This window comes from Pinus tabuliformis, chromosome 6, assembly GCF_031772625.1.
Source record: "Pinus tabuliformis cultivar Carrire ecotype Pingquan chromosome 6, CPIR1, whole genome shotgun sequence".
Classification (NCBI taxonomy): Eukaryota; Viridiplantae; Streptophyta; class Pinopsida; order Pinales; family Pinaceae; genus Pinus; species Pinus tabuliformis.
This window is the reverse complement of record NC_142292.1, coordinates 907,068,912-907,141,000: the sequence shown is the minus strand read 5'-3', so window position 1 is coordinate 907,141,000 and position 72,089 is coordinate 907,068,912. Positions and strand designations below refer to the sequence as shown.

Below are 72,089 nucleotides of genomic sequence, written 5' to 3'. Positions count from 1 at the left end.
GAATACCTCTCATTGCTAGACCCATACATAAGAGTATTTGGGAAACGGTTCTTAATAAGATGCAGGATAGAGTTAATAAATGGACCTTCCGTGCCCTGAACTTTGCTGGCAGGTTAGTTCTAACTAAGGTTGTTCTTCAATCTATCCCAGTTTTTATGTTATCAGCGCTCCTAGCTCCAAAAGGTGTTCTAGAGCAAATCAGAGACATTCAAAGAGATTTCCTGTGGGGAAAGGAGGAAACTAGAAAGAAATGGGCCCTGGTTTCCTGGGAAAAAATATGCAAACCCAAGAGTCAGGGGGGCCTGGGCCTGGACGATCAAGAGATTCTTTGTAAAGCTCTAGGAGCCAAACTCTGGTGGAGATGGGTGAAGGAGCCAAAAGCTCAGTGGGCAAGGATATGGAAAGAGAAGTATGCCAGCTCGTGGCACAATAATGATCTCATAAGAATGGCTGGAACTATAAAAGGCTCCTGCATATGGAACAGAGCCTGGGAGAATAGATTTCTAGTTCAAAAGAATAGTTTCTGGGAAATTAGAGCAGGAGATCTGGCTCTTTTCTGGGAGGACAAATGGCAGCAGGAACCAATTCTGTTAACAGAGAACTTTGTTAACCTAAAGCAGGAAACAGATGCACAAGGGTTAATCAGAGTTAAGGATTTTTGGGATCTTTCGCAGACCTCGGAAAAATGGAGAAGCTGGAGAAACATTGAATGTGGGGAGGACAACCCCCTTAAAATCGAAGCAGAGGCTCTGGGGGACCTGCTCAAGAAAAGGATGATCTTAAAAACAGAAGGGCAGGATCAATTGAGATGGGGTAATAACAAGCAAGGAGCCTTTAATCTTAAGGAAGCTAAAGGTTGTCTACTAGGGCTAAATTATAGTGTTCCTGATAAGACCTGGACTCAGCTTTGGAGGCAGCAAGGTTGGATGAAGATCAAGACTTTTATGTGGTTGGTTCATCACAAGAAAATATTAACTTGGGAGAATATTAGGAAAAGGGGAATTATGGGGCCCTCTAGATGCCAGCTCTGTGAGGAGCAAGAGGAGACAACGGAGCACATTCTCAATAGTTGCTCTTATACCACCTAGCTGTGGGATTCATTCTCTGCGTTTTTCCAGCAGTCTGATAGGGACAGAGGAAGTATCTTAAACACCCTAAACCACTAGAGAATGAACTTCAAGGAGAATGAAGTCCTAAATTTGGCCTGGACCTTCACACCCTGCTTTATTATCTAGAACGTTTGGAAAGAGAGAAATAAAAGAATTTTCAAGAATGGTAAGTCTTCAGCACAACATATTTTTGATCTTATCTTGAAACAGATCAGAGAGACGGTCAGCTCTACTATTAAGAATATCCCCTCGAATCCCCCTTGATATGGTGAGCTTAGAATTCTCAAGAAACTGGGACTGCAGGGGATAACTCCTCAAGGTAGAAACAGAAAGAATAATACCATGGTAACAGAAAAGGACTACTGGCAACCCCCACCTAAAGGCTTTCTAAAATTCAACATTGACGGTGCCTCCAAAGGCAATCCGGGAACTGCAGGTTATGGAGGAGCTTTAAGAGATGACGAGGGCAATATTTTATTTATCTTCCACTACCATTTAGGTAGGGCTACCAATAACATGGCGGAAGTGATGGCGCTGGAGCAGTGTCTTGAGATCCTAGCTCAGAATCAGTGCTCTAATATCATTATGGAAGCAGACTCGGAGATTACTATCAACGCAACGAAAAGAATCAACGGGGGTTCTGGGCCGGAAAGAGTCTCGAGTCATTGGAAACTTATATAAGTTTTTCAAAGAATCCAAATGAATCTTCAGGGTCTCCGTACCATAAGTTTCAACCACGTTCGACGTAAGGCCAACAAGCCGGATGACTTACTGGCCAATCAAGGGGCAAGCAGTGTAGAGTGTGGATAGGAGATAAAGTGGCAAGAAATTCCTCCAAGTCGTCTAAAGGCTATCTGCGAGGATCAAGCTGCTGAGGACAAGGAGCTTTTCCGATATCGAGCGGGGTTGAATTCAACGAATTGATGTCGGTGGAGGACTCCTTCTCAACCCACTCGGATGTTCCTGTGAGGCTAAGGGTCTGGTTTAGGTGCAGCTACTCCCGGTTCATCTCGACAAGGTTTCCCAGGTCTTTGGGTTACACTTTGTGGTTCTATTTCCTTAATAAACTCGGGAGCAGTTCCAGGGTTTATGGAATGAGTTGGCGGAATGATCATTTTTTGGGGTGCCGCAGTAGGCGGCCCCTTCCCGTTTTCGGGATTGCAGTCATGGAGAAGGGCGGATTGCCGGTGATCGCTCGGTTTCTCAGTGGTAAGTGGTTTTGTTATTCTGAGATCAATCCAATAGATTGCACGACACATGGCAGGGGGCAGTTTTGGAAACAACCCTTCATCGCACGTTATAGTGTGGTCAGGTTCGGCGCTGCGATTTTGTTCTTGGCCGTCGGTTCTGGCCTTCGGGGTGGACGGTGGAGATTTCCCGTGTGGTTTTGTGGGGCCCGCTAGGTCTTCTCTTCGTTTTCTGACGGCGCATTCCATCCGTTCCCTCCTTTTTTTGCTTTGGCGGTTGATGCTGACGGTGGTCGCAGGTTGACGTCGGATTACCGGATGGAGGATGGTTTTCTGGCGATCGCGGGCCTCATGGGCAGAAAACGGTTTTTCAATTTTTGCAGCGAACACCTTCAGAGCGCGACACGTGGCCGGGGGGGTCGGTTTGAAAACTGCCTTTTTCGCACGCTATTGTTCAGTCATGTTGGTCGACGCGATTTGATCGTTGGCTATTGGATCATCCGCTGCGATTCGACGGCCAGGATTGAATGTGCTTGTTGGTGGTCGAGTTTGGTAAGGGTCATGCTTCTTACCGTTGTGTTTTTTTCCTCCACCGTTGGTTTGGTTATGCGGGCTCTTTGATGATGATCTTTGATTCTGGTTGCTCTGGATCTGCCGGATAAGTTTTTGCTTGCTCTTCTTTCCCGCTGTTGACCTCAGATTTGTTCATGGTTTTTGGAACCACTTCCGGCCTTCGACCTCTTTTGTTCGAATTTAGTAGTTAGGTAATCTACCTGTTTTCGGTTGGGCTTTATGGTCCCTCCCATCTTCCACTTCTCTAGGTGGTTCGTTGTAATTTATGTATTTTATTAATGAAATAGAAGGCCCTACTCTTGCTTAGCAAAAGAAAAAATATTAATAGTAATATGATGATAATATTAATTTGCAATGAATAAATCTGTTTAGAACTTTGAAAACTATAAATTTGCCAATCTTGGAAATTAAATGAAAAACGTGGATTCACGTGGGCAATGAACACATCAACATGTCGGAGAAATTTTATTGAAGAAATCCCATGGTTGCATTCTAAAAGTTACGATATCTGAGGCTTTCGATATGTGTGGTTTAAAAATATAACAACTATAAATATAGGCAGGCAGATATACCAGAGGATTCATATCGGGGTTTTCAAAGTTTGACATTTGATATGAAAAGTCTCAATATGGGCATAGACGGGAATACCGGAGGGTTGAGATATCGGAGGGGAGTATCAGAGATATCGGGTATCGAGAGTCTTAGGTATCAAAACATCATGATATCGGGAGCTCTTGAAATAGTGGAAGTGCTAGGTATCGAGGATATCAGATATAGGAGGTTTGAAGTATCAGAGTTTTTTGAGATGGCACTTGTTAAAAGTTACAATATTTGAGATTTTCGGTATGCCAAGTGACAATGTTGTGGGGTCAGCGGTTCTTTAAGGTATTCAATTATAAAAGGAAGTGCCCAAGTTATGTTTATATATTGGGAAAGATTGATCGAGGAATGTTTTATCATAACTTTCCTACAAGGAACGTTATGATACTTGAATGATCAGATATAATTTCTCCGATAATGCATTATTTTAGATAACAAAAGCCCTATCGGGTTTTCATGACACTTGTAAGGTTTTGAATCCTCCATTATGTAGGTTGTGATATATTTAACCTTTATGAAAGAGGGTTATTTGAAAAAAACAACAACAACAACTTATCTTAATTAGAACTTAAAGAGTTTTATTAAAATCAAAAGGGTCCCCGTTATTTATTATATAGATAAAATAAAACTAAATGGGGAGTTGTTGAGTAATACAATAAAATCAAAGTTGGATTTGATTTCGAAGAATTATAGGGTGAAGGGTTATTAGGTAAAGAAGATTGTCTCAAGGGGTCATGGATCCAATGTTACTGTGGGTTTTTAGACCATTATTGGTGTAAGTAGAGGGTTGAGTGCGTTGATTTCGTCATAGGGAGGGGTTTTTCTCAAAATCGTTAGGATCTTTGGTTGGAGGGGGAATTATGTAACACCCTCCTCCCACATCTACCCAAGTAATCGACCAACCAGGGTAAACATGTGACAAGAGGCTACTATGATTAGATTCAACCTCCTCTGTGACCTTAAGGAAATGGAATCGATGGAAACAAAACATATATACCTTCCACGTCAGCTATAGGACCCCTGAGAACCAGCCCAATACTTCAGATAGCTTGCCTCTGGGTCCCACTGAAGTTTTTGAGCACTTGACCTCTAGACACTCTCATGTTGTAGGTCTGCTAACATCCAGGAGTCTCTTGACGCGCTCATGCTATAGGCATGCCAACGTTGATGGACTATTTTGTCCAGTGTTGTGCCAGCGTCCACGGGTTTTAAGCCACCTTTTCAGGGCTAAAGCCTAGGTCACTGCCTAGAATTGAATGACATCTCCAGAACAGTGAAATAACAGGGAAACAATGATGCAAAAGAAAATAGTTGAACAAGCCCTTAACCAAACCCCTACTAGCCATGACAAGCATTTCGTCAAACATATCACAAATATGTAATCTACATGTGCAAATAACATATTTAAGCATAGGGATCTCATACTTATCTGAGAATCTAAGAAGCATTGTTCCCTCATATCATTTGTTGCATTATCATCTATTAGGTCATAAATACATTGTCCATTCATTTACAAGTAAAAACATGATGAGAGCCATACATAGCCACTGTCATAAAACACATATATAACCAACATAATAGCAGCATAAATACCAATGAAATCACAGCCATATGATCCACATATAAACCAGTATAATACTCATAGAAATACAAGGAGAAATAACCTCTCATTAATGATGAAAAATCCAAACCTAGGATAGGACTACCACGTTCCACCCGACCATAGAATGGTTGAGCCAAATCTCTCTTCAGTCATTCACCCTCATGCCATATTCCAAGCATGAATATGGGACTCAAACCAAAAGGACCAACCAGGGCATCCTGGGACTAAACCACCTCACCCTCATCAATAGAAAAGAGGCTTTACCATAATCCATCCTGGATCGCTAGGTCAACACAATAAACATGTCATAACAAGATTTACCATGATCTCCACCCGATCACTAGGCTAAACAAGCATGGATGCCATTGGATTTCTCCACCTACACCGTGAGGAATTTTCCTATCTCCTAGTCTCTCAAGCTTTACCGCAATCCAAACCCGGATCACTAGGCCCTAAACCGAGATCCACTCTTCAGGCTTTACCGCATATCCCAAACCTGAGATTACTAGGCCCAACTGAGAGCAAACCACCACTTGTCTTTACCGTATATCCTACCATTCACCAGCAAGGATTCCTAGGCCCACCGAAACAACACAGTCTTGGATTTACCGCAACCCACAGTATGGCTTAGGGGTCACTAGGCCAATGGATTTACGGTGATCCACAGTCTGGTTCAGGGACCACTAGGCCATGTGCTCTATCATTTGGATATCCACCTCACTCAGCTTTGAATCCATCCGACAACCTAGCTCAACCAAAACATGAGAACCCCATCACACCATGTCTATCCATAAATGGAAAGCCTAGGCTGAAAACATGGTTACACCTGGAAAAACCCATGCCATAACAGCAAAAGAACCACATGCAATACCATGAATTTAAAATCTAGCAAGGAAAATAAACTTGAAAAACGGTACCTACAAAGAATTTGGTTGTAGCTGCTTGATCTTGCCTTTCCCTACTTGATCTTTGCTTCCTCTTGCCGTCTTTGTCTTTCTTGATCCAATGCTAAAATGCTCCAAGAAAACTCTAAGTGTCCAAGAGTGAGAGAAAGAGAGAGAATAATGAGAGAGCTCCAAAACTAAACTGACAAAAGGTTACCAACTGATCCTCAAAAACTTTTTTATAAATGAGAACTCTATTTTCTTCATTTTTCATTATTTTCCTTCATTTTCCTCCTCATATGCAACCTACGACCTTTCACCTCCCTTTTCTCCTAATTTCCATTATTTTCATAAATAAATGTGCCAAAAATGCCATTTCTCCTTTCCAAAGCCTTAGCCATTTCCTTTGCCATGATAAACCAATGAACACCCACACTAGGATGTTTTGCCCAACATTCAACTTGGAATAAGTGTCCCATCAACTGTGGTTATTGTTTTTGCCTTTATTAACTTTTATTACATGGAATTTTCACTAGGCTTGTTAGGGGGACACCGTCCTCAATGTTCAACCACACCTATACCTCATCAAAACCGCTGAAAATCAAACATACTACCCATGGAGCTTTATAACATAACTCGATGCAATATTTACAATGATCACCTGGCTGAAAAGCAAACCAACATGACAACATAATGGCATGACACCCGTACCGCTTATTGGAGCTTTATAACATAGCTCATGGTGGTATTTACATCCATATACATATGTACATATACCAAAACATCATCAAACATATACCAAAGATATATGCTAAAACACCATACCAAAATTGCTTTGCCTCAACTTGCAAATAAGGGAGGATACATAGCCTACATCTGATCCGCTATCTCCCATGTAGCTTCATCGGGCCCAAAGTGCTTCCACTGCACTTTAACTTGCTCAATTTCTCGATTCCAGAGCATGAGCACCTTTTTCTGCAATATATAGTGAGGCTCCGGCTGGAATTATCCATCTCGTTACACCTGCAATACAGATCAGATAATCACATTATCAACATCGTTAACATACTTCCTAAGCAATGACACATGGAAAAAATCATGGGCTTTCGCTATCGGAGGCATTGCAATTCGATAGGCTACTGGCTCAATCCTCTCAACAATACTAAAGGGTCCACAAAACAGTGGTGCCAATTTGGCACATGATCCAATCTGTAAGGAGCTCTTCTTTGGTTTGATGCGCAAGTACACCTATTCCCCAACTTGGAACTCTTTGAACAACATGTTCCAATCTGCATAGCTCTTCTGCCTATCATGTGCTGCCTTTAGATTCTTCTTGATTACCTGCATTTCCTATTACATGTCTGCCAACGTATCCGGTCCAATCAACACCCTGCTAATTGGATCACTCTAACTAATGGGAGTATTGCAACTCCTCCAATACAATGCCTCAAACAGACTCACCCCCAAAGATTCCTGATACCCATTGTTGTAAGAGAACTCTACCAATGGAAGGTACTCTTCCCACTTTCGCCGCTGGTGCATCACATACAACCTCAACATGTCCGAAATATCATGTTGATTCTCTCTGTCTGTCCATTTGTCTGCGGATGATAAGTTGTACTGAAGGCTAACTATGTGCCCAAACCTACAAATAACTCCTTCCAAAACTTGGAAATGAACTTTGCATCCATGTCTGACACAATCTTCTTTGGAATACTATGCAATCTGATCACATCTCTCATGAATACCTGTGATACATCGCTAACTGAGAATGTAGACTTCACTGGAATGAAGTGTGCATACTTTGTCAACCTATCCACAACAACCATGATGGAATCATGTTGTCTCACTGTCCTCGGCAATCCTGTGATGAATTCCATGGAAATGACTTCCCATTTCCACTATGGAATCACAATCAGTTGTAGCAGCCCACCTGGGTGCTTACACTCTGATTTCACACGGTGATAATTGAAACACCTAGCCACAAACTCTTCTACATCCTTCTTTAGATTCGGCCAATCGTAACATCTATTCACTGTTATCAATGTCTTCTGATACCCTGGGTGATCTGAATACGGTTTCGCATAAAACTCCCTCAAGATCACCTTCTTGAGCTCACTACTATCTGGCACATATATCCCGTCTCTGAAGCTGACCAATCCATCTGTTGTAAGACAGTAATCCACATCCCGTGCACCTACACCTATACCTGTACTTGTACTACCACATGTACATGTACCTGTACTACCACATGTACATGTACCTGTACCTATACTATTACCTATACCTGTACCATTACTCTGCTACAACCTGTGCACAATCTCCATATACGTGACATCCTGTTGACCTCCCTGCAAGATCCTACCCTGTAAGTTTGTCCCACAGGAGCTCATAGCTGCTAAGTGATTTACCTGTATCTGCCTACTAAGAGAATCTGCGACCCTGTTCTCCTTTCCTTTGATGTACCTAATCTCAAAGTCAAACTCACTGATCATGGCCAACCATCTAGCTTGTCTGGTGTTCAGATTCGACTGGTCAAACAATTACCTCAACCCAATGTGATCACTCAGAAGTACAAACCTCCTGCCAAGAATACATTGCCTCCACATCTTCAATGCATGTGTGATCGCTGCTAACTCCAAATCATGTGTCAGATAGTTCTGCTCATGCTCGTTTAGTTTTCGTGACTCATAGCATACCACCTATTTATCCTGCATAAGGACTCCACCAAGTCCTCTCTTGCAAGCATATGTGCACAATACAAACTCCTTGTTTCAGATCTACAATCTTTAACACTTGAGCATGTGTCAACAATTGTTTAAGCTGCTCAAAAATAGCCTCACACTCCTCGGTCCATTCAAACTTCTTACCTTTCCTCTACAATGATGTAATAGGATAAACAATTTGTGAGAAGTTCTTGATGAACCTCCTGTAATAGTTTGCCAATCCCATGAGAGATCTCACCTCATCCACATTCCTCGGAGCTACCCACTCCATGATGGCCCTTATCTTTTCTGGATCTACTGTAATGCCCTCCTTGGAGATAACATGTCCCAAGTAATGTACCTTAGTTTGAAATAAACTACACTTGCTGAACTTAGCATACAACTGATTCTCTCTCAATAACCTCAACACTGTTGCTCAATGATCGGAATGCTCTTCCTCATTTTTAGAATATACCAATATGTCATCAATGAACACAATAACAAACTTATCCAAATATGGACACAACAGATTATTCATCAAGCACATAAATGTAGCTAGAGCATTAGTCAAACCGAATGGAACTACAAGAAACTCATAATGCCCATACCTGGTCCGAGAAGATGTCTTGTAAATTTCCTTCTCTTTGAGGCGTAGCTGGTGATCTCTGGATCTCAAATCAATCTTCGAGAACATTGTTTCTCCCTTCAACTGATCGAACAAGTCATCAATCCTCGGTAATGGATACCTGTTATTAATAGTCATTTTTTCCAATTGCCTGTAGTCAATGCATAATCTGAGAGTCCATCTTTCTTCTTCAAGAATAATACCAGTGCTCCCCAAGGTGATACACTTGGTCTAATGCATCATTTGTCCATCATTTCCTTCAACTGCAACTTCAACTCTACCAATTCAGGTGTGCTCATCCTGTAAGGTGCTTTTGATGTTGGGGCTGCCCCTAGCACTAACTCAATAGAAAGGTCTACTTCCCTATGAGGTGGCACTCTGAAATATCCTCAAGAAATACATCCCGAAATTGTTGTAGAACTAGGTACTTGATCAAAACATATGTCTCCTCAACTTCCTTACCCTTGTCACTAGAAATGTGCACTACAAATAACATACACCCTTTCTTGCGACTATGCTTTGCCTACATAGTTGTCACCATCCTAACTAACGTGGCTTTCTTCTTTCCCTGTAAGACTCTTGGGATTGTCATCAACACACAATGGATTTGTCATAACAATCTACCTTGGTTCTATGAAGATACAACCAATCCATGCCCAACAACATATTGTATGATCCCAACGGTAATACGTTCAAATGTGTTGCAGTAGGCATACCATTCAAATCAAATTCACAAGCTCTTAACCAATGATGAACTCGCTTCTTTGTACTTGTAGCCAACTGCACTAACCAAGATTTTGCTTGCAATTCCTGACTCAAACCACACTTAACCACCAAGTCAGGACTAACATAGCTATAATTAGATCAAGGGTCAATCAAAATAGAAATAACTTGATTACAAATCTTACCATCCATCTCAATGATAGATGCCTGATGATCTTCCTATTTTTTATCCAATGCTGCATAAATACGAGGAACACTCTGACCAACATCCCCAAAAGTCTGTGCCTCCTGTGCATTATATATCTAAGGCCTACCACCTTGATTTTGTGGACAATATCTCATAAGATGCTCATTTCTGCATGTCCAACACTCCAACCGACTAGTACCATCACCTCTATGTTGCTGTTGTGATCCATGTCCATGTCTAGATGCATTGAAATTCTTTTGTGGTGCCACATTTTATTTCTCATCTACATTATGAAGCCTTGTTCTTTTCGGTTGCCATTTACCTTTACCTTTGTCTTTCCCTTTCCATCTTTGTTGAGATTCATTCTTACGCTTTGACTACTCATAGCAATGATTCAATTTCCCATTAACTTCCTCAACTGACCGAGGCTCATCGTACTCAATCCAATCTCTAAATTCTAATGGAAATCCACTGAAAAATTGTTGAACTTTAGCCTTCTCATCTTTAAGATATGGTACATGTAAGGACCACATCCAGACTATGTACATATTTTTATTTATTTTTTAAATCACAGCAAAAAGCAACTAGAAGAGAAAACACAGTAGGAATTCATTTCAAGAAACATATCATAACATTTACATACATTTAACTAAGACCAACTAGTATTGCAATACATATGTACCGTTCACCAGAAGACGAGACTCTGTTCGCTTTGCTGTTGCTAGTATTCCCTTGCTGTCGGTCACCTTCGTGAATGAATGGCGATGTACTTGATCCGAATGCGATGACCCACCGGTTAACCTCCCAGCCTACTCCTTGGGTACTCTTCTTCCCCGCGGACCCCCGAGCTGCAATGGGGTTGTACAATGGAGAATTTCAATAGCTGGTAGAGGAGAGCACTCCTTGGCTCAAGAGTCCCCTCTCTAAAATCCTCTACCTCACCAAACTCACTATAGGATCGTAATCACTGCTTTGACATCATCTCATCCATCCAACAATAGGGTTCCCAAAAGTCCCTTCTCTCATGGCTTGCCCCTTCTTTTATAGGAGTCCTCATAGGTGACACTTGGCATGTCATGCATAATTAGTTATTTTTTTTTTAATTCAATGGCTTGATTATTCACCCACCCAAGTGTCACTCTCTCATCAAGGGTCTCCCAAAATTATTTACTTAAATTTTAATTTAAAATTAATATTTTCCTCACCTCAACAAGATTCCTATTTCTTCTCCTAGTTGCCTCTTTATTCCTTGATTTGGGTTCATTACTAAAGTCAATTAATGAGTCAATATTTGATCCCCTATTTACCCCCCTAATTTAACTCAAGTTATCTCTTAGATGGATATTCTTATGTTGGTTGTTGCCACATGGAGGTTCTCTACATTTCTCTAAATTTAATTTATTATTCTTATTTTAATTCACCTTCTTATTTTCTTAATTAGGTTTAATTAGTTTAGGATTAATATTTATCTTTACAATTATATCTCTCTTTCTCCTTTTACTTAATTAAACCACATAATCTACCTAGTATTTTCCAACATGGAAAGGGTAGAATTTTTAAGGTAATCTATTTTATTTCTTCCTATGATCCTCTTAACCCAAGTTTTATTTTTGATATAATTACCTCGGTTTCTAACATCATTTACCCTTGATGTAAGTTTACCTAGTTTTCATTTCTTGATTATATTTATTAATTTATTTATTTTTAATGATTCCAAGGTGCCAAGTTTGGGTCGTGCCCTTCAAGAACTTCCCTTGAAGCTCCAAGGGTGCCACGCCTAACTATTTATTTGTGATGCCAAGGGTGCCAGGTTGGTCGTGCACTTCAAGAAATTCCCTTGAAGTTCCAAGGGTGCCATGCCACTTGCCCTTCAAGCATTCAGTGACTATGAGGAGAAAATATAGGTGCAACATCATAGACCGTTATCATCTCTTATGTTGCCTGCTATAGTGAGACTAATGGTGTCGGGGATCAAGGAATCCGCCTTGATGCACGCCCCCCGGTAAAATCCTCATGAGCGACCCAACTTGAGGACCTGCCCTCATGGCATCGCGATCTTCAAGGCGAAGGTGTTTCAACCCTTCCAGCCCAAGTCACGGCGGGAGTGCTAGTGGGTGAGATCAGGGACACTGTCCCACCCCTCCCATGTAGTTCCATCCACTTGTACAACCCCATCACCCATATGTGAGTCATTCGGTCAAGCAACTAATCTGTGCCTGCAACCATTAACATATCATCAAAATATAGTTAAACATATATGGCAGATTCCAAGATCGACTTAGACTTTCAAAGATAAAATAACATGAATTTTCATCAAACCAGGTGTCATCAACTCGTCATATGCAAGTGCCTCTGATGGTTTCCTGCCATACTCAATAATCATTAGTAACAAGGTTTTTCAATGTTAGTCATTGTCATGATAGCATCATTAACATCACCAAGTCATTCACATCATTGTTCATTGTGAACCAGAACTAATGCAAGTAGGTAACATAGGGGACACATCCATCATGGCTATCATCATCATAACATCAATGGAAACATACATATCCATCAAAGCTATCAACATTGTAACACCAATAGACAACATACCTGTCCATCAAAGCTATCATCATCATGATATCAATACAGAGCATGCATATCCTTTAGTGCTATCATCATCATAAATTCAATAGAGAACAAACATAACCATTTATGCCACAATCATCATAATATCAATAGAAAATGTGCATAACCATTAATGTTAGAACATACCTAACCATTAATACTATCATCACCATAATGTCAATGGAGAACATACATAAACATCACATTCACTAATAATAGAGTTATGTGTCCAGATTCCTCAACCGGAGGTCCTCAAATAATAAAGTATCCAAGATAATGGCATATTAGGGTTAGGAAATTAGAGTGGGCACTACAGTACATACCTCAATAGCTACAAAAACTTAGTCGTGTACTCTTCATCTGTCATTGATCCCATATTTATCTCATAAAACTCTTTGGCTTTACTGTCGTACTACCTTTTTAACAAGTATTTCTTCCTGAAAAGCCTCTTGAACTCATGCCAACTCAAGTCATTTGTCCTGATGTCTCTAAACCACTTCACATCTTCCCACCAAATGTTTACTTTACCTTTCAAGTTGAAGATCGGTACTCTGGGCTTCATGTTATCTGTGTAATTATGCAACTCAAAGAATTTGTTTATCCCAAGTATCCAAGCCTCTGCATTTGCCGACTTCTTCACATCTCCATCAAAAGTAGGTGGCTTTGATTTCTTGAACTCATTTGGAAAGTATCCCCTATCACTCCTCCTATAATGATGTTATGCTCTTAACTTGCAAGACGTTACCAGAATAACAAATATGTGAAGAAATATACCCAGGACATAGAACAAGATCAATAGCAGCAAGTATTTTGTTATTCAGAAAGCAATGTTCACTTGCCTCTTCGAGGGGGCAACCTCTAATAAAGCTGAACTCAATTACAAAATAAGACACGATGCTCCTCGCATGGATTCTTTATCTTTTATATAGGATTCATACATGCAATACCATGGGGCAATACCGTGGTTCTTATTAATACCATCTATCTAATACCATGGCCCATTTGCAACTAACTGTGGTCCCGTCATTAAATGCGGGTTAACCACTTACAATTATTAATATGGGCTTTATTGATTCTTTACTTAATTATAACTATGACTCGATCCTATTACATAAATAAGGGGGTTAGGGTGGGACCCTAACATGCCCTCCCCCATAAGAATAGCCTTGTCCTCAAGGTTGAAGCTACGAAAACTGCTGAAGAATAGTGGCTGGTTCCCAGGTTGCATTTTCCGGAGAGTTGTCTTTCCGCTTGACAAGGACTTCCTTGATCATGCGGCCACGCAGGTTCCGTTCTCGTGTGTCCAGGACCTGTTCAGGTTGGAGCCAGATTGACCCTTCTTCATCTAGTTCAGGTAGACTGGTTTGAATTCTGCAATTGTTCCCAATCACTTTCTTGAGGCATGAGACATGGAAAACTAGATGGATTTTTGCAGTGGGTGGCAAAGCTAGCTTGTAGGCCACTTCTCCAATGTGCCGAAGTACTTGATACGGTCCGTAGAATTTTGGAGATAGTTTCTGAAAACCCTTGTCTTTGAGTGATGTTTGCTTATATGGTTGCAACCTCAAAAATACCTAATCCCCTTCTTGAAATTGGCATTCAGAGCGATGTTGATCTACCTGTTGGTTCATGCGGTTTTGAGCTTGATGAAGACTCTCTCTAAGATGGGCGAGCATGGTTGTGCGGTTCTATAGGAGTTGATACACTGCTTGTACTTTCAAGCACCCCTGATATAAGAAGTAGGGGAAGGAGGGAGTTGACCATAAACTGCTCCATATGGAGTCATTTTGGTGGTGGCATGATAGTTGGTGTTATACCACCATTCAGCTAGAGGTAACCACTGTACCCAGAGATGTTGCTTTTCTGAAGTGAAACACCTAAGGTAGGTTTCCAGACATTTGTTGACTGCTTCAGTTTGACCATCAGTTTGTGGATGATAGGAAGTACTGAGTTTTAGTTGGGTACCTTGTAGTTGGAAGAGTTCCTGCCAAAAATTACTGGTGAAGACCGGGTCATGATCAGACACAATGGAAGTGGGCATGCCATGCAATTTGAATATCTGATCCATGAAAGATTGAGCGACCAAAGTTGGTGTAAAAGGGTGGGGTAGGGCGCAAAAATGAGCATACTTAGAAAGTCTATCCACAACCACCATGATGACTGACTTATTTCCTGACTTTGGAAGACCTGTAATGAAATCCATAGAAACCTCCATCCATATTGATGCCGGGATGGGCAATGGTTGTAATGTGCTTAGTGCTTTGACTGTCTCTCCTTTGTGGCACTGATAGACATCGCATGCAGCTACAAAAGTAAGAATGTCCTTTTTCATGCCTGTCCAAAAAAATGATCTTCGAGTGCGAGCATACGTCTTCTGAAAGCCTGAATGTCCTGCAGTGGGAGATGAGTGCAACTCCGCCAAAATGTGGCTTTTGAGGGTGGATGTTGGTGATATTACGACTCTGTCCTTGTAGCGAAGAATCTCATCCTACCACGAGTAGCCCTCGGTGGAATTTGGATCTGCCTACAATTGAGTAATGAGTTGGGAGAGCCAGGGATGTGAAAACCATTCCTTGCGAGCCTCTTCAATCCATTCTGGAATGGGAAGGGAAATTGCGAGCAGGGTACTTTCCTCCTCAAATTGGCGAGATAATGCATCTGCTACAATATTTTCGCGCCCTTTCTTGTAAATTATCTCATAATCATATCCCAGCATTTTGGTGAGCCATTTATTTTGTTGTGGTGAGGATAGGCATTGCTCCAAAAAATATTTAAGGCTTTGATGGTCTGTGCGGATTTGGAAGCATCGCCCCAATAAGTAAGGTCGCTAGGTATCTACTGCATGTAAGATGGCCATCATATCCTTCTCATAGTTATATTGTCCCAGATTCTTCCCACTTAGTTGTTGGCTTTGAAGGCTAAGGGTCGACCTTCCTGCATTAATACTGCCCTAATACCCATGCCCGAAGCATCACATTCAATGCCAAAATATTTGGTGAAGTCGAGTAGTGCTAAGACTGGAATGGAACAAATGACATTTTTGAGAGCTGTAAAGGCTTGTTGTGCTTCATCATTCCAGAGGAATGAATTTTTCTTGAGGATTTGAGTGAGGGGCCTCGCAATGCGACCATAATTGCGGACAAATTTGCGATAGTAGCCCGTGAGACCCAAAAATCCTCTCAGGCTCTTCAAGGTCTTAGGTTGAGGCCAATCCTGCATTGCGTGGATCTTTTTGGGATCCACCCTGACACCTTCACGCCCCACAATGTGGCCCAAATACTCGACTTCTTCCATGCCAAAAGAACACTTGGACATCCTAAACAAATAATTTATGCTCGCGGAGCAGTTGCAAGAGCATATCTACATGCTGAAGATGTGTGGCCCAAGTGCGACTGTAGATGAGGATGTCATCGAAGAAAACAAGGACAAATTTTTTGAGATATGGTTTGAGCAGGTGGTTCTTAAGCCTCTGAAAAGTGGATGGGGCATTACAAAGACCGAATGGCATGAACAGGAACTCATAATGGCCTTCATGAGTTCTGAAAGCAGTCTTTGGAATGTCAAATTCTTTCATGCGAATTTGGTGATAGCCTGAGCAAAAATCAAGCTTAGTGAAGAATTGAGCCCCATTTAGTTCATCCAACAAATCATCACCAACCAGGATGGGAAATTTATCTTTGACTGTCAACTTATTGAGGGCCCTGAAGTTTGGACACATACGCCATTCCCCATCTTTCTTGAGCACCGTGACCACCGATGATGAATAAGGACTAATGCTGGGACAAATGACGCCTACTTCCAAAAGTTCCTTGATTATTTTTTCTATTTCATTCTTTTGGGTGAACGGATATCTATACAGGCGCACATTTGGTGGTTGGGCCCCTGGGACCAAAGTGATGCTATGATCATGTTCCCCTCTCGAGGGTGGCAGCTCATGAGGCTTGTCAAAGACTAGCAGATGGTTATTTAAGATCTGTTGCATCTCAAGATGAATCGGAAGAGAATTGGGTTCGAAGGCCTGGATGGCATTAAATTGAGCTATAACTCCATGATGGCCATTTTTTAACAATTTTTCCATCTGATGTGAGTTGATGGCCTGGAGTCCGCGGAGGGTATGTGTGTGGTTGTTCTGCTTAAAGCTCATATATAACTCCTGGAAATCCATTGTGATTGGGCCAAGTGTGTGAAGCCATTCAGCACCCAGGACAATGTCGCACCCTCCCATGTGTATGGCAAACATGTGGGTCTTTAACTAATAATCCCCCATTTGAATTTTGACATTTTCGCAGTGGCCTTAACATTTCATTGTTCCCCCATTAGCAATTTGGACTTGGAAGTTAGAAATTGCTCGTACAAAACAATGCATTGCTTTCGCGACTCTTTGATGGATAAAATTATGTGTACTTCCACTATCAATCAAGACTACTACTGGGCGATTCTTAATAAAACCTTTGATTTTGAGAGTTTGAGGCGAAGAAATCCCTACCAAAGCATGCAGCGAAATAACTGGTTCTTCAGGTACATTGTCCTTCTGGTTGTCTTCTTCTTCCTCCTCTGGTTCCTAAAGTGGTGGGGCTTCCTCCGATGAGCTGTGATCAATAGCATCAATTTGAAAAAAATTGGGATCCTTGCATTTATGCCCTGGGGAGTATTTTTCATCACAGTAGTAACATAATCCTTGCTTTCTTCTTTCCGCCATTTCTACAGGTGACACCTTTTGAACCTTGAGTGTTTGGGTAGTGCTGTGAGCCTGTGGGGGGCAACCCTTGGCGGTGAAATTTGGGCGATTGGACTGGGCCACTAACGCACGTTCTACTTCACGAGCTATCCTGCAATCCTCCAACCATGAGGGAGGGTGGTGCAGTCGGACGTCGGCTTGTATGGCCTCTTTAAGACCACTGATAAAACATTCCATGTAGAACTCATCTTGTATACCTAAAGTGCGGAAAGCTAAGGCTTCAAAGGCTGTAATATATTCATCCATTGTTCTAGTCTATCGAAGCTTAGTGAGACAACCCAAAAAAGCATAGTCATGGTCAAAACGATCCATAAGAGCTTTTTTTAATGTGTCCCAAGTCAAGGGCCTTCCATAGCAACGTTGATGCCATTGCCACCATTGCCAGCTTTCATTGTCCAAGTACATGATCCCCACACTAAGCTAAGTGGCATTATCCAGGATGTAATTCAGATTGAAATATTGCTCCATTTGTGCTATCCATGCTACCGGGTGAGATCCATCAAATTTATGCATGTCCAGCTTGGGTGGTCGCGGATGGGATTGTTGGTGGGTGCCCCAGAGATGAAGAGAGTGGCTAGACTCACCCTCACTATGTTCATTGCCAATATATGCCTCCTTGCGGGCTTCCGCCTTGCTCATAGAGAGTGTTGTAGTTATTTTCGTCAGGTGCTCTTGGATGTCTTTCAAGGATGCTTTAAGGTTGTCCATCCTTTCATTCACCGTAGCTTGATTTCTAGTTTATACCATGCACTGAGCCGATTTACTTGAAATTTGGGACCGCCCGAATTTTTTTTGGCACTAACAATTGAATGGTATCACCTTGCTCAGCTCATCGTCCTGATTCTTATGGGCTAAATCACCAATAAGCGCCCCAGGGGGTCTCAGACTCGTTTTTTTTTAACTCCTAATGGAGTTTTACTCCTTGCTTATGAATACTGCAGTCGCTGTATCCCTGAAATGTCAATGCTGCCAAAAGTCCTGCAAAAATCGTGCCCAGGTATAGGAACCCACACAACTACTCAAATCTGGATGGCGGATCTGAGGGATCTGAGAAATCTGAATGGCTGATTTGATAGATTTGAACGGCAGATCTGATTACTACTGTGGGTTTGATGGATCTAATATATCGAAATCGTTGTTATGATAAATCTGAACGGCGGAACTGATTACTGCTGCTGCTGCAAAACCCCACTTGCGAGCTCTGATCTGGTAGAGATTATACATGATCCCACGATAGAGAAGGGAACTATGGTCTCCAGGAGTGTCAGGTGCTACAGATCGCAATAGACATAAGGGTCTGACAGTAGTACTCTACCCAATTTTTCAGGGCACTAACCAAGTAGGATCAACTGTACCCTTAGTCGTACAACCCGACTACCCTATCGTACGGGCAAGTAATCTCTGCGAGCGTTGTTCTCGGTGTACTGTAACAACAAGACGGCTGACGGTTTATCTATGGCGAGGTTTCAAGGGAGTTAGGGAGCTTCCGATATACCCAAAAGATACTTGGAAGACAGTCCGTGCGTGGTTCTGTCTAATGCGCTACTACTCGAAGGGGTACCCACAGGGGTTACAAGGGAGTCCAACAAGCGTGACCACCTCTTCTATTTATTGCGTGCATGCCTCCCCAAATCCGCAGTTTTATGCGCTCAACGACAGATCCTGTGGTTTAAAGACACTGAAACACGTCTCTAGCCAAAAAAATAAAAATTGCTAAAAAATGGAGATCCCACCGGATTGGAAAGCACTCTGATACCACTTGTTATGCTCTTAACCTGCAAGACGTTACCAAAATACCAAATATGCAAAGAAATATACCCAGAACATAGAACAAGAGCAATAGCAGTAAGTATTTTATTATTTAGAAAGCAATGTTCGCTTGCCTCTTTGAGGGGGCAACCTCCAATAGAGCTGAGCTTGATTACAAAATAAAACACGATGCTCCTCGCAGGGAGTCTCTATCCTTTATATAGGATTCATACATGCAATACCATGGGGCAATACCATGGTTCTTATTAATACCATCTATCTAATACCATGGCCCATTTGCAACTAACTGTGGTCCCGCAATTAAATGCGGGTTAACCACTTACAATTATTAATATGGGCTTTATTGACTCTTTACTTAACTATAACTATGACTCGATCCTATTACATAAATAAGGGGGTTAGGGTGGGACCCTAACAAAGGATGATAACGATGATGATCATGATGTTTATCCGAACCAGAACTAGAATATACCTGTATCCATCACCTCTCATATCCGGAGTATCCAACAACCTGCCATCTCTAATAGTGTCATCTCTATTTGAAATGTGGCCACCATGAGACCCACTGCCATATGCCCCATTAGTTATGTCCTCCTATCCATTGTAGATCCGAAGTGGCCCTTGTCGCTGCAATTCTAACAAACTCTAAAGAAGTATAACATTTACCTCTGCTTGTTTCTCTTGTGCCCATATGATTCTGTCATTGTCTTTTTTACAACTCCTTATTTCTTCCTTCAAGCTTCTCAATGTGTTTTCCAAATCAGAAGAGTGCCCAACACCACATTGCTCACTTGACTCACAGGGAGAGTCTTTGTAATCTACGATCTTGCTAGCCATTTGATCTCTTTCTTGCAAGGCATACTATGTCAGCTAAACCAAATCACAATAAATCAACATACCTTAGCATAGCTCGGGGAGGATACCTTATCTACAATATCACAAAATCGACGTGATACATGTATAACATAATCATAACAACATATAGACATATACAAATAAGTGCATCAACTCATATGCGTCATTATAGCTAGAGTCTAGTTGTCAATGCATGACCATATCAACTACACATACCATGACCTCATGCATGACAACAAACATTATGCCACTGTACATATGGCCACATGCAAACATAAAAATGCATAAGTAATTTGTAATCAACCACACACACACATATAATCAAGCATAAGTGAACAATACTTGAAACCGAACTTACAAGGATGATACATGCAACCAAGCATACAAGAATGTAACAAAACATACAAGAATATAACCAAGCATATAAAATTATACATGTAAGCGACATATAACAACATGTAACCAATCATACACTTGTGATGATGTATCCCACAACAACAACATCAACTTCCACATGGCAACATCACTACAACCATGATCAACACCATGCAATGCAACAAGCACATGGAGTGCAAACATAAGAGACACACATGCAATCGACATGCATGCATGACCAACACACACAACCCATTGAGTCTGAGGGGTGAACCATGCTCTGATACCACTCTGTAACATCCTCCTCCCACATCTGCTCAAGTAACTAGCCAACCAGGGTAAACATGCGACAAGAAGCTACTTTGATTAGATTCAACCTCCTATGCGACCTTAAGGAAATGGAACCGACGGAAACAAAACATATAGACCTTCTAGATCAGCTACAGGACCCTTGAGAACCATCCTAACACTTCAGGCAGCGTTCCCGTGGGTCCCACTGAAGTTTTCATTATTTTTCTTCATTTTCCTCCTCACATGCAACCTGTGACTTTTCACCTCCATTTTCTCTTAATTTCCATTACTTTCATAAATAAATGTGCGAAAAATGTCATTTTGCCTTTCCAAAGCCTTAGCCATTGCCTTTGCCAATTTCCTTAGCCATAATAAACTGATGAACACCCACACTAAGATGTCTTGTCCAACATTCAGCTTGGAATAAGTGTCCCATCAACCGTGGTTATTATTTTTGCCTTTATTACCTTTTATTACATGGAATTTTCACTAGGGTTGTTACAAATGAGGGGTGGGATCACATATTTGAGTGGGAAATCTATGAAGAGATGGCCTTATTTAGGGAATTTCTTGCATCTAAATGGATATGCTCATAGTATAGGATTTGTTTCCATATCATATTTTGGTACGAAATGTCAATGGAGACTGGCAATGGTTCAAAGATGATCATATATACGCAAATTCTAGCATAGGATGTATCTTCCTTGTTTAGTGGCTTTAGAGACCTTCGAAAAGTGACCCAAGGCATGCCTATTTCCTCCATGGTTTCTTCTTCCCCAAATTCTTTTGGAAGAGAGGAGATTTAATATTAGGGCTACTAGGAAATCTTCCTTTGCTAGGTTGAATCTCTTTGTGTAGAAGAATAAATAAAAACCTGCAAAGTTGAAGAAGTATAGCCTATTTTCAAAGACCCTTGTTCTATCTTCTAGGTTGGTAAATATGATTGTGAAGAATCCTGTTACCCCTAGCTCTAGATCATTTTTTTGCTTTGGCTTTCATTTTTTCTAAATCCACTAGATTAAAGCTATGTTAATGGGCCAAATCCCCATGAACTTGCCAATTAGGTGATGACCTTGCATGAACTTGATGTATTCACTTATGCGACTATATTTTACTTCATATTTGGGATCTATGACTACCTTTTGCAAATAATGACCAAGGTTTCTTCTTTGAGAGAGACCCTTTATTCTATTCTCATGAGCATGGGGAGGATCTATTCTTCCTTCCATTGCCCCTTCAAAGTGATTAGACAGTTGAGGAAAATCAACAGAGGATTTGGGGATCACATTTTGGGAGTGTGAGTTAGCAGTAAGTTTGTCCCCCATGACAATATTGCTATAGGAGGGATCCAACCCACATCTTGTGACTCTCACCATGGTCCGACATTGCTAGAAACCTTAAGCCAATGGGAGAACAATTGGGATCAATGTTATTTCTTAGACGGTAATGATGTTATATAGAGTGCACTTCCTCCTTTGTCCTACTAATTTTTGCATTTGCCTATAGTTGGTTCATCAATTAAACCATACAAAGTCGTTATGTGTCTTATAAAATCCTTTGATTCATGTGAATTAAATACTTGAAATACCCTTTTTTTCCAGAAGAGGGAGATCGTCCTTTCGTTATATATGAAAAATGAGTACAACTACATATATGATTAAAACCAAAAACCTCTAGGAATCCAATCATAACACCTACAGAGGAGGCCAAAAGGAAAAACAACACTGACACTATATATCCAAGATACTATCACCGAAAGTTTATGGGGAAATACAAAATTTCACAACTATTCAGAAAAATAAACAAAATGTTGAAAAATGAGCAATCCCAAAAAGGCGGCACACTATTATGTCACTGGTAAGAAGAAAAACAAAATTGTATGGCCTAGAGACACATTCTAAGAAAATTTAAGGGAAATGATCCAACTGGGCCAACTGCAAATCCATAAGAATACTTGTCAATTTATTATTTCACACTAAATCCATAGAGTTTATTAATTTGAATATTTAAAATCATTAAACACATTTTGGTTCATCTTAACTTCTAAACTTTTTAAAACCTTATTTAATAAAATGATTAAAAGATTACATCATATCACATTATAACTTCTTCCTCACCCTCATAATTATGTTTACACCTCATAATTATGTTTACACAGAGGGTGTTCCCTTTTGGAAGTCTTCAAGCTCATTCTAGTCTAGCATTTTGTTTTCTCCCTTTTGAAAGTCTTCAAGCTCACTCTCATCTACCATTTTGTTTTCCACTGTTGGTTTGAGCAAACAACTGTCACTATTTTCCACCATTGGTTTGAACAAACATTTTTCGTTGTTATGGCCATGCCCTTTCTTAATGGATTTGAATTTGCCTCATTCCAAGCACATCAGTTACTAAATCTGAGGAGAAGAAGTAGGATCTCTCGCAATCTCGCCATTTCTGCAAGGCCTGGGGAAGTCCCAAGAAGTAATAGCTTTATAGGTCTAATACCAAAGGAAATAGGCAACTTGAGGGAGTTGACTAATCTATATTTGCAAAACAACATGTTTGAGGGATCCCTACCAGATGAAGTTGGTTCCTGTACTTCTTTGGTTGTTGTTAATCTTGCAGAAAATTATTTGCAAGGATCAATTCCAGAGTCACTGGGATCTATTGTTGATCTGAACTCCTTAAATCTTTCAAACAACAAACTATCTGGTTCAATTCCAAGCAGTCTTGGTGCACTAAAGCTCAGTTTTCTTGATCTTTCCAATAATGAGTTAATTGGGCCTGTTCCAGATTCACTCATTAATGAGGTAAACATACATAACTTTTCGGGAAATCCAGGGCTTTGTGCTAACAACTCTGGAAATGATAATGATAATAATGAAAATATAGGGATCCAATTTCTTCACTTGCATTTTTTTTAATTGAGCCGACATTATTTAAATGTTTTGCATAGCTATTTTTTTTTTTGGCCGCTATGAGCAAAATTTCAACTTTGATTATGGATAGACTTAATTACACATCATAATGGGTTGTAGAATGAGCCTCTCGGCCCAATAATGAAAATATACTTGAGGCTTGCTCTAATTCTCATAATGAGAAAGAAGCCAAACAAATGGGAATTATCTTTGGACTCATTGTTGGCACGACAATGTTATTACTTGTGATTGGATTGATACATTTTAAACAAAGATATCGTCAAAATCCACTTAAATTGATGGATAAAAGACATAATTCTTCTTGAACCTTTAAATCTTTTTAGAATTTAAGCTTCTTTGAAGAAGAGATTTGCAAAGCTTTATTAGATGAAGACAATGGCATAGGAAGTGGTGGATTAGGCAAGGTGTATTGTGTCACGTTGCAGAACAATGAAATTGTAACAGTGAAGCGAATATAAACAATGAACATGAACAAAAATAAGCAAAATGGATTTTAACATATTGATAAAGGTAAAAATAGACATTTTGGGAACAATTCACCATAAAAATAGAGTGAAACTTTATTGTTATTTGTCAAATAGTAATTCAAATCTATTATTCTATGAATATATGATAAATGAAACTTATTTGATGCTTTGCACGAAAATAATGAGGAGAAGACATTAAAAAGAAGTGGCATGGATTTAGATTGGCCAATAAGGCATCATATATGTGATTATATCATAGTTATACCTTACTACGGTTATTTTTGAGATAATATAGCAATCCATTCATTCATAGTTACACATAAACCTATGGCACAAACTGCGTATAGCAGTCATGAATATTTTTAAACATAGGTTTTGTCATGGTCAATATAAGAAGAGGTCATCTTCATTTTGTTTGCATGATATGAGATAATATGTTGTTGTAGTGCAAAGGAGTACATCCTATGTATATATAAATGAATGGAAATGTTTAATAAAAAATAGTTGTACCACTCTCGTTATCTCTCTAACAAGTGGGCATTCTCTCTCTAAATAGTTTAGATATCTTCTCCATTCATATCTTCTTAGCAATCACCATGTCATTCGTTTTGGAGTTTACATTTACATAATCATTAATATTATTATAGGTTTATCCCAACTATTAACAAATATTTAATAATATAATTATATTCCATCAAACAACCTATATTTAGTAATATAAATATAATTGATTTGAAGGTATATCATTAATATTATTATAGGTTTATCCCAACTATTAACAAATATTTAATAATATAATTATATTCCATCAAACAACCTATATTTAGTAATATAAATATAATTGAATTGAAGGTATAGTAAACATAAACATGACAATGATCATATTGTTTCACGTCAAAACCACATTCATCCTATGATGTGTGTATCTACCTATCGAACAAATATGTGCACAACACATCTAGGTAATAGTAACATAATATATGTTTGCTGCATGCCCTTTCCAAATTACAAGAATCGTCATTATAGTAGGTCAAAGTAATATGCATTGTCAAGAAAATAGAGCCATAGGCATATTTGTGTTTGAGTATACACTAATCAAATTAATTTAAATATAAAATGTGTTTTTTAAATGATTTTATTTTTTATTTTTAAATTACATGCTCTAACGTCATCAAAGAATAGCAAGATTTTTCAACTTTGTATTTTTTATTTTAGTAAATTTTATTTATTTATGGAGTGAAATGAAATGATATTTTAAAGTTCGCGAGATTAAAAATAGTCTATGAAACCATTAGTTCCTTGTTTTTTGCTTTTTGCAATTCAATCTTTTTCCGATTCAAATTGATGATGCGTTGGCCCACCCTCCAACAATCCCCTCGCTAAAAAAACAATGCCAAAAAACTTATGCTAACATGTTCTCATAACTTTCTCTGATGTCTTTGAATGCATTACATTCCAAAATGAAATGTTTTTCCGATTCCACAGTCTCAGACGTGCAAAATGTACACACCCGTTCTTCCCAAGCTTCTTTAGGCCTTTTCCACCGTCCTGTTTCACACTGAAGTTGATGTGAGTTGGTCCTTAATTGAGCAACAAGAACCTTTGCCCTCCACGAAATGCTAGCTCCAATGAACTCTTTTTGTTGTAGATCACATGTAGAGTTGAATTCCTCAATGTAATATTTCTTTTCTACCCAACTCTTTTCCCCATACCTTTTTACGAAACTTCTCCATAACAAAATCCTTTACCTCTTTGCTATTTGTGGGAAATGCATTGAGGTAGATATTCCATTTTTGCATCCATGTGTAGTTTTGTTTCATCCATGTTTTCTTTCTTTCACTCATGCCTTCATTGAAGATAACATTAGGCCATCTACCTACTCTCCTTTGCTCAATTCTTTTTAGATATCTTATAAGTCGCACTATAGCAATTGCTTCAATGGGAGTTGCTCCTGTGTCACTTAACATTATGTCATAAGGTATTGAACTTTTTATTTTGAACTTGCTCATGATCAAGCATTTTTGGATTTTTTCAATTTGTTTCCATTTTGAGATTTCGGAAAATTATAATTCAAATATTTAATAATTTTTTTTTCAAAATTTAATAGATATTTATTAAAAATTACAATTTTTATTATAAATTTTATTTTATAATATTAAATTTATTTATATATTAAAAATATAGTTTAAAAAATAAAAAAATAATAATCTCATTAAAAATGATTATGATTAAAAAAAAAAAATTACATCTTTTAAAATTAAATTTAAATTGAGCAAAGACTAATCATTTCATAATCCTTATTTAAGCTTGTGATTACATTGTTGCACATCAATCTGCAACTCCGTCAAAGTCACCTTCATTTTCATGTCAACCTTCCAACTGTAATTAAATTGAAACAATTTTTGTCCACGAGAAAGTGTTGTATAACCAGTTGCGTCCTTGGCATCGATGTTGATATAATTAATGCACTTCACAACCATATTTAGGCCGATAGGCCTTTCTTTGAAAGGGACCTTTCGTTGTCCTACTCCTTCTGACGCTGACATCTGGCGAAATTCGTCTCTGTTCAGGAAACTACTAGAGGTTGACACCTGGCGAACTTAGTCTTCGTTCAGGAAACGACTACCTCAGACACCTGCCGCTCTTCGTCTTTGTTCAGGAATATCGGCCTGCATATCGGCCTCATCCATCCCCTGGACGCCTTCCCTTACAATCTTTTCTGAGCTGCTGGAGATCCGTTATCCGTTTCTTGACAGAGACTATCAGTTTCTTGACAGAGACGAAAGAAAGGGCCTGGATTTGTATAATAGATGGGATTTGAGCATCGGATTTACGTTAGATGACGATGTCGTGCCTGGCAGATCCGAAGGGTTTATTTTTGGCTGCTATTTGATATCAGAGTTCTGTTTTTGCAGGGTTGGGGTGTAGCCGTTTTAACAGGGGTCCCTCGTTCAGACGCAGTTTTTAAAACGAATCCTGTAAACTTTCTGAGCGAGAAAACGTTGAAAGGAACCTTCTTTGGAAATTATAAGCCTCGTACTGATTTTCCAGGCCTTGTAGAGATGTATTTGAATGGGGTACCTGCTGTTACTTTGGTTTGGTATTTGGATTGGAATAGCGATGAAGAAGCGGTACCAGGAGAGTCCTCCTCGGCATCACGCGAATGAGAGTGATGGCGGTTCCAACTCCAAGAAGAGGCAGAAGCAGCAGCAGCAGCCCTCCAATGGAAGAATTAGGCTCCCACCAACCAATTCAAAGCAGGCATCTTTTGAAGATTCATCTCTCAAATCAGCAACCCCAAGGGCGGTTAGTAGATTCAACTGCTCTCGTATTGTGTTTTTTTGGTCTCTCAGCTTTGTTATTCATTGAATACAGCATTAAACCGTTTTCTTGTATTTTGCAGAAGTCCAGCAATCACAGTAAGCACAGGGCTGCCAAAATAGCCAAGGTGTGCTTTGCCTTACTTTAACTACATTTGATTTTTTATTGTTCTTATCAAACATTTGCTTACTGTATTGGGGCATTCGTGGATGATAGGGGAAAGGATTGAAATTTTAACTTTCATCCATTTACACAATAAAAATCATGTATTTGCATTGAAAGTGACTGCTAATGAACTTGATTGGAAGGACTAAAACTGGATGTCGGGGTGTAGACAACCAATCTACATTTTGTGCACAAAGATAATTTAATTTCTTCTTCCTTCTTGACAAAGAAACCCAGCAAATAGGCTTGTGCAGTGAACTGTTATAATCCCCACCCAACGGTTCATACTGGTCAAGGGAATCAAGTCTAGCAAATGATAAGTCCTAATGAGGTAATCAATGTTTTGGATTAATACTCCTTTAGCAACATAAAAAATTCCAGATTTTGAAGACTGATCAGTTACCAAAATTAGAGGAGATGCCCAAAATATTTCCTTATTTAATTATGAGCTGTTAAACTCATAGAAGCATAACAGTTGAGACAAAAGCAACACAGGATTAAGTTGAATATTGGTGGGACTGGAGGTTACACACGTGATACTCTGCGTAACACATAGAACTTGCTTTTGTTTGTACAAATGTTGACAATTTTATGGATCCTCCAGTAGAGAGGCATGAGTGATGTCGATATTCCTTTGCATCATAGGTGGATACTCAACAACTGGGAACTTGCCTTTTTACCTGCTTGGGGGATCTCAAGCTTACCATGATTTGTTCTACTACTAAAAGATGGTATGCCTGTCGCTCATGATCATGCTTGTATGCTAAGGTTTGATTAATGCATGCAGATATCCCCATCAAAGCAGGAAGTGGAGGTTGCAGAAACTTTATATGATCTTGCAAGGATGTTTGTAAATCAAGCAAGACCTAATGAACCAATTCGTGAAGTTAAGGTGGATCCAAAGCTAGAGTGGAAGCCCGAGGTGAAACCTGAACCAGCAAGTGCTACTTCATTATTTCCTGCATCTGATGCAACATCAGCTCAATCTATACAGCATGCTCCATCATCTGGTCTTGGACCATCTGTTGCTGCTGCCAGCTCCCCATCATCAACTCAGACTCCTGTTCACTCAGGAGGTATGATTTTGATGCTTATTCCTGTAGATACTGAATCCACATTGTGAAGACAATTCTTTCTTAATCTACAATTAATTGAATTAGGTTATAATCCCAGCGTAATTCCCATGCTCTGTGGTCCCAACACTGCAAGTGCGGACTTGATACATTCAAAGCTATGTTTTAGCTGTGTTATTTTACTTCCAAAATCTTCTTTCATTTCACTTAACTACTTTCATTTCACTTAACTATATTGGCAGCACCCAAAAAGAAACGGCCACATGGCTCAAAGGTGAAGGTTGGGGGAAAACCAGTGGCATCAACTGCTACTAGCCCATGCATATCGGCCACTTCATTAGGAGTTGCTACAGAGTTTGTTGATGCCAAACAAGTTCAGCAACAGACACAGTCTACCAGAATACCTTCAGCAGGATCAATAGTAGTCCCAGAGATATCATTGGCAACTGGCTCCTCTACCTCAACTGCTGTGCTAGTATCATCTTTGCCAACTAAACAATTGCAAACGGTGGACAATAACTCTGCAACGAGTGATAAAAAATCATATAGAATTGAAGTCAGTGGCCATGCACTGGTGGACAACACAAGTACCAAAGAATCTGTAGCTGTTGCTGACAAGAGCGAGGATGTTGTTGGGAGCTCTGTTGCCAGAGAAGACATGACTAAAGTTGAAAATGAGGAAAGGTAAGTTTAATTTCTGGCCTTTGTAATTCTGAATATGTTGGTCTAGCATAAATGCCACTGATGTGCTATTCTAACAATGTTATCCATGTTGCTCACAGATCAATGCCATCACCCCCAGTTGAAGTTGCTTGTACTACAAAAGTTGAAATTGATTTGATGGTAAGCTTTAGGGTAGTCGCTTTTGCAACTTACGGATATATTCATGTGTGTTGGAAGTTAAATGGGCAGTCCTAAATGGGTTGCTTGTGTTTAATTTAAGAAAGGCCGGGAACAATCTTGTAGCTTCTGATCATGTATTATCTATTTTGAATTCTTTTTTGGACATATTGTACACATAATTGTGTCCAACCTGGATATTGAATTGTATTTATGTGACGATGGCTGTCTTTGGCTTCTTTGCTATTAGAAATAGCTGTTTTGATCACTTTTTTCATGAGAGTTAAAAGTTGTATGGTTTATTCGTTATTTTACAGGTCCTTGCAATTTTCTTTTACAGTTCCCTGCATGCATCTGCCCTTTTTTCTTAAAAGAATGTTCAAAATTAATTTTTGTAATTCTCAAAATTTCTATGATGTGTTGTACCAATCAATTTAAGTGTCATAGTTACACTTTCATTTGAGGGAAAAACTTTTTTTTTGTGATTTTTCCAAATTGTTGAAATGTTCATCTTTTTTTTCTTTTTAAAATAGAAATATTGAGAAAATAAATTAAAAATATGTAACTACATATATGTAATTTTTTATTTCTAAGAAATATAGTGAAAATATATATATATATATATATACTCTCACATGAAAATAGTGGCTGTAAATATCATTCCAATTAAAATTGGACAAAAAAATTTCACACGTTTTCTTCTTCACTCTAAACTTTCTATCATCGAGGGATCTGTTCTGTTTATATCAGCTTATAACTATTTCATGATAGCGGATATATTTTAGAGATTGAATTATATATTTTCAAAATTCAATCAATATAAACAAATCAAATAGTTGAATTTTGCAATATCAATAAATTGACTTTTCTTATATCTATAAAATGAGCACTTGATTTCTAAGGCGGTGGAGGCCTTTTATGAACTGGACGTGGATTCCATGAGGGCGGCGTCTCGGATGGAGAAGTTTAGTCATCTGCCAGAGGTCCATGATAATAATGACTGGAACTGCAATACTCCTGGGCATCCTCTACTATTTTGCAGATCCAGTATTGATTGCCATAGGGCAGAGTAAAGAAATCTCTGCTGCAGGAGGTATTTTTGCCAAAGGTCTTATTCCTCAGTCGTTTGCTTTTGCCCTCAATTGCCCCATGCAGAGGTTTTTGCAGGCTCAGAACATAGTGGCCCCTATTGCCTATATTGCTGTTGGGACATGTCTATTCCATACATTGATCACCTGGGTGGCAGTAGACAAGCTAGGATTTGGCCTGCTAGGGATAGCCTAATAGTGAGTTTGACTTGGTGGGTTCTGGTCATTACTACTGCCTTGTATATATTCTATAGCCCATACTGCAGGCATACATGGATGGGCTTCACCTTGAAGGCCTTCACAGGACTCTGGTCATACTTCAAGTTAACTCTGGCATCGGCTGTTATGCTAACGTATGCCTTAATACTCTTTGGAAGATACACAAACTATCTAAATTATATCTGGGTGTTTACATAATAGCTTAGCCTGTTTTGACAAGTTTTGTTTTGTTCCACACCTGATTTTGCAGTTTGGAAATATGGTACATTGAAGTATTGGTGCTTGTATCGGGTTGGCTGCCAAATGCAGAGGTCGCTCTGGATTCCATTTCTGTTTGGTATGAGACTTTCCCATTTAAAGCTAACTAATTTAAAGCCAAATACAAGCTCCATGCCTATGCATTGTCCCAACTTTGTTAGATAGCTATGCCAGTTAATATATCTCTAACGTGCCAGGTTTTGAACATATATGCAACATGAATTATTACAACTGGGAGTTGATGGCAATGTTGGGTCTCAGTACAGCTGCAAGGTATACATTTATGATTTATAGTAATATATTGTTTTATTGGGGCATTTTTATGGCTATTGCAGATTTTGGGAATATCTTTAAATCTGACCATCGCCAGAGGGGTCAAACAATTGACCCCTCTCCTGGAGGTAGGATTCTCCAATATTGGGCAAAACTGCAATTCACATAAATTCAGCGGTTTTATATAGCATGGTATACCTTTTTTTTCCCATTTGCTGTATCTAGAAATTGGTTTTCTTTATTGTGGTATTTATATTATTTGCAGTATAAGAGTGGGTAATGAGCTACGAGCCAGGAGACCTAAAACTGCAAGATTTTCAGTTATAGTTGTGGTGGTCACTTGCTTCATAATAAGTGTCATACTTGCCATTGGGATTCTGATACTGAAGAAAGAACTCGCCATGGCATTCACAAGCACCAGTGTGGTTATACGCGCAGTCTATGCATTGATACCTCTACTTGCAATATCTGTTCTCTTGAATGGCACCCAACCTATTCTCTCAGGTTGGAATTTTCAGTATCAACAATTTATTTGCAGCAGAAAGCTGGTAGTTGATGTTTGCTATATTTAGGTTATATTTTCGTTGACATCATAAAGGTATTGTGATTGCAGGGGTGGAAATTGGATGTGGATGGCAAGCTGTGGTGGCATATGTGTTACTTTCATGCTACGATGTATATAGCTCTTTACCTGATCTATTCATTGGCAGGTGGGCTCAATAACTGTTCCAGAAGTTATTGAAAATGCATCGTCAAACCAAGATAATGATAATCATGAACCAGTACCCAAAGCTAAGAATACCGAAATTTACGATGAAACTAAGGAATCTATTGTAGAGACAGGGCATGAGCAATGCAAAGATTGGTATACTCAAAATAACAATGAGAAAGTTGGGGAGACGGGAGAACCAACATATTATTTGAGCAAGAGGGAAAAGGAGGATGTGGATAAACAAATGCTGGAGGGAGCTGCCAAAAAAGCTGTGGAAGATTTAATGGATCAGACAGTAGATGGATCTGGTAGGTGGAATGCATTTCAATAAAATTGAAATGGGTTCTGTAACTCGATATATCTGCTCTTTTTAAGTTGCTAGTGGGGATTCACTTATTTTCCTTAATTTCTTTTGTTTCAATGCATATTTATTGTTTCTGTCATTTCTTGTGCTTTATAAACAGATTTAGCTTTATTTCCTTCCATGACAACCAGAACAGAAAGTAGCACTACAAGTCTACCACTATCCGTTTCTTTGGGTGTCACTGGCTGGCCTGGCGGGGTTCCTTCATTAGGGTATTTGCACAAAACTTTGGTTGCCTCTTTAGTGTCTAGAGAAATTTTGATATGGTGCATCAAAGCAGGGTATATTCACATTTTATTTGAAATCTTTGACAGGTATCACTCACTTGCAAACCATAATTGTAGATAATACTGTGTGGTCATATTTCCCAGTTTTTTTTTTTTTTTTGTCCGTACCATGACGGGAGCAATCTATGCTTATCATATCTAATTAGAGTTATAATTACGGTTTTAATCTTTCCTTCCTTGATTGTTAAATTTGCAGGAGCTTGAACTGGATAAATTTGTTACAGACAAGGTTTCTTTTGCTGACATCAACAAGGCATTTGATCACATGCTTAAAGGAGAGGGTCTGAGAACTGTAATTAAAGTCATCCAGGATTAGTGACAAATATGAACACAGTTGGAATATCTCCAATGTTATGAAGGCATGCTGAACTATTTCAAACTGTTATGTGATTAATGTCGTGGCTTTTATGTGTAACTATGGTATGCAATTAAAGTCCTGGAAAGCATGTAAACAGTTATAATAATTTTAGGGTAAGTATGATGTTTAAGTTTTGACACTGCTTCCAAAACAGCCATCCAAAAGGTCATTACTATAATAGCTTGATTAGAAATAGATTGAATGAGAAGGTCCAGATGGGTATTCAATCATCTCCATCCATCTGTTCTGCATCCTCAGTGCTTACTTGAACAATATATCAGCCTTCATATTTATCCCTTGCAGACATGCTGAAAAGATAATGACATGGAATTTTTCCTTGCTTCTCTGATTCCGTCCAATGATGGGCCAGCTGCAAATTTTCCTGATTGAAATTTCCATTTGACCTCTCTGCAATGTGTTTGGAATCTCTTATCACTGTAGACAATTTAAACCTTTCTCTATTGCTATTTTCAGAATCTACCAAAAAGCATAAAGTTCTGCTCTGTTGTTTGATCCATCTCCTACAGCTCTGCTTTGAAACTGATCTCGTAATTGTCTCTTAAAGTAATGCCTCATGATCCACAATAGTTGGGATTACCTTGACAAGCCTCGTTGAAATAACTCCACACTATTGTTATATATCTATTCTTGTGTCAAACTTGATTAGGAATAACATCTTTGTTTTGAATTCTTTTCATTTCTTGCTAGCCAAATAGCTTAAGTCACTGTACAAGGACTGTCTGATGCCCACATGTAGTTAATACAGAATGTATTTTGAAAACTAGGATTTAGCTTTGTAGTGCTTGAATCATCATTTCATGTTGGTTTTCATTTGTTAGTAGCCAGATCATTTCTCTTACAATATGATTGTAATATCTTTTGTTTCTCTTATGTGGGAAATTTTGTACAGGAGTTCAAACAATGTATATAAATAGAAAGATGCAGAAAATGACAGTCAAATTTTGTACTCAGAATTATGACAAGAAAGCCCCTGCTGGGTTTGTGAGGAAAGAGAGCTTCAACACCAGTTCTGTCTCCAACCGCCAAGATGATCAGTGCGCTACTAACATGTTTAGTGAAGAATTTCTGCTATTCTCTTGTAATCTATAGGCCCCCAAAGCTCCTCATAGATGAGAATATTTGCAGGATGTTAATATTGTTGTAAGTTTGTAGTAGTTGTGGAATGACTTACTTTTGTGCTGCTTCTCATCTTCAACAACAAGAGTTTCTGTGGTGAATAAGCAGAATCCATGTCCTGCCTTGTGAAGCAGCTCTCCACTGTGATAGCGTTCTTTGTAATGTCTCTGATAAATCCTTTAGACTTCTATTTCATTCTGTAATATGATGGGATTCACTCTACAAGATTGGTTTCAGTTTTACTTGTATTGTGGTATATGAAATTTCTCAGTTTTACTTGTAATAGGATGGGATTTCATTCTGTAATATCATGGGATTTCCCTCTGCAATATTTGCTACTAAATTTTACAATTCCAAATTAATAATCCTATCGGCCTCTCTTTGTACCTTTTGGGACAATTGCTAGTCTTTACATTATTCATAAACTAGGAAGACCTGCGCGTACTTCGCTATCCAACAAAATTATAAACATAATTTATGGGCATTGTTTGTATAATCAATTATAGGTATTAATGTTTTCACCTTTGCTTTTTAAATATTGATTTATGGACAATATTTGTATAATGCCTAGATTTATTTAGGCTCTTACCTTAACATAAGTTTTGATACATATTCATATATTTATCGTACATAACTTTGAAAATTAACTTTGTATAATGGAATTACTCTACGAAATTAAAATTTGGTAAGTAATATGATAATGGTATATTGGATTTACTTTAAACCGGAGTTCAAAAAGCAGATAATAAGAAATTGATAATTAATTTCTTTAATAAAAAATATGCTTTGAGCTTTTAAATGTAGATTTCAATATTAAATGTTATTTTGTTAATTATATTTATTTAGTTAATATGATTTTTTTTATTAGTGTATTTAGAAAAATCAAATATATTTTATATTTGGGAAATTAAATATATTTTATGTTAAAATATTATTTGATCGAGGAGGATCTTCAATTTGCTCCAAGTTTAAAGGTCTCAGTTGTTCCCAGAAATAGCGCCAAGTTGAAGAGATCGACATGTGGCAGTGGACAAGTCAACGCAGTCAAAAAGGTCAAAGTTCAGTTTGGGTTTGAAGGTGCATATATATGTATATATACAGGTGCATGGTAAAAATATTTAAAACAAAAACTATGGTTTACAAACCATATAATCATGGTACATATATTCTAAGGTGGGCGTAGTTTTATAATGGTGCAAATATATTAAAACTATGCAAATGTTGAGCGAAGATTGTATTAAACCTAAAGTATGGCAGAGTTTGAACTATATAGTATGTGCAAATATAAAAAGCGGTGTGGAGTCTTATGATTTAAAACCCATAGACTATGGTATATAGGCGGATATGTATCACGGTGGTAGAGTTAAAGTTTAAACATATGTGACATATCAAACCAAAATTCAACATACAATCGCATATCAAAACCTTGTTACAAACCGTCAGATGATATTAATGTAGCCTCCAACACAGATCACATGCTACAGATGAGTAGGTCATCGATGTCACCATGTCATTTTCACGGGTTGAAGCCTAGTTCCACCACCGGAGTATGTTATAGTCATGGGTCCACACGTCGACACAGTTGGGAAAACCGTCGGAGTTGGTGAACAAGTCATGTTAGATATAGCAATGGCGCAGAGTATGTGGCGTGGAGGTGGCACGGTTATGTGAACAAGTCGAGACTCTCGGGGCTAGGTGCCATGGGGATGTGACGGCCGGATTTGGTTTTATTATATGCAACATATGTCAACATCTGATGCCATGTGGTATTGACAGATTCAGCTGAGGCTATACATTTAAATACATTGGTTATGTATTACATATCGCATAAACTTTTGTTATACCTTAGTGCTGTAAGAAAGAATGAATGAATGAATGACGTCCACAAGGCTAAAGATAGCCTATGGGATAGATTGTTTCTTCATCTGCTTGATAGCCTATGTAAATATTCTATTGCACCGGGTAATGTTATTCACCTAAACCAAAAAAACATATTCCATGTATAGCCCGGGAGGTCTGTAGGTTTGACCCTGGAACCTGTTCAAGGCATTATAAAAGAATTACCATTGCACCACTACAACTAAAGTTGAACAATGAAATTCTAAATAGTCTTTTGTGTATGCCTGCAAATGCTCTTTTGAGCATATCTTGGTCATCCTTGGGCCTTTTTGGGAACGAAGAGTGGCGTTGGAGAGCTAAGATAGGGGTCTTCTTTTTTTAGTAACCAACAGTGCCTGCGTGCACAATTCAGTTGGTGAAATTCTATGTAAAGAACCTTTTTGGAGCATTCATAATATAACATATGCCCATTGGAAGTGGACCGGGAGATGTAGTCCAAGAGGGATGAACTCCGTCAACAATGTTTGTTGTGTTTGCGTCTTTTATTGTTGTTGTTCATTCTTAAATTCAGTTCTCAAATTTTATGTTTAAGGCATATTAACAACTTAATTTCCCTCTTTCATTCACATAAATGAAACCTTAGTTAATGTTGGTGAAATTGCGCAAATCAGCCCTGTAGATTTCAGATTATATTTTGGTATCAGAGCAAGGTTGATCATTTTTAAGCAAGATATTTTCCAATGTGAATGTTGACTAGATCCAGGTCACGACGTGGAGAAGGGAAACTTGAAGAGACAAATCCAGAGATTGGAAAGCGGAAAGTCATTCGAAAGATGGCAGGTGAAAAAAAGGAGAAGCTCCCGAGACAAAAAGCGATGAGCAGTTTCAACAGATGTTCCTTAATATGCAACAGATGATTGCATAACTTTATGAAGACAAGAAGACTAGAGATGCATCTTCGTCTTCTAAAGGCACGAAAGTGAAAAAGGGAAAGGAAAAAGCTTATGGTAATGAACCTCCTTCTCCTCCATCTTCTTCTTCTTCTTCTTTTTCATCTTCTGATCATTCAAGTTCAGATTCAGATTCCAAATCAAAGAAGAAACATAAGAAATCTCATTTTCTAAAGCTTGATGTTAAATTTGAATTGACCATGTGAGATGAATCTTGAAAAGTTAGATAACTAGATTAAACAACTTGAAGTGTATTGTAGAATTCAGAATATTGTTGATGATTCTGCGAAAATTCAGTTAGCTACACTTAGAATGGGGGGAACAAATTTGATTTGGTGGGAAAGTAAAACTCAATCAGATTTAAAGCATAAAGGTAAAATTATCTCTTCATGGTCTAAGTTTATTAAAGCTCTTAGAAAGTAGTTCTATCCTTTAGGATATATGCAACAGGTTGTAATAGATTGGCAACATTTGAGGCAAGGTAAAGGACAGAGTATGCAAGAGTTTACACAAGAATTCAGGAAAAAGGATTTAGCACTTAACATTCCATTAAACACACAGGAAACTTTGTTAAAGTATATTGGAAGTTTGCATTCTTATTTGCAACATACATTGCTTATGTTTAATCCAACTGACTTTGATGAAGTGTGTGTACAAGCCATTCATATTGAATAAGGTGGTAGACCTTTTCAGTTCAAATTTTCAAAGAAACCATTCAAGCATTCAGAAAACAAAGACTCCAAAGACAACAAAGGGAAGAGAAAATCAAAGGGGAAGAAATTGACAACAGTTAAGAAAGAAGGAGAAAGGCCTACTTGTACTCATTGTCAAAGGGTTGGACATGATGAGTCCAAGTGTTGGAAGCTTCATCCAGAACTTAAGCCAAAGAAGTTCCTTAAGAAGAAGGGTGAGAAGAAAGCTAATGCTGCAATCCAACAAGACTTGGGATCCAACTCCGGTGATGAACGAAAGATAACCGCTATGGGTCTGACAGGTAATCCTTCTGAAGCAAGTTCTAGTTCTACTTGTTATGCATCTTCTTCAAAATCTAATGAAGTGATTGAAGATAAGAAAAGAATTGAATTGCTTCACCTAAAGATAATACCCAAGCACACTAAGATTGACACATTATTTGATAGTGGATCAAAAGAAAATCTAATATCTGAGCAATTAGTAAGGAAATTGGGATTGGAAACTAAGAATCATCCAAAACCTTACCCTTTAGGATGGTTAAAGGAAAACACTCAGATGCATGTCACAAAATAATGTCAGTTAAGATTTGCAATCACAACTAATTTTTATTTTTTTTAAGTTTATTTAGATGTGATTCCTTTGGATATATGTGGGGTTATGTTGGGTAGTCCTTATCTTTATGATCGAGATGCCATATTTCATAGAAAGGAAAATAAGTATCATCTTGTTAAGGATGGAATTGAATACATTGTCAAGGCACACAGAATGAAGAGACACTTGGATTTAATCAATGTAAATCAAATGAAAAGACTCATAAGTTCAAGTAAAAAGTATGTTCTCATGTTTATTAAAGAACAACCTAAAGATAAGTATGATGCTTTTCAAGGGTGTGATTATCAGTTTAAGGACAAATTGGTTGAAATAGTAGATTCTTATAAATAATTATTTAAAGAACCAAAAAATCTACCTCCAAAATGAGAAATACAACATGAGATTCAATTACGATTTGATGCCCCTCTTCCGAATATTGGCATGTATCGTATGTCATTCATAGTAATCCAGGTGGATATTGGTGGCCACTCACCAATTCCACTTGGACCCCCACCATTGTTTCTTTCAATTTTTCAGTTTCCTTAATTGTAACACAATTAACTAATTTTAGCAGTTTTTTCGGGTCCTAAACTTCCGAAGCCATTTTGAGGCCCTAAACGACGTTTTTTGGCAATCTACCACCAAAAATTTTATAATAAAATCATATTTTCCATCGTAGTCCTTGGAGGGATCTTTCTAACGGGGTATCATGCGTGTCCAATGGAGATAATATGACCAAGTCGCGACCTCGGGAAGTTGGTTGTACAGCTAACCCCAACAGGGCCCATAAACTCTTGGCGTTACATCTCCTCGGGTTAGGGTTTTGGTTGTTTATGGCTTGCTCTTATTGTTCAATAATAAAAAGGCCCTTGAGCCTCATTGTAGCATAGTTCATAGGCATGTAGCCACCACATCTCTTCTCAGAGATAAGCTACCATCGCCCGAGCTAGCCTTATTTCCATTCTGTTTGTAAGCATATTTCAGTATTTGATATTAATGAAATGAAGTTCTATTTATACCGCATCTTCGTATTTATGGTTATATCTGTAATTTGTTGCATTTATGTTTAAATCCAGATTAGTGGTATTAGAGTGGTATGCTCTTTCTCTTTTTTTCTTGGCATGTCCTCAATGAGGTCAGGATATAAGGAGTTAGGGCTCGAACTAGTCGAACCTTTGCAAGACCAGCCTCGCAAATCCCAACAACCTCCCATGGCGAATGAAAAGAAAGACGAGTGGGCAGGAGATCCTATCAAAATCTTACTTGAAGAAGCCCTCGAGCAACAAAGGAACGCGATGATGGACAACTTTGCCGAGATCCTTCAACGGCTACCCAAGGGTGACGCATCTACTTCCGACAGCTACTCTGGAAGCGCCACACCCTTTAAGATACAAGTTAACTTTGACATTCCCATATTTGAGGGTCAGATAGATGCAGACACTGTAGAATAATGGTTGATTATGCTAGAAGGATATTTTCCGTTCATGATTATTTCTAGTCGGGAAAAGATCACTTTTGCACTTCTCAAAGTAGCCCCCCACGTCAAGGACTGGTGGGAAACCTACTGTGAGCAGAAGGATGAAAGTACAAACTCACTTTTTTCAGTGGCACCCACTTGGAACTCGTTCCGGGATGCCATCAAGGAGCAGTACTACCCTGCCGAGAGCTCTGAGGATAAACACATAAAGTGGACAATGCTGTGATAGGGAAGGGACCAAGATGTGTCGGAGTTTACCAATGTTTTTCATACCCTTCGCACTAACTTGGGTATCAAGGATTCTAAGAAGCATTTGGTTCTCAAGTACCGCGGTTGCTTGCACATGCACATCCAGGCCGAGATGGAATTCCTGGACATCATTTCACTTGGCACGACATATCGATATGCCGTCAAGATCGAGAAAAATTTTAAACAGAAGAAGTGAAACTTTGGATCTGTGAATCCGAAGCAAGGGAAAGGTGCCCCCAAACAGCAGAACAAAGGACAAAACCAAGGCGGGGTGACCCAGGACAACCTGCCAAATCCACAAGCAAATAAAAACACCATGAAGCCAAAGAAGGACACGAGAAAGTGGTGTGAGTTCCATAAGAGCTCCACTCACAACAGAAGTGAGTGTCGGGCCAAGCAGTGACTGGTGGCCGAACTAAAGGCTTTGGAATCAGATGCATGTTTCGACTCTGAATCGAAATGCGACAAGGGGAATGACAAAGGGAAGCAGATTATCGATGTGGGGCCCAACGCCACCATTGCCACCACGAAGATCCAGAAGGAGGAACCTGAAGATCCAAAGGAGGAGGAGCGCCTCTTCCACTCCCAGATGTGGGTAAAGGGTTCACGACTACAGTTCATTGTCAACATCGAGAGCCAAAAGATCCTCATTTTGGCAGAGCTCGTGAAGCGGCTGGGCTTACCGAACACAACACATCCACAACCGTACACCATCAGGTGGTTTCACCAAGGACAGGATCTTCGCGTGAGCCAGCAGTGTCGCCTACCATGCAACATCAAGCCCTTCACGGATGAGGTATTGTGTGACGTTTCTCCCCTTGATGTTTGTGATGTATTATTAGGCCAACCATACTTATGGAAGCGACATGTTGTGTATGAATCAAGGCCTCGTTCTATTATTATTACTTTGGGAAATAAGTTGTACAGGATACCGGAGGTAGCACCACCTACCGCCATCTCTTTGGTTACTGCAAAACAATGCAGTAAGCTCATTTCCAAAATTGGGAAATTTGTTTTCCTCATGATACGCCCTCAGGGAAAGAAGAAGACGGTGGCCATGACCTCCAGACAAGGCCCCTCCGCACGACAACAACAGATGGACAAGGTCGTGGAGGAGTACGAGTACATCTTCACCTCCCCCGCAGGGGTGCCTCTGCACTATTAGGTCAAGCACTCCATCGATTTGAATCCAGGTGCGCCACTGCCCAATGGACCAATCTATTGGTGCTCCGTTCTGGAGAATGATGAAATCAAGAGGTAGATTCAGGAGCTGCTACAGAAATGTCACATCCGTCCGAGTTCATCGCTTTGTGGGAGCTCGATCGTGTTCGTACAGAAGAAGGATGGGACTTGGAGTCTCTGTATTGACTATCGGGCACTAAACAAGATCACTGTCCGGAATAGGTACCCGATCCCATGGATTGATAACCTTCTGGACCAACTGAAGGGGGAAAAATATTTCAGCAAGATTGACTTGAAATCAGGATATCACCAGGTACCAATTGAACCCTCCGATGTGTGGAAGACTGCCTTCAAAGCCAAGGAGGGCCTTTTTGAATGGTTGGTTATGCCTTTCGGGTTGACGAATGCTCCTGCAACCTTCATGAAGCTCATGGATGACATATTGCGGCCATTCACCAACTCATTTGTAGTGGTATACTTGGATGATACCATGATATTTAGCCAGAGTTAGGAAGAGCACCTCCACCACATCCGACAGGTTCTCCAAACACTGCGACAACACAAGCTATGTGCCAATTTGGAGAAATGCATTTTTGGCATGACCCAGGTTTAGTATCTGGGATACATTATTGATGAACGAGGGGTGCATGTGGATCCAGCCAAGATCCAAGTCATTCGGGATTGGCCAGCTCCAACCACTCTGACAGAGCTCTGTAGCTTTCTGGGTCTTTCCAATTTCTACCGCAGGTTCATGTTGGGATTCTCTCATATCACTTGGCCCTTGAGTCAAGTCACCAAGGGAGGAGCGAAAGCAAAATTCTTTTGGTCTAAATCTCAACAGAAGGCATTCACAGAGTTGAAACATCGCCTCTGCTTTGCACCAGTGCTCACATTACCAGACTTGCAACAACCATTTGAGATCGAGACAGATGCCTTTGACTATGCTATTAGGGTAGTCCTTACTCAACAGGGGCATCCAGTGGCATATCACAGTGAGACACTTTCAGACATAGTCCGAAAGTATCCCACTTATGAAAAAGAGATGTATTCCATTGTGCAAGCCTGCCGACAATGGAAGCATTACATTTTGGGAAAGGAAACGGTCATCCACACAGACCATCGACCCCTGCAGTTCATATAGATGCAAGGGAAGTTGCAGAATGATCACCATCAGAAGTGGTCCACATACCTGCAACAGTTCCATTTGAATATCAAGTATAAGAAGGGAAACACCAATAATGTTGTAGATTTCCTTAGCCGACAACCGATCATGGCGTTAACCACTGTGATCAACTCTTGTGGGCACGAGAATTCTGATTGGCTACTTTTTTACAATAGCGACCCAGAATTCAGCCACACATACCAGATGCTCTTGGAGGGTCAACAAGTTCCAGATTTTCACTTCCAGGATGCCCTATTATGCCACCTGGGACACCTTTGTGTTCCTTCAAGCTAGCGTGCCAAGATGATTTGGGAAGCACACTACAGTTGGGCCGCTTGGCATTTCGGGGTTGAGAAAACGGTGGCAGTACTGCAGAAGTATTTCTATTGGCCGAATCTTCGACAGGATGTTGGGAAGTACATTAGATCCTACACTACCTGTGCCATTGCCAAATCGACCATCAAGAAGCAAGGCCTCTATACTCCGCTGCCTACCCCTATTCGACTTGGGAAATCCATCTCCATGGATTACATGTCAGGCCTTCCTTCTACTAAGCATGGCAATGACTATGTTTTTGTGGTCGTCGACTGATTCTCGAAGATGGCCATTATGGCTACTTGGAAGAAGAATATCACAGCAGAAGCCACTGCTAAACTCTTCTTTGAATGAGTGTGGGTACACTTTGGGATCCCACAGTCTATCATCTCAGATCGAGACAACAGGTTCCTCAGTATATTTTGGTCCAGTCTTTTTTCAATGCTGGACACTAAGTTCACTAAGTCCACATCTTTCCATCCCCAAACCGATGGCCAGACAGAGGTTGTCAACATGATGATCGTACCCATTCTGCACATGTACAACTCAAAGAATCCACGCACATGGGATGAGAGCCTCCCCTATGTCCAACATAATTATAACCGGGCCCTCCACAGCTCGACTAGCCACAACCCTTTTCAGGTGGGCTTGGGATTCCAACCACTATGTCCCATTGATGTGGCCATGCCATTTGCAGCTACTCAGGCAGATTCAGCTCATGTCCAGTCCGAAAACGATAAGGTAAACAATTTCATTGAGCACATCCAATATATCCGCTAGCAGGTCCACGACATTTTGGAGAAATAAAATGCCAAGTACAAGCAGCGACATGATCAACATTGGGTGCCACACAAGTTTTAGGTGGGTGACAAAGTCTTATTGCATTTGCAAAAGGAACACCTTACTGAAGCCTATTGGAAACTCAGACCACTCTGATATGGTGCTTACACCATTACCAAGGTTGTGGGAGACAATGCATTTGAGCTCAACATTCCCCCATTCCTTAGCGTACACCCAGTGTTCAATGTGGACTGCCTTCGACCATACTTCCCACCATTGCTAGACACATTAGACATTGCATAACAACTCACACCTACAGAGTTAAATCCAGATTGCATGGAACAAGCCACAAATGATCGGATCATGGACACGCAGATCAAGCACACTCACTAGCAGAAGATCCAACTGTATCGAGTTGTCAAAGCAGGCCAACTACTTCACTAGAGCAAGTGGCTCACCAGGGACCAAGTTCAGCAGAAGTTTCCTCATCTCATGGAGGAACTCAACGCAATCGGGACCATTGCTTCCTAAGGGGGGAGGAATGATCCAAGTGGATATTGGTGGCCACCTACCAATTCCACTTGGAACCCCACCATTGTTTCTCTCGGTTTTTCAGTTTCCTTAATTGTAGCACAATTTAGTATTTTTAGCAGTTTTTCAGGTCTTAAACGATGTTTTTTTGCCAATCTACCACTAGCGATTTTATAATAAAATCGTCTTTTCCATCGTAGTCCTCGGAGAGATCTTTCTAGTGGGGTATCATGCGCGTCAAATGGAGATAATATGACCAAGTCGTAACCCCAGGAAGTTGGCTATCCAACTAACCCCAATGAGGCCCATAAACTCTTGGCGTTACATCTCCTTGGGTTAGGGTTTTGGTTGTTTAGGGTTTGCTCTTATTGTTCAATAATAAAAAGGCCCTTGAGCCTCATTGTAACATAATTCAAAGGCATGTAGCCACCACATCTCTTCTCAGAGATACGCTACCATCGCTCGAGCTAATCTTATTTCCATTCTATTTGTAAGCATGTTTCAGTATTTGATATTAATGAAATGAAGTGTTATTTCTACTGCATCTTTGTATTTATGGTAATATCTGTAATTTGTTGTGTTCCTGTTTAAATCCGGATCACATAGAAAATGAAGAAATTAATAAACAAATTCAGGAATTGGTTGATAAAGGCTTCATTCGATCTAGTTCTTCTCCATGTGAATCACTGATCATTTTAGTGCCTAAGAAAGACGGAACTTGGAGAATGTGTGTTGATTTTAGAGCTTTAAATAAAATCACCATAAATAACAGGTATCCTATTCCAAGAATAGATGATTTGCTAGATCAATTAAAGAATGATGTTTACTTTACAAAACTAGATTTAATAAGTGGTTATCATCAGATTCGTATTGCATAGAATGATATATGGAGAATTGCATTTAAGACTAGGCAGGGACTTTATGAATGGTTGGTTATGTTGTTTGGTTTATGCAACACTCCAACAACTTTTATGAGAGTGATGAATGATGTGTTTCGTCCTTTTATTGTTGTCATAGTCTATCTGGATGATATTCTTATTTTCAGTTCAAGTTGGGAAGTTAGAAGTTTCGTAAGTGCAGTTCAGTATTGGAGTAAGTTTGCTTTTCATTTCTATTTTATTGCATCAGCACTTCATGCTTTAACAACTTTTAAAGTCTCCTTTCAGTGGGGAGGAAAACAACAAAAAGAATTTGATACTTTGAAGCAGAAAATTGTAATAGCTCCATCAGACCTTCAACATCCATTTGAAATAGAAAATGATGCTAGTAGGTATGCAATGAGTGCAATTTTATTGCAGAAAGGAAAACCTACTTGTTTTCATTCTGAAGCATTTTCTAAAGAAGTTGCAAATTATCCAACTCATGATAACGATGTATATGCATTAATGGGAAGTGTTAAAAAATGGAAACATTATTTAATGGGCAAAGAAACAATGATTCATACAAATCAATAGCCACTTCAATACCTTCAATCTCAAACTAACTTGCAGCAATCTCGAGATTACAGATGGATGGGTTTTTTGTAGCAGGTCCACTAAGTAATCAAGTATAAGAAAGGTACAACAAACAAAGTAGCTGATATGTTGTCAAGTTCTTCTTTGAATGTTTAAGTTATTCTGCAAAATAGTTCTTTAGCACATGAAAGTTACATTGAATAATATGTTGCATATACTGTTTTCAAAGATGTTTGTGAATCACTAACTCATGGTGCTTAGGTGGAAGAAGTGAATTACCATGTTCATAATAGGTTATTGTACCATCTTGGCAAGTTGTGCATAACACAGGGAGAAAGATCACATGTGATCAGGGAAGCACATTATTCTCATGTTGCAAGGCATTTTTGTGTAGGAAAGATAGTGGCACAACTACAAAGGTTTTTCTATTTGCCTCGGATAAATGAAACAGTTCACAAGTTCAAAATGCGCCATGACAAGCATCGGGTGGATCATCACTTTCAGGTTGGTGATCAAGTATGACTTTACATCAGTAGAGAAAGGATGAAGGTGAAGGTAAAAGGAAGGTCTGCACTTCTAGGCATGGAGATGTCAGGTATCGTCGAGTGAGACTCAAAGGCATGAATCCAAGCAAAGAAAGGTGGATGGAGATAAGAAGGGTGAGGGAGTTGTACCCTCACCTCATGTCTGCTTAAAACCAAACTTTTGGTGGTCCAAAATCTTCCATGGAGAGGAATGATCTAGGAGGATCCTCAATTTGCTCTAAGTTCAAAGGTCTCAGTTTTTCCTGAAAATAGTGCCAAGCTGAAGAGCTCGACATGTGGCAGTAGACAAGTCAACGCATTAAAAAATGTCAAAATTCAGTTTGAGTTTGAAGGTGGATATATATATATTTACAGGTGCATGGTAAGAATATTAAAACAAAAACTATGGTTTACCAACCATATAATTATGGTGCAAATATTCTAAGCTGGGCACAACTTTATAATGGTGCAAATATATTAAAACTATGCAAATGTTGAGCGGAGATTGTATTAAACCTAAAGTATGACGGAGTTTGAACTATATGGTATGTGCAAATATAAAAAGCGGTGCGAAGTCTTATGGTTTAAAACCCATAAACTATGGTATATGGGCGGATATGTATCACGGTGGCGGAGTTAAAGTTTAAACATATGTGACATATTAAACCAAATTCAACATACCGTCGCATATCAAAACCTTGTTACAAACCGCCAGAGGACATTAATGTAACCGCCAACACAGATCACATGCTAAAGATGAGTAGGCTGTTGATGCCACCATGTCATTTTCCACAGGTTGACGCTTGGTTCCACCACCAGAGTATGTTAGAGTCACGGGTCCACATGTCGACACAGTTGGGAAAACTATCGAAGTTGGTGAACGTGTCATGTTAGATATAACAATGTTGCGGAGTATGTGGCGCTGAGATGACATGGTTATGTGAACAGGTCGAGACTGTCGGGGTTAGGTGCCATGGGGCTGTGACCACCGGAGTTGGTTTTATTATATGCAACATATGTCAACATTTGATGCCATGTGGTATCCACTGATTCCGCCGAGGTTATACATTTTACTACATTGGTTATATATTACATAGCGCGAAGACTTTTGTTATACCTTAGTGTTATATGTAAATATTCTATTGCATCATGTAATGTTATTCACCTAAACCAAAAACCCATATTCCATGTATAGCCTAGCCTGGGAGGTCCGAGGGTTTGACCCTGGACCCTGCTCGAGGCATTATAAAAGGATTACATTTTTACCACTGCAGCGGGTGTTGAACAATGTTTTGCATATACCTGCAAATGCTCTTTTGAGTGTATGTTGGCCATCCTTTGGGCCTTTTTGGGAACGGAGAGTGGCATTGGAGAGATGAGATAGAGGTGTTCTTTTTGACAGTGATTAGTAGTGCTTGCGTGTACAATTCAGTTGGTGAAATTCAATGTAAAGAGTTTTTTTGGAGCATTCTTAATATAATGGACGCCTATTGGAAGCCGGCCCTGAGACGTAGTCCAAAAAGGACAAACTCCGTCAACAATGTTTGTTGTGTTTGCGTTTTTTTATTGTTGTTCATTCTTACTTTCAGTTCTCAAAGTTTATGTTTAAAGCATATTAACAATTTAATTTCCCTATTTCATTCACATAAATGAAAACCTTAGTTAATGTTGGTGAAATTGCGCAGATAATCAATCCTGTAGATTTCAAATCAATATTATATTTATGTTTTTTACCAATATATATGATATTTTTTAATTAATTTTCTCATACAAAGTATAATAAATTTATTTTAACTTCAAAATTTGAAATATCCATAGATTTCCATCATAGTGATTTTTTTAACCTTTGCCTAATAACTTCAAAGTTAAAATGATTTATTAAAACAAATTTATATCACTAATTTTGAAATTTCCTTGTACTAATATATAACATAGATTTATATTATTATTTTTGCTGCTATAAGGGATTTACCTTTACCTTTTAACTAGCTTGAATGACAACTCATAAATGATTCAAATATGGAGTTATCAATTAGAGAAGAAATGGGGGTTTCTACAAAAAGATTCAGATGAAACCACCTTTGGAATTAAAGTATGTCTATAAAATGCTTTCCCTTAAAAAAATTAGATTTAAACCTTACCCTTCTTTAAAACCTCTTTCAAACATAGTTTATTTTTATGAGTGAACTTCCATGTACACATTAGATTTAAACCTTACCCTTCTTTAAAACCTCTTTCAAACATAGTTTATTTTTATGAGTGAACTTCCATGTACACATTAGAGTATTTGGAGCATGTCCAGAGTAAACTAGCCTAAATCCATTATAATTCCAGATCGACCCAAATTTTCCATTCCTCAAATGTATCTTTGCACCTTAAAAGCAATTGCTAATAATTAATAACTAAAAACTAATTAAATTAATTAATAACTGAAAAATAATAAATAAAAATTCATATGTGAATTCATAATTTCATATGAAATTGCCACTCACCCATGTGAAAATCCTCCCCTTATTGGAGCATGGAAAAATACTCTTTACAAATAAGTTGACATAACATAGATAATCAAATAATGCATTATTTAACATCCTTCTTAATAATAATGCATGTTTTAAAAACCACTTTTATGACACTTTACATTATTCATGTGTTTATGCACATTTTACTCATATATAATCTAACGTGTTAAGTTTTAATATTTGTACATAATTTATTTAATATAATTTCTCTTAATTCTCTTTTCATTACACACACATATATATATTATTTTTAATTAATTTAATTCAAAATTTCAAATTTAATTAATTCATTTCTATCTTATTAGTTTTATTAATTTTTTTGTTAAGTCTTTTCTCTAGAAATCATATAGGAGAAATTTTTTGCCAAGTGGTTCATCATCTAGATGAAGATGCAAATCATGGCACATGGTTAAATAGAGGGTGATGTAGAGACAAAAAACATATAACAACTAGTTTATGAAAATTAATATTTTAATAATGATTATTAAAATCAAATAATATTCCTATAATAGCTAATATAACTGCTAGTTTAAGAATAATAATATTATAATATTATAATATTATAATAATAATTAAGATAAAACAAAATAAATAATAATAATAATAAAGAAAGATGAAAAAAGTAAACATTAATAAGAAACAAACAATCCATGTCAACCAAAATATAAGAAACAGAGTCAAAAATAGATAAATAGAATAAAAATAAATAAATAAATAAATATGAGTCAAGCCTTATTAATGAGTCAATATCCTATAACAAAAATATAATAATTAGAGGAGACTAAAATTTTCTCCTAGTTGTTAGGTTATTTAATTACTTTTACGAATTATTTCTCTTTGACTTTGTTCTCTTAACGACCCTAATAATGGGTGGAGGGTCCACCCAAACCGTTGGACAAAATCTAAAATCCTACACAATGTTATCTAGAAAATTATCTCAAAAAATCAATATAAGTTTTTGTTGTAAATAATTAAATAAAAAGAAAAGAGAAAATAATAATTAATAAAAAATATGATTTTCGTTTTTTTTAATATTTAACTTAGATTGGCATTGTCTAAACATATTATTTATTATTTTAAATCATTATAAGAATATTGTATTAAATCAAAATTCATTCCTAAATATTTAACTTAGATTGGCATTGTCTAAACATATTATTTATTATTTTAAATCATTATAAGAATATTGTATTAAATCAAAATTCATTCCTAGATCTTGGCTTATACAACTAGTGAGTACAATAAAAGTCCTTCCAGGCCATATATACATGTAAATTTGAGGGTCTTTATCCTCAGTAACTATTAGCCATTTTACTTTACTTTAAAAACCATTTTTTATGATACTTTACTTCCATGTACACATTAGAGTATTTAGAGCATGTTGAGAGTAAACCAGCCTAGATCCATTATAAAACCACTTTTTATGATACTTTATTCCATGTACACATTAGAGTATTTAGAGCATGTTGAGGGTAAACTAGCCTAGATCCATTATAACTCTCGATCTACCCAAAATTTTCATTTCTCTAATGTATCTTTACACCTTTAAAGGCAATTGCTAGTAATTAATAACTCAAAATTAATTAAATTGATTAATAACTCAAAACTAATAAAGAAAAAATTCATATGTGAATTCATCGTAATTAATAACTCAAAACTAATTAAAAAAAAATTCATATTTCACAATTTCATATGAGATTACCACTAGACACATGTGAAAATCCTCTCTTATTAAAACATGGAAAGAAAACTCTTTAGAAATAAGTTAACCTAACATAAGTAATCAAATAATGCATTATTTGACCTATGTCTTAATAATGCAGGTTTTAAAAACTACTTTTTATGATACTTTACATTAGTAATCAAATATTGCATTATTTGACCTATCTCTCAATAATGCATGTTTTAAAAACCATTTTTTAAATGATACTTTACATTATTTATGTTTCTATACACATGTTACTCATATATAATCTAACTTATTAAATTTTAATATTTGTAAATAATTTATTTAATATAACTTCTCTTAATTCTTTTTTCATTACATAATTTACTTTTTAAATTTTTTATGTTTAATTAATTTAATTCAAAATTTCAGATTTAATTAATTCAATTCTTTTTATTAGTTTTATTAATTTCTTTATTTTGACTATTTTCTCTTGGCGATTAGGTTATTTAATTATTTTTACTAATTTTTCTTCTTTGAAAATTATTTCAAAAAATCAATATAAGTTTTCGCTGTAAATAATTAAATAAAAAGAAAAGAGAAAATAATAAATAATAAAAAATATGATTTTTATTAAATATTTAATTTAGATCTAAGTGCCATTGTCTACACATGCCTAGGCATGAATTTTGATTTAATACAATATTCTTATAATGAGTTAAAATAGTAAATAATATGTTTAGACAATGCACGTAGATCTAAGTTAAATATTTAAAAAATCAAAAATCATATATATATATATATATATATATATATTTTCTTTTCTTTTATTAATTCTTTTTCTTTGACTTTGTTCTTTTAAGGACTGTATTATTTATTTAATATTATTTTTTTAACCACTAATTGTTAAGCTACCCTCTATTTAAGACTTCAAAGCACTCGTTTGTAATCATTCAATTCTTTGGCCCTAATGATGGGTGAAGTGTTCACCCAAAATGTTGGAGAAGATCTAAATATTTGCACATAGTGCTATCCCAAAAATTATCTCAAGAAATCAATATAAGTTTTTGCTGTAAATAATTAAATAAAAAGAAAAGAGAAAATAATATTTAATAAAATAAATAAATATGATTTTTGATGTTTTAAATATTTAACTTAGATTTAGGTGACATTCTCTAAACATGCTACTTTTTAGAGTTTTTAGTTAAAATTTGACCAAATCTTAATTTTTGTTGCTAAAAATTGGCTTATGATTGTATATATGGATTCAACACCTTGAAATACCCTTGGGCACTAAGTTGTGGAGAGAGTTTACAACTCAAACTTGGGAATCCAAGAAATGATTTTGGACAAATCAGACCAAAAAATATGTCAAAAAAAACAAACCTCCAAAACGTAGAATAGATAGACTACCACTTTTAGATCGAGGGTGTTGTTTTTCTTTTTTTTTAATATATTATATATTATTTTAAATCATTATAAGAATGTTGTATTAAATCAAATTCGTGCCTAGATCGTGGCTTGTACAACTAGTTAGTACAATGAAAGTGCTTCAAGGCCATACATACTTGTAAATCTCATGATGATCTTTATTCTCAATATATATTAACCATTTTACTATCCTAAAGGACACATGGTCTTTGGAGGTGGAGATTCTCCAAAAGGCCTCTAGATACTGACAAAATTTACATTGCATATTAGATCAACTGTTAAGGAATAATTGCTAGGGAAGAAATACCATTTCTCATTAGGACTCTTGTATTCAAGTTTACACCGTTTACACTTTTATTGGCAAAGATAATTTGTAGCAGAATTGTTCATTCTCAACACATGAAACAAACTAATAGTAGAGAAGGCTAGTTTCAAATTCTTGATTCGATCAATAATGCTTTACAACTTTCAATCCTTAGACAAAGATTCATGAATAAGGTGATGGATAACCAATTCTGAATCTCCCAACACCACCAAATCTTATATGTTTGAGAAAGAGCCATTGCAGTGATCCATATACCCCTACTACATCATTTGCATATTTGCCTACCCCAACTATACTCAATTTCAAATTTTCTAAATTTTATTATTATTTAATTTTACATATTAATTTTATATATAATTAATTATTTTAAATAAAATAATAAATATTAAAAACTACTATTTAATAATTAAAATTAACTCAAACTAATTTATCTATATATAACTGTTTATTATTAAAATTCTTATAAATATAAAAAATAAAATAAAATTATTTTACAAATCACTCAATCCACCACCAAAAAAAACTTCCTTTTACAAACCATACTCAATCAATCCATAAGATGGAGGTTAGTATTGAGTTGGGTGTCCTAGGGTATTTGTGAAAGTTACAAAAAAGGAATAGCCCATTTGTTACTTATTCGTGGAGCGCGTCTAACGTCATCATTATACATTTTTTTTTCCTTTTGACTTGTCTTTTTCTTTTTGGGCTGCCCTTCCCGCCCAAAACTTCAAAACTTCAAGACGCCCGTTTTCAACCTTCCCACGTTATCCAATCATTCCTTACTCGGGCGCACGCATACACATATTCTTATTACTTTGTCCTCTTTTTTTCGTTAATTTTAATTATATTTCTATTATAAATTGGTTATTATAATCCGAGTAGTTGCAGTCTCTCGTTCTGTCCCCTGCGATACCAATGGAACTTTGAAGGCCCACAGACTCATTCCGTCATCTGCGATACCAATGGAACCTTGCCTGCAGGGATTATTTCGCGGAGAGTTTTCGGAAATTTCAAAGGTCAAACGGCTAGTTGCGCTTTGCAAGTGGATTCTCAGAGTACTGCAAAGAAGAATAATTTAGGTAGACAGATACCTTTGCAGGGGAAAGAAGCCATTGATCGCCCTTCTTACAAGCAATTCCATAGCTACATGCACATTGCAATATAATGCATGCAATGGGATCTGAAAGCGCTATTGTCCTTCACCGTCACAAGAGTAGTTGCTGCTTCACCCCAACACTAGTCATTGCAACCTCTGCAACAGGCAGTCCATGGGCGCAGTTGTGGTGGATGCTGCGAAATCGGGGGTCAGGAGACTAAGAAGAGAAGATTACACCTACGTTAAACATGACAAAGTTTTCTCCAATTGGGCGGTATGCTTTAACCTTCATCTATCCGTCCTTATGATTTAGTTTTTCAATAGGCTACCGATATTCTTCTTCGTTCTGTTTTTTCCAGTTTTTTCTGAACTTTAGCTTGTAAAAATATTTTTCAGTGCATTTTCTGAGGGTTGTTGTATAGGCCTTTTGTGTTATCCATTCGCTTGCTGCAAATTTTATCTCTGTTTCTGCATTTGTCAAAAGGCCTTCGCTTGCACTCAAGAATTTGTTCTTATTTTGTTCTGTCTTCTATGTTTTTGTAAGTCTAGGCTAAAGTGATACGATATGAGTGCACCTCCATTAGTTGGAAATACCCACTTCAGATTTAAGCTATACAAATGAAGAAGTTTGGTTTCAGATCGTACATTTTTCTGAAGCAAAACGGTACATGGATGATTTGCAGTTTGTGAGGCATTGAGGATTTTTTCAAAGGCACAGGATATAGTCGTTTTGTTCCTTATATATGAATGGCAAAAGAGCCAGTTTAAGTTTTGTTTTGTTTTTTTAATGTATTTTCTATTTTGATCTGCGAAGCCTGCGCTCTAACAGATGTCAGGCAGTAATGTTCCCACCATGACTTGGAAAGTCCACACCAATCAGCTACAAGTTTTCAATGATTATGGTCTATCTGTTGACGACATCATTCATAGCAGTATCAATGAATGATAAAGGCCAGACCCATTAGTCTGTTTGCTTAGGAGGGAGGGGAGGCCCTACTCGTTTATTGTATTAAATGTGCTTAATGTTTGTGGGTAATCATGTAAATCCGCCGGAATTACGGCACAAAGTGTGTGTCTGGCAAAATGAACCTTGAACATTAATATTTAGGAAAGTAGATAGGATCCACTTTCCAAGACATCTTCCTATTGGAAAAAATGATTGCACCAAGAGAAATTAGCTGCTCTGTAGTTTGGGTGGGGGAGACCTTCAGCGCTCTATTCATATAATGATTGCACGAAGGGAAGCTAGCTGCTCTACAGTTTGGGTAGGGGAGATCTTCAACACTTTGTTCATGTGTACATGAGAAAGAAATGAAAAAAATTGCCAATATATTGTTTCCCTTAATTACCAAGTTTTGAGTGTTGTAGCTCGAAAGGTACTTCTAGTTTTGTGTCTTTTGTTAGAAACACCTTGATTTGCCTTGTTAGGAGCTTGCATTCGACATGTAGAGTGTTCATGCTAGTTGCACGCATATTGATGTGATGTGCGTGTAAGGCAAGCTAAATTTATGACTTGTACTTGAGTTAAAGTAAAGAAAACTAAAGATAGGATAGTTAACTAAAATAATGTTAGTTATCTTTATTTAACTTGACGAAGCTAATTTTGGTTGTCAATCTTAGCTTAAGAAAGTTATAAATTGAGCCTAATGTGAGGTGCTTAGACACAACAATAGCACAAGATTGAGAGAGACTTCTCAGTGAGTGTGTGCTGGGTTTGAGAGAATGCCGTGACGCTGGTGATCGGTATTGTATTTTCTCAGCTAGGCCATTATCCCTGGTACGGGAGCCCAAGTAAGTTTCATGATTAACTTATTAATGAAAAACTATTGATTGGGCGGAAATCTATTTATGTCTGTGTGACTCAGATCGAGTAATTTTTGCTTAGGCTATATTTTTTGTGTTAGGAATCTGGTTGTGTATTCGTTCTGTTTATAATTATTGGGAACTGAATACCAGATGCTGGGTTTGGAAAGTCTAACACCAAGTCAAAAAAAGAAACAAATCATTGAAGCATTATTTATGTTAGCTACCATATTTGAACCATTAGCTGTGTAATAAAACAAACATAGGTCCATCTTATCGTTCAATTTGTTATGTGTTGAGAAGGATAAAAAATTAGTATCCAACTTGATGTTTTTTTAACACTCTTGATTCTTAACAGATTTATAATTAAACTATTCTAGATTATGAGCTTACTCCTTAAACCTTATTTTGAGAATTTTCAATTTTATGTCCTTTCAATATACTAAATAAATAACATCGGTAGTATAATAAGAAGTGGGTTGGCATCATGATTCATAACACTCCCTTAGTAGGAGAATACAAATAAGATTATATGAGATTGTAAAAAATACATTAGAAAAAAAAAACCACAGTCAAAACACAAGGGACTCACCATCTTTAACGTTATGGCCCAAACAATTTAGTGGAGGGGCTATGTTATGAGCTCAATTTTCCCAAAAATCACTTTGTTTTCTTAGTTTGTATGTGGAATGCTCTTGGGTCCTCACAACATGTGGGAAGCACTTTCTATAGCCAGGGCAATCTCATGATCAATTGCTTCTTAACGATCTTCCTTGCCACCTGACTTCAAAGGCTTCACATGTTTCCTTCATAGTAGAGGTGCCATCGTGGTTGATTATGCTATAGGTAACTAAATGTCACTCCCTCACGCATCACACTTTTCAGTCTTATTCCCTCCCCTTGTAGATCACACCCTCCTAGCCCTCTTCAACCTAATTCCTCCACCCTTTCTCTATCATACCTACCTTTAGTGTCCTGTCTGCAACCATATTCTTTGATAGAAAATATGTTGACCCCTATGCCACTTGCCCCACTTTCCTTTAGTAATTGATCCCTTCCCTCCATCATTTCTTGTCCATTGAAGTGGCCTCAACCAAATATGGGTTTCTTTCCATGAATCTTTATGGGGCTACTCTCAACTCATACCTTAATGTCCATCTAGTAGTTCCCCATGCCTCCATGCTTGGCTTTTTCGCCATGAACTATTGGTTTCACGAGGAGGTGCAAACTCCATATAAGAACCTTTGTTTCTCTTTTAAATATGCCTCCCCTTTTCCCCACCTTTGGAAATCCCACTGTTGCCTCCTTTGACCTTTGACGTAAAAAGTGCCCTTTCCTTCCTTTGTGAAGACACAAACTTTGTGAGGCCCTCTGTTATTCTTTGAAAATCTTTTGGCATACCCTTTTCCTTTGACATACTATTCTCCCCTTGGATTTGGATCGCCAATCCATATTTTCTCATAAGTGTACCTTTATTATGTTTTAGTGTAGGGTCCTATCCATATCGCCTCATCTCTTCCTCTATCATCTTTTCTCCTTCGACAACATCAAGTGAATGGTCTATTGATAAGGAAAGCTTACAAGTCGAGTTCCTCACATATGGAATTCACTCTATTGACTCTCACATTGCTCATTTGTTTAATCATGTTTTTTGTTTTGCTTGGCTTGGTCCTAGCATATTATCCACTTGATTTTAAATTTGGGGCTAGCTTAGAACCAAATAATTATATAATCATCATGATTACACACACCTTCTCTAAGCTTTATGATTTAGTTATCATCAATGGCTTTCAAAGTAGCTTGATTGGAGGTACCTCATGGCTAGAGGACAAGCATGTTTCTCCCTAAGGTACTAGACTATTGATTGTATTTTCACACTTAGGGTCATTATTGAGGAGGGACGTCATTGCTCTTCAAAGCTTTTTTTCTTCTTTGTAGATTCTCAAAAAATGTTTGACATGGTCTTGAGAAAGGCTTTGTTTCAGACACTCCATAACATGGGCATTTTTGAGACCCTCTTGTCTTCCATCATGGGATTTTATGAGTTGGTTCTTGGTCATGTTTGTATATCCTACAACCTTTCCGATTTCATTCAAACCACCATTGGGGTTAAGATGATGTGTCCCCTATTATTGACTCTCTTTAGGATCAACATAGATGAGATGGAGTCTTTTCCTTAAAAGCATATTTAGGGCAATGATAGTTGTGTTCTACACCTTGTGTTGATATATATGCTTATTTGTATAGATTATTTGATCCTTCTAGTCTCCTCCCTTGAAGACCCATAGAGAAATATCGATGCTTTATCTAGTTTGTATGATCTTTGATAGTTGAAATTTAACTTGGTTAAAATGAAGGTTATGTTCTACAATGCATTGAAGCATGCTCTATTTGATTACCAGTTCTACTTCTAGGGCAAGTGATCAAGATCGCTACAATGTACACATATTCGGGGGTTTAGTGCACCGGGCCACACTTTGGCTTGTGATACAATCATTTGCACTTCCAAGTCATCTCGTCCAAGATGCACCTTGCAGACACAATCATGAAACCCACAATCCTTTATGGCTTCAAGGTTTTAGGATCAAGTTTTCTTTAAATTGATTGGGCTAAAATAGAGTTAGTGGCATCATCTAATGCAAATTGATCGTTTCTAGCCCATTGTTTAGGTAGAATTTGTGACACAACCTCTTCACCTTGAGGCTTCCTTCTAATTGGTCTTGTTCCTTAACAAAGTTTTGTTTTTTGGAGACTCGACCTCAGGGAGGGATCAATGCCCCTATTTAGCACTTTGTTCCTTAGAGGCCATTACCTCAACTAAACCCCCAGGTATGTGTTTGATGTTGATTTGTAGAGAGCTCTCGATTACTTAAGTCTGCAACCATCTCTCTAGACCATTTTCAAACACCCCCTATCCTTTAGGTACTCCCTAGATGGACCACATCACCTTATGTTGTGTAAATTGAACTTGAACTGAGCAGTCATAAAGGATATTATAGATAGTATATATAGGGCCTAGATTGCACATGTTGAGGATCTTGGCCCAAAGAGGGTCTTCTACTCTGAGCACTTTTTAAAACTGAAACATGGCCTTATAATACAACCTCCTTACACATGCGAACATTCAATGCATTCTGTTTAGGTTAGCTCCCACACACTTCGGATTGAGACAAAGCACCACATCTCATGGTTGGATAGGGGTTTGTAAGCTATGTCACTTAACTCAAATTCAGAGGAGTATGTCATTTTTTGTTGTCTCATCTACTATGCAATCAAAGTTAGATACTATTGCCTATTTCGAAACATAGGGAGTTCCCTTTCCACTTTTTCTTGCTACCTTGACTAGAGATTACTTGCTCTCTCCATGTGAGAAGATTTTAATCATAGATCCTAGTCTTTATAGGTCCCATCACATACAAAGGCCTTTAGGAGGTTCTCCTCATATGTCTTGATTGTCTCTTCTAATACTAGCAACATGTTACACGTAGAGATCTAGCATACTCTAGATTCTAGATTAGTGAGATCTCGAGTCTCTTGTTGACCCCCACTTGGGTGGTGGATCAACATCCTTGAGACCCATTAAGAGCTATTATAAATGAAGTATTTTTAGGAGTTTCAAAATAGTATCTTCTTTGAAATCTTGGGTCGAGATGAAGTGTAATGAGCTATAATTTGTTTAACATTGCTATAAATTTCAAGTTTTAAAAATTATAATGTCAAAGGTAATTCCAAAGAACTTGAATATTTGACTCGACTTTATTTGGGATCCTCCTTACTAGCTAGGCCAATAAGGCTTAGGCTTAGGGATTTATAGGTAGCATTAGGGGATTACCATTGAATTTTGAAAAATAACCTTGTAAAAACATACTATCATTTCAAAAAATGTGTGCCCATGGTATCCATGTAGATATAACTTCATAGAAAAAACGTTTATTAAAATTGGCCATTCTTTCCTTCTAATTGGATTTTAACACAATACAACTTTATAACTCAACATATACAACTTACATGATGATGTTCAAGTAGACTATCATCAATATAATTTCCACGATGAATGCTTAGGAATGACACACCAAATATGAACACAATGGAGGTTGGTTGATGTAAATGAAGCTAAATGTTATATCAAGTGTTGTGGGTAAATTGCAATTTGAAAAAGCCTTGCAAGGATAGAATGCAAGCAATCACGAAACATGGTAGACTTGCAAGATTAGGTTGTGTGCATAAAGAGATAAATAGGAACTATAAACACAATTTGTGGGTATCATAGATTTGTGGATGTTAAGTTTTGTGGACATATGGCTAGTTAGTAGTTAATTTTTTTTGCAGATTAGCATGGATGTAGAGCCATGAAGATAGTTGTGGATTAGCATATGGAAATGGTGTGATATGGGAGCTTTGAGCATTTATGAAGCTACGTGTTACAAAGAAAGTTGTGGGTAAGCGGTAGTTTGCAAAAGCCTCATGAGGATGGAATGTAGGCAATTATGGATCATGGAATATTTGCATGTTAGAAAATCAGAAAGGCAGAAAGATTTTCTTATCTTGCTAATTACTTGTGATTTCTTTGTAATCTTAATAACTTCTTTTATCTTCTTATCATCAAGCAACTACCAAAACATAAATGCATGAAGATCAAAACAACAAGGAGACAGGATGTAGGCTCTCAGCGAGGGCAAAACCCCTCTTCTAAGGGAAAACCCAAAAAATCTCTTCTCTTCCTTTAGAACCAAATCAAATGAGACAACCAAGACACTTTGACCAAGACAAAGAGCTCCTCCAATCCACCAAGTCAACCTCCCAGGATAGTCTTTCCAAGATGACAATGATCAACTTCTATTCAACAAGAGTCAACCTTCTTTAAAATTGCAACAATCACAGATTTCAGCCTCCTGCATAAAGATTTCGGCCTCTACTGCAGACCTGCAATTTCGGCCCCTTCTTGCAACCCAGAATCTCGCACGTGTGAGCTAGAATCAAGAGAAAATGAACTCCTTTCCTTTGCTAGGGTTCCTCCTTCCTTCACTAAGGTTTCTTCTTCTTCAAGCCTTTGTCACCTCCTTTTCTTACCTTCGTACTTCTTTTCAATTGCAGATCAAACTCTTCTTGGTTGGATGCTCAAATAGGTTGAGTGCATTGCTAATATATAGTCTTTTTGTGTGGTCGAATTCCCTTTATAAGGCCAACTTGGTGGAGGAGCCATAAAATACATTTTTGACTCAAAATATAAATTTCCTCTTTGATACAATAAACTCAAGAATGGTCTAATACAAGATGACAAGGACTACGACTCATGACACAAACCCTAGAAGCACTCAATGGGTGCTTTGACCTAGAAACAAAATAAAATGAGCACGAATCCGATGCTTATAAATAAATTTTCTTTTACAATAAGTTTTCTTTTTCTTTTACATCAAATATACAATATCAAGAGTACATGAATCATTATTAAGACCGAACCTAGTTATATTTCTCAACACTCCCTCTTAACTAGGGAGGTATTCATAATTGTTCAATCGGTACAAGGTTGACCTCAATTTGAAATGTTCCAAGAAGAGTACAACAACATATACAATGCTAGGGATACCAAAACTGCCAAGGTATCCTCCCAACAAGGACTAAGGTGTCATCAAGGCAACTTGCCACTATAGGTACCATCATGCTACAACCTTGGTATCAATCCAACTGGATATAGATACCATCTAGGCCTCCATGCCAAGAAACCAACCCTCATAGGGATCTAGATATCATCAAGGTCAAACGCTAAAACGAAGCTCTATAAGACCAAGATACCCTCCCACACCGGGTTCTTGACATCATCAAGGCCAAATTATAACTGAGATCTCAACACCAACCAGGCTAATATGTCCTCCCAAGTACCATCATACGGGCAACTTATGGTACTTATCTCTCCCTCTCAACCAAATCAGAAATATCCACCAATCCAAATATACAAACTTCTCAGGGAGAGATCAACACATCAGCTACTTGTTCATCCATCTATACAGATTGTAGTCTCATGACCCCAATCAATTCCAATATATTGGTTCTTATTATCGATATGCTAGCACAATCTCTGGGGTCCTCAACCATTCTGATGCTATTTAGGTCATTACAATATCCAAACAAATCTTGACTAGATCTGAGTGCTGGAAGGTCAGATCTGAAAGAAGAAAGTCAGATCTGAGTGCTGGAAGATTAGATCTGAAAGAAGAAAGTCAGATCTGAGTTCTGGAAGGTCAGATCTGCAAGAAAAAAGTTAGATCTATGATATGGAGAAGCAGATCTAGCAGATTGAGAAGCTGTAGCGTGATTGTACAGGGATTGGTTGCCAAGGACAACAACATTCCGAGGACCTTGAACTGAAGGCACTAGCTTAGGTATGCATTTGATTTATTGGGGAGTATCTAGAGGGAGGAGGCGAGTCCAATGAGATACCAACAGACTCTAAAAAGGAGATTGTTGCAAATCATTACCAAGCACGACCTGGGTAGTTCGCTAAAGCAATGGACTTTGATGAACAGTAGGCTATGTATGGATACTGGTCTTGCCCATTTGCTATGTTAGTGAAACTCCGAACCCGATGTAAATTCTCTTGGGTTGCCCTTAAGCACACCAATGTTTGATACAATCTGATTGTTTTTCTTGTTGGGGATACAAGTTACTGTTGGGATTGTCTTTGAGTGAGGGTTTGAAGCTTGGAAGTTTGTAGCTGATTGGAGCATGGTTGCAGTCAGTTGCTAAGGTTTGGTGTCTATCTTGAGTCTCCAATCTTGAATGGTATGATGCATCATAATTTGCTTGACGAGGTGGCATCGACAATAGCATCTTCAAGTGGAGATGGCATCAATGTTGCCAATTTTGTAGAGGATGAAACTGATAATGTACAGCTTCATAACATGGATGAAGATATTTTTGATGATATGCAATTGTAATTTGTAATGAGGTTATGAACATTGGATGTGATAGTAGGACACTCATTTTGCAATTTGCATGTATTTGTTAATATATGTTTACATTGTACAACTTAGTATGATACAGGATAGTAGTGATGATGAACTACAATGGTAACTGTCTTTTAGGCTTCAAACTGACAACTGATATTCAAAAAATTTTCGTGTCATGTCTTTTCCCCTTAAAGATGAAAATATATATTTATGTCGCTCTGCTGGATCGTATCTGGCCTTTCTGAAAATTTCCATATTTGTTCCCCCTGTTTTCTGTCTCCTTTTCTGTTTCTGATTATATTGCTGCAGATCTGATTTGATAAATGATTTATTAGAGGGTTTAACCAAAATGTATTCTGTTATGACATAGACCATAAAAGGTATTCTGTTATGACATAGACTACGGAATTTGTTATGATTAATTTTGTACCTTACACGTGATCTTTCTGTGTCATTCTTTAATGAATTTATTTCCTGTAAATAGATTGCATGGTAATTTCTGATTGTGGGTGTCTCATTAGGTTCTCATTGGACCATCTGACTGGGAAGACCATCATTTGGGCAAAGAGGGATCAGAGAAATACAGGATACATAATCTTCCATCTAGCTGCTCTGTTCCTGGTCTCTATGAGCTTGGGATAGCTGCACCTCGTTCCCTTTCAGGACGCAAAATCAAGCGTCGACATGTCATAGTGGTTTATCTTGGACAGGCTGAGAATGTTAGAACTAGGCTTCAACATTATGGTCAGGCTGGCTCTCATTTGGAGGCAAATGGATCTTTCTTCCTGCATCAAAAGTCGGAGTCATCCTCCCATCAACAAAATAAAAGTTCAAATGATGTTTATGTCCAGCAAGGTCCAGGATTGTTTACAGAGACCTTTTCCAAGGGATTTTCAATCGTGTTTAGATGGGCGTCGGTAAGTATATTCAGATTCTTTGCCTAGCAAATGATGTAAATATCGATACTGAACTTTATATTCAGATGGAATCAAATTCAGTCTTCCTACCTCCAAAATTCCTATAAAATGGAAAATTCTAAATAAATAAACGAAATTAGAAAATTAGCTTGCAGACAGATAGCAGATTATTGCAATTGAGACTGGGCCATATTGAAGGAACAAATCTAATTGGTTAGTTTCCTGCATTCTTTGCCGGTATACTCACTTGTTTACATTTTTAGCTTGTATCTTTATTCTCTTTTCCTTGCTTGCTTGTTTCATATATATTTTGTAGAGTTGTCTAGCAAAAACCCTTGTCTTTTGTGTCGGTTTTAACTCTGTGCAGTCCCATGAACCTTGATGGTTATTCGTAGACATTAACATTATTTGAATCACAATGTTCGTCCAATCTCTACCAATCGAAGGCTTTCATCTTTTTCCAGTAAAATCTACTCATTGAAGACCTTAAAGAACACAAGTTCACTTCAGCTTTTCTCATTGTTGCTACAGCATAATAAATGACTTTACAAGTGATATTAAAAAGAAATCTAAGCTCAGAAATGAGTCAGTCATCCACAAAGTTTTGGATAGTTTTTGTGGAACATTAACAGTTTGAAAATTCCCCTATAGAACATGATACAAACCAAGCAGATGCTCATGGATTCCATTAAAGATCACTTGATCCGTCTCAAATCTGAGAAGAGCAATACTAAGGAGATGTTTGATGTAATAGTAAGCCTCTACCAAAGGCCAACAAGAGGAGACAAGAGGAGACTTGGTTGAAGTCAAAGGCCAAGAAGGGTGGTGATGAGAACCTGGCCCTATTAGGTCAGATGAAGAAGGGCAAAGAAAAAGGTTCTACTAATTGTAAGGATAAGGGAAAGAGTGAGAAGTCAGCCTCGTAGTTAAGAAAGGACTCGAATAAAATCAAGTTCTTTATTTGTTATAAGTTTGGACATTATGCATCACAATATCATGGAAAAGAAGGGAAAATGGTAGCAACAGTAGAAGTAGGTTGCAAACTCAATAGAAATTCAGATGAACGATTTTGCTGCTAAGTTTGAGAAACAATTCTTATTGGTATTTTGTCTTTCTACTTGCCTAAATCCATCTTAACTTTGGATCTATCAAGTGTCGAGAGGGATCAAATCTCTCAAGGTGCAATATAATATTTCTTCTCCATGTCTTTAAATAGGCTATATTACATAAGAATACCATTGGAAGAACCATGGATTGTCAAAACTTGGAGCCAAAAAATTTCAAATAGTAATTTTTTGTTTGTTTTTTGTTGTTGTAATTTAATTATTATTATTATTATTTTATTATGTAATTTCACCAGGTCAAAATATTTACATAACATAACATAACAGGGTATTGCGACATCTTTTCCATATTGGGACGAAGAGTGCCTCTCGGCATAATTAACTTACCGGCCTAGATCCATCTTAACTTTAGATCTATGAAGTGTTGAGAGGGATCAAATCTCTTTTCACTCTAAAATAGGTTTGCACCTCAAGAGATTTGATCCTTATTGATCTGGAATTAAGATGGATCTAGGTTGAGTTTAGACACACACACGCGTGCACACACACACACAACTTACACAAAAATACCATTGGAAAGAGCCCAAAAACTACCAACAGTAAATTGACTATTTTACCTCAATTTTATTTTAATTATTATTATTATTATTATTTATTTTTATTTTCATGTAATTTGATCGAGTTAAAATGTTTAGATTACATAACATAACATAATAGGACATTACAACATCTCTCCAGCCCAATATGTAAGATATGTTGTAATGTCTCGTTATGTTATGTAATATAAACATTTTAAGTGGTCAAATTACATGAAAATAAAAAATAAAATTATATATATGTGTGTGTGAATTAATAAATTTTGTATTGCTAAAAAAACTAGATTACATACATATCAAATGGCTCATAGAGGGAGCACAAATCATTGTTAATTTTAGGTATGTTCTATTCTTAGAGCAATTTATTTCAATTTTCACAGTTAGCTCAATATCTTTTCCAGATTAGCAATCACACCAGCATTAAAGTAAACTGCAGATAGAACATAAACATAAATCACAGAAGACAAGCCAAGACAAGAGGACACAAGATGTGGTGCTAGCCAGGGACAAACCCGAATGTGGGGAAACCCTTGATCAATTCTTCTTATATGTTCTTCAATAGTTCAGCAGAGAGAGAGATAGTATGTTTACAATAGAAGTCAACATTTTGACTTATCTAGATAAGAGCATAGATCATCTCTAAGAAGATGATACATGAGATCAGTTGAAGACATGCTGCTTCAACTGATTCTCCAAAGTGATTCATTCACTTATCGTTGTGCTGCATTTCGTCATCATGCTACACCTCACTGCGCTGCACCATGCTGCACCCATCATCACTATGTTGCATCTCATCACGCTTCATTAATCATGAGTGTACCCATCACTGTATTGCATTATGTGCCATTGCTGCACCATGTTGCCATACTGACCTATGTGTTGGTTGCATCTTGCTTGCTTGTTGTCCCTAGCTTGCTCGTTGTCCTTAGCATGCTTGCTGTTGCATGTTAGCTGTCCCTTGCATGCCAGCTGTAACATTGCATGCTTGGTGTATTTGCTGCTAAGTACCATACAACTGTCCCAATGTTAGTTAGTTTTCCTTTGCATGCTGCTCTCCTTCGGAGACAGATGCTTTGGCTGTTCCGACAGTTCTGACTGTTCTCGGCAGTTCTGGCAGTTCCCACTGTTCTCGACAGTTCCAACAGTTCTCAGCAGTTCCGAAAGTTCTGGCAATTCCGGCTGTTCTTGGTAGTTCCGGCAATTTTGGCAATTCCGGCAGTTTCGACAATTCTGGTTGTCCCAGGGAGTTCCGGCTTCTACCCTCTGCATCAGCTTTCCTGCCTGTTCCGGGACAGTTTTGACAATTCCAGCAATTCCGACAGTTCCTGCAATTCCGGCAATTCCGACTGTTCCCGGCAATTCCGGTAGTTCCGGCAATTTTGGTTGTTCCCAACAGTTTTGGCAGTTTTGGTAATTCCTGCTGTTCCCAGCAGTTCCAACAGTTTCAACAGTTCCGACAATTCCGGTTGTTCCTAGTAGTTCCAACAATTCCATGATTAGCATTTTAATGTTTATTAATATTGATTTTTTAATTTATGCTATATTCATTTAAAAATTAATATTTGTATATATAGACACACCTCATGGTGAACCTCGTTGAAATCTCATTAAGAAAAACTCGAACTCAAACCAAACATAATCGTTACTGAACCTAAACTCGAATCTTAACCATGTGACTTAGATTGGGACAGAGGTATTTGGTTTTGTGTGCAATGGAATTTTGAATGATGACGTGGTGGTGGTAGTAAAGAAGCTATCTACTAAGTCAAATCAAGGTGTTCATGCCTATGTAACTAAGATAGCTCTTATCTATGATATCGAATACAAAAATCTCGTTAAGCTACATGGATGTTGTGCAGAAGAAAATTAACAAATTTCGGCCTATGACTACCTTGACAGCAATAGCATTGCCCATGTGACTTAGATTGGGACAGAGGTATTTGGTTTTGTGTGCAAGGGAATTTTGAATGATGATGTGGTGGTGGCAGTAAAGAAGCTATCTACTAAGTCAATTCAAGGTGTTCATGCCTATATAACTAAGATAGCTCTTATCTATGCTATCGAATATAAAAATATCGTTAAGCTACATGGATGTTGTGTAGAAGAAAATTAACAAATTTTGGCCTATGACTACCTTGACAGCAATAGCATTGCCCATTTGATAAAATTGCAATAAATATAGGTTGGCTAATATGGTCCAAAATTTATATTGATATGGTGTACTCTCCTGAGGGATACTAAAGTTAACAATATATTCTTCAATGAATATCTGAATCCTAAGATTGCGGAGGTTGGTCAAGTTAAACTTTCCCAAATAATATTACTCATATCAATATATATGTTGCTTGAACAATTGGTTATTAGGTTTTTGAATATGCCGTGCATGGCCAGTTGACAAAGAAAGTAGATGTCTATAGTTTTGGAGTACTTATGCTTGAAATTCTTAGTAGCCGAAACAACAGAGATATAAATGCGAGACATTTTGTCCTATTTCTTTTCTCCATAACCCCATCCTACTGAGATGTATATATTAGGAAATTGTCTCTAGATACCTCCATTGCAAAATTCTCTAAACTCATTAGAGTGATTCTCCCCACCATTTTCTAAATGGAGTACCTTTATATTTATACCAACATTTTATTTTCCACTGCTGTCTTAAATACCTTACACTTGACGAATGCGTTGGATTTCTTCGTAAAAAAGTGAACCCACCTCTTCTTAGAGAAATCATCAATGAAATGTAAAAATTACATTGAACCAGAATTTGTGGTTGACTTGATATGATCACAAATGTTAGAGTAGGCAAGCTCCAACACTGCCGTATCTCCCCAAACCTTTCCTTCAGAAACCAATTTTCGTTTCTTTCTAACTAAGCAAGTGTACAAATATACTCCTTTTTCTACCTAATTGACAATACAAACACCGTTTTGCACTTAGCCAATAAATATACTGATGATTCATGTGTCTAGTTGTGTCCGAAATTTCACCTACCTAATTGAAATTTTTATCACATTGAGTCCCCTTGAGGTAGCTCTCTGCCTTCCTAAAATATCCCCCACAAAGTATAGTGATTTTTATCACCAAGGGGTAGGTTTGTGGTTTTCCCTAGTAAGTCTTTGCTTTAGTGTTGGAGGTTTCTTTCGAAATATTATAAAATATCCTTTAGCCAAGAGCCTTATTCTAAACTTTTATGCATTAGGGAGCATTATTAAAGTGCTAGTAGTTCTAGTGTGGGTGGAACCCGCTTTGTAGATCTATAGCCACATCAATGGATGGGATCATTGCAGGTTGCAAAGGTCCATGATTTGGATTGTGCCACTTTTATAATCCAGACAAATCATACGAAGGCCATGCCCTCGACTTGTCTTGGCCTAAGGGTTATATGGCTATCGGTGCTATTATTGGTTGTGATATGTATGTGCACCATCGACCCTTCATTCTGTCAATGATCAGGATCTCTCTGCCTTTAAAACCCCTTCGCTTCCTAACAGACTACTCTATAAGTTGCACCAATGGGGTTGTCCACTGGGTGGCATTGCTTGGCTTTGACTCGATTATACTTCGGGTTAATTCCGCATCGTTGGTCTCATTTGAGATCAAGAGCTAGGATTGTCAGCTGCACAGATCAGAGATAGCACATGGCCTAAATAATTTTTAGGGATCCATAATTGATTCTGTCGAATATTTTGGTCGGAGATTCAACCCAAAACCAAGATCTCCACATGGCATTATTACTAACACTCACCCACATTCTTACAATTTACTTAGACCAATTGCTACTATGAAGGTGCAGGGATTTAATTGTAAGAAATGCACGAGCCAGATGAAAAACCTTGAAAATAATCAATAACGACCTCTAATCTCCATTCCCTTCAGTTTTAAGGTGAATTGAGTTATTGTACTTTCGTAGAGCAGGCCGAGTCACCTTAAGAGGAATACAGATTGCTTGCTGTAGACGGAGAAAATACAAAGGTTGTCATTGTCTGCCAGAATACAATGAGATGATTTCTGTCTATCCTGTTTAACACTCAGGAAAATCTTCCGCTGAATGGAACAATATCTCAGTTGAGACTTGACATAATGTGCTAGTCTATTATAAGTGGAACTGTCTCCAATTGACACAGATTACCTTTCGTTTGAGACACAATTATCTCTTGCAAACCATTTTTTCTTGATAATTGATTAAAGTTCCTTTCTAGAGATGCAAATATCAGTCTGTGATAAAAAGTGTTTATTCACTTTCCTAGGAACTACGGGGCTCTTTGATGTCCAGGTATATCTCTCTCTTTTTTAACGGGCATACACAGGTATTTGCGATTGGAGGTGCATAATGGACTGGAGTTTTTTATTAAAATGTTTGAATTTGTAAATATTGTTTATGTTTACTTTTATATCTAAATCATTTCCCTCCTTTACCTTATTTAGGTATATTCGTGGTAATTGCTTAAAATTTATGCCCGTACTGAAATATCTCTACTTTCCTGGCATTCTTTTCATGAAAGCGAACGCATGTTTCAAGAGCATTGTTGTTTGTGTCTACAGATGGACACGAAGGCCGAAGCAGAAAAAGCTGAAGCGCAGCTGCTGAAGGTGTTTGATTATGCTTGGAATAGAGGTGGAAATGCTGCCAGGCGTCCTCATGATGTGCTTTTGAAGTTAGAAAAGTTGAGTTCACAGACAACGCTTGAATCACTACAAAGACTCATCGTTCAAAAGAAATGTCTCCTTTTTGGCAAGAAAGTAGGAATAAGAATTGACGGGAAGAAGCCCGCACATACAGAAAAAGTGAATGAACGGAACACAATACCAAGGATCATTTTTGGGGCATTAACATTTACAAGAAACCGCCCTCATTCATTATCTAAAAATGGAAGCATAGCCGACACAAGAAGAAATATATGTGGTGCACTTCAAGAGGATGGAACCATTTGTACAGCTACCCCTCTTAAAAGCAGAAAACGGTGTCCTGATCACAAGGGACAAAAAGGCCAGAAAGAGAAAAATTTATCAAAAATTAACATCAGTGCAAACGTTGAATCAAAGAACCAAGGAGTTGGGGAACATGAAAATGAATATAGATATTGTGGAGTCCTTCTTAAAGATGGATCAACATGCAAGATTATACCCGATAAGGGCAGAAAGCGGTGTAATATCCACAAGGGGATGCGCATTCCTGGCCAGGCAAAATAAGCATTTTTATCTGGATCAGAAAGTGTTGATGTTCCAGAAATCAGATGTTAGAATGCAGAAGAGAAATTACCTACTCTAAGAATGTAATCATACTCTAGATTGCTGGTTCCATCTTCCCTGAATAAAGTAGATATTAGCCCGAGCCCAGGCAAGATGATAGCCTGGTTTAAAATGTTTCACTTGTTACCATGCTTTCTGAGATTCCAGTTTCTGTCAATTGGCTGGGACATAGATTGGTTCCTGCTTGTAAAGTATCCGTCTCCAATAGAAAGAAAAGCAATCCTGTTGTGCCAAGCTGAAAAATTGCATTAAATAGTTGGTGTGACTACTGTTTATTTCCTATGTCAATTGTAAACTATTTGGTTTATTTGAGCAATCTGTTTTTAGAATCTCAGAAAGCATGATTTACCATGGATAACAAGTAGAACATTTAAAAGGAAGATGGACCCAGTAATCTAGGTATGATTACATCCTTAGAGTAGTTTTTAGAATCTCAGTCAGTTGTTAGAGATTGGAAATAGTTTTACCATTCGCAAGGACTTCTCAGGTGTCTTCTGAGATATTTCTATCAGTGTGTCTTCAATTTTGTATTCGCAGATTGTTTAATGATACTTTATTTGTGCTATGAGATATCCTGCAATGTGCAAGCATTTATACATCAAGCTTGTAGGTTATTCGACATTTCATGCCGCTTAACAGTGTGTTTGCTAGCACCATGTTCCTCATATATTGCTCTAACTTCCAATGTTGGGTAATAATTTGCATCCTGCGTGCATTGCATTGATATAAAAAAACTGGAGATTCATTAGCATTTGATCACCATCTCTTATAAAATTGATAATAATGAACTAAATATCCTCATGGAAGATTTGGGTTGGCTTTCGATTTTGAGATATTAGTAAGGTATAAGTGTAACATGTGAATTTCATGTTCCATTTTGTCCTATATTTGGACATTTAGTGGCTGAGTGCTTATTCTAGCTCAAATGCAATGAACTATTAGTGGTTGGGTGCTTATTCTAGCTCAAGTACAATGAACGATCGATGTGATATAATTACAGTGTGTTGTGTGTCAAGTGATAAATAAATATAAACTTCAGTATTGTGAATCGTTTTCATTTTCTCTAATATAATTTACATTTCCATGGTCCTTTTCATCTCTTATCCGATGTCTCAGGCGATTTATTTATCCATATGATCTGAAAATAAAAAATCATAATACAGTGAAGAAGTGTTGGAAGGGAGTGACCTTCAAATTTATAGTTTCAAAGCATCATTATCATTGGATCCTTCAAATTCTGCATGAGTACCATGCAGATGTTGATGGACCATATCCCTCATATCCCTCACTGATCCTTGGTGTTTAGAGTGTATTTGAATTTTGTAAATTTGTCAAATTCCAGTGGATTAGGGTTTGGATAAAAACCTTCTTGTTTTCAGGGCTATCTCTATTTTGCTTGTCCTCCATGCAAGATACCACCACTAACAATTTGATTCCATTGCCGTTGTATTTCCCCTTACATAGTCTTTGTACAACCCTAAATTGTGCATCTTTTCACATTCCCTTACCCATGTTAGATAATTGTTACAAAGGTCAAGAACTACTCGATTTTGTAAGCAAGAGGGGGAGCTTAAGGATCAATGGAGACCTATAACAATTTCATGGATCATAGGTAGGAGTCACTCCTCTTCCAATTTTACCATCTCCTTTGCGTTTACATTTTTTATAGTTTGTTTTCGTTTATTCTTAGACAATGTAGCCAACATGCATGTACCAAGTGTGGGGTGTGCACAATGTAGATCAGGGTGCATCTCTCTTGTACCTAACTATGGGACAATGTACCCTAGCATGAGGGCGCATCCCTAGTTATGCGAGCATCCCCAATTCTTTGTAATATATGCTATAAAAGGGGTCATTGACCCATATAACATGAATTTGTGTGGTGTGGATTAGTAACCTACATAAGGAGGAGGGTCGCAGTCCCCCTAAAAGGTACATCGTTGTTATGTAGGTCAACAACCCTTGTAACATTATTTGTTTTAGAAAGCTAGGGATGAAAAGAGATGCACCTTGCTTTGCTTTTGTGCATGCACCACACTTGTGCATTCACAATTTTGACGAAGGTGTGGTGCATGCACAATGTGGACTAGGTTGCACCCATCTCGTACCCAAGTGTGAATTGATGCCAGCTATTGTAACACCCTCCTCCCACCTCCACCCAAGTAACCATGCCAACTGGGGTAAACATGAGACGAGAGGTTACTATGATCAAATTCGACCTCCTAGGTGACCTTAAGGAAGTGGAATCGATGGAACATCACACAACTATCCAACATCATCAACAGAACCCTCAAGAGACAAGTCAGGCACTCGGACAACCTGTCCTTGGGCCCCACTGTTGTTCTGGATAATTTAAGACTCAGTCGCTCTCATGCCATGGGCAAGGGAGCGACCAGAGACCTAAAGTCGCTCTCAT

At 37.8% G+C, this 72,089-nt stretch overlaps 2 protein-coding genes and 1 long non-coding RNA gene across 5 annotated transcripts; all 3 read left to right on the top strand.

Moving 5' to 3' along the window:
• Positions 1-26,931: 26,931 nt before the first annotated feature.
• LOC149261888 (uncharacterized) lies at positions 26,932-30,097 on the top strand. The gene is made up of 5 exons (XM_089371722.1): positions 26,932-27,523; positions 27,621-27,665; positions 28,491-28,779; positions 29,019-29,460; positions 29,559-30,097. The coding sequence occupies exons 1-5, from the start codon at positions 27,290-27,292 to the stop codon at positions 29,692-29,694; spliced, it is 1,146 nt and encodes a 381-aa protein (XP_089227848.1). The 5' UTR covers positions 26,932-27,289; the 3' UTR covers positions 29,695-30,097.
• A 2,844-nt stretch (positions 30,098-32,941) lies between these two features.
• On the top strand, positions 32,942-34,366 carry LOC149261887 (uncharacterized). 2 transcript variants are annotated; one of them, XR_016248674.1, is made up of 2 exons: positions 32,942-33,237; positions 34,086-34,366. It is a non-coding gene; the product is annotated as an uncharacterized LOC149261887 (long non-coding RNA). The 2 variants fall into 2 exon arrangements; XR_016248673.1 differs by having other exon boundaries at positions 32,942-33,288.
• An 18,485-nt stretch (positions 34,367-52,851) lies between these two features.
• Positions 52,852-69,955, top strand: LOC149261886 (protein EFFECTOR OF TRANSCRIPTION 2-like). Of its 2 annotated transcripts, none has more exons than XM_089382512.1 (3): positions 52,852-53,370; positions 62,368-62,763; positions 68,966-69,955. In XM_089382512.1, the coding sequence occupies exons 1-3, from the start codon at positions 53,269-53,271 to the stop codon at positions 69,611-69,613; spliced, it is 1,146 nt and encodes a 381-aa protein (XP_089238638.1). In that variant the 5' UTR covers positions 52,852-53,268; the 3' UTR covers positions 69,614-69,955. The 2 variants fall into 2 exon arrangements, with proteins under 2 accessions (XP_089238638.1, XP_089238643.1); XM_089382517.1 differs by lacking the exon at positions 52,852-53,370 and adding an exon at positions 61,653-61,783.
• Positions 69,956-72,089: the final 2,134 nt, after the last annotated feature.

Excerpts from the sequence above, each read along its gene's own strand:
- LOC149261886 (XM_089382512.1), top strand. The coding sequence starts at position 53,269 with ATGGGCGCAGTTGTGGTGGATGCTGCGAAATCGGGGGTCAGGAGACTA. Across the intron at positions 53,371-62,367 it reads AAGTTTTCTCCAATTGGGCG|GTTCTCATTGGACCATCTGA; the intron begins GTATGCTTTAAC and ends GTGTCTCATTAG. Across the intron at positions 62,764-68,965 it reads TCGTGTTTAGATGGGCGTCG|ATGGACACGAAGGCCGAAGC; the intron begins GTAAGTATATTC and ends TTGTGTCTACAG.
- LOC149261888 (XM_089371722.1), top strand. The coding sequence starts at position 27,290 with ATGGGGTACCTGCTGTTACTTTGGTTTGGTATTTGGATTGGAATAGCG. Across the intron at positions 28,780-29,018 it reads GACTCCTGTTCACTCAGGAG|CACCCAAAAAGAAACGGCCA; the intron begins GTATGATTTTGA and ends CTATATTGGCAG. Across the intron at positions 29,461-29,558 it reads AAAGTTGAAAATGAGGAAAG|ATCAATGCCATCACCCCCAG; the intron begins GTAAGTTTAATT and ends TGTTGCTCACAG.